The sequence below is a fragment of the Rhinatrema bivittatum genome, unplaced genomic scaffold (genome assembly GCF_901001135.1).
Source record: "Rhinatrema bivittatum unplaced genomic scaffold, aRhiBiv1.1, whole genome shotgun sequence".
In the NCBI taxonomy this organism is placed as follows: Eukaryota; Metazoa; Chordata; class Amphibia; order Gymnophiona; family Rhinatrematidae; genus Rhinatrema; species Rhinatrema bivittatum.
In genome coordinates this window covers 26,942-99,030 of record NW_021821058.1, presented here as the reverse complement: position 1 = coordinate 99,030, position 72,089 = coordinate 26,942, and the positions used below count along the sequence as shown (strand labels likewise).

The window sequence follows — 72,089 nt, the reverse complement described above, 5'->3', positions numbered from 1 at the left end:
GAAGGGAGAGGTTATTTTAGTCCAAAGAACAGAATAGGCCTGAAAAGGATAGGAAAAAATAGGAATAGGATTGCAGTGCCACAACTGCTATAACCTCAATGCTTGGCTTGCATGTAGTATTAACAGAAAAGCCTAGCCACTGCCAGGAAGCTAATGTAATGAGTGAAGTATTGCAGCCTAGTTTCAGTCTGCTGCAGTTTGATGCTCTGGCCAATGCATGGTATAAATAATATAATACTGCAATTGCAATATAATATATATACTATATCAAATTATCAATTGTCAGTGTCACTCACTATCAATAAATAATCACTATATCCTTCTTTGTCCTGTGGTCTGGGGGTAGCCTATAGCAAATTAGTAATAGCTAACGCTATTAGCTCAATAAAGTTTTAAAAATAAATACCAAACTAATTTATTAACTTGTTTAATGTACTAGATTTATTATATACTTCTTTGACCACAGGATCATCATGCCACTACCAGTACCCTCTGGAAAAAAAATGTGGTGCTAGTGCTAGTGCTACTGGAAAGAGCTGACTGCCAGACCCTAGGAAAAAACTGTGATTTTTTGAGAAGAAAGAGGATGTAGAAGCGCAAGGAAACTTGTTGCAAGGGAAGGAATGAGCAAAATTTGAGGAAAAGGTGAAAATCTTAGATGAAAGAATGGTGCTACAGAAAGTCTTGGATGATGATGATGAATCAGATATTGAGGAGGAGGAGGAGGAGGAGGAGGATGATCAGGAGTTCTTGGCTAGTAAACATTCTGAGGAGGAGGAGGAGAACACCAGCAATGACAATGTTAGTCAGATTGCAAAACCACCAATGAGAATGACTAGTACTGCTACTAGTCAGATTGCAAAACAAACAACTACTGCCAGTGCCAGCAGTATTGCTGGTACCCTGTCCCCTACACCATTTGAACATCCACACGTGACTAAAACTACTACTACTACTATTTCTACTACTAGTATGAAAATGACAACAAGTATCCAGCCTAGAGTAAGGAACAATACAAGGACATCAAAGATTTGGAATCATTATCATGTTGTGGCTGACCAGAGATTTGGACAATGTATCCATTGTAAAAAGATGGTGAGCCGTGGAAGAATTATTGGACATCTTACTAACAGCAACATGAAATATCACCTTGAAAGAGAACATAGAGCACTGTTGCTTGCAGAATAAGCTGGTCCCACTGTGCTTGCCCAGGCTTCAAGTAAAGCAACAGGGAAACAGCCACAGAAGGAAAGTAGTACTAAAGAAGATACAGATTATGTGCATCTGCAGAAGCAGCAGTTTTCTCCTCCTCATCCCCAGCAGCAGATGGGGTGGTGTTCTTCTGCAGTGTCACAGAGCAGGAAGCAGGCAATGTCCAAAGTGGGTACATGACATATTGCTGTAATGATTGCTTTGGATGATCAGCCACTGCAGATTGTAGAAAATGAGGGATTTAAGTGGATGCTCCATTATTTCACCCCTTACTACAAACTTCCTTCAAGAAGTACATTTAGCTGTCAGGTGCTTCCTTCTCTATACAGAAAATGTCGTGCTGAAATGCAGATTGTGATGGCAAGGGCAAAGGGAGGAGCATCCATCTCACCACTGATGTTTGGACTAGTATGAATGCAATGCATGCATATTTGTCTCTAACAGCACATTGGTGGCAGCTGGATGAGGCATTAATACCTGTAAGCAGCATTGGCAGTGGCAGCAGTAGCACCAGCAGCTCCAAAAAGGTTTCACCAGGATACCATTGGGCTTTACTGCATGCTCAAGTGCTAGACAAGAGCCACACTTCAGAAAATATCTTACACGCAATTCAGGGGATGATGGAAAGATGGAATGGGCTCCTTAGAAGCTGTTATGATCAGAGGTGTGGACCCTTGGTCCGGCAATGTCCGATTAGGCCACCATCGGTAGGCAAGGCCGATCCTCGGGATTGCAGGTAGGACGGAAGAAGATCTGGATGCAGGCGCCTCCTGCTGGTTGTGTAATCCAGATGCTGGCGCCTCCAGAGGGTCGAGAAAACAGTAGCTGACGCCTTCAGCGGGTCGAAGAACTAACCCCGAGGATCACTCAGAAGTCCAGTCCAGAAGTCAAGAGCCAGAGAGGTCCACAGTCCAGGGTTCGAGAGCCAGAGATGTCCGCAGCCAGTCCAGGGGTCGAGAGCCAGAGAGTATTGTCGCCAAGCCAGGGATCGAAAACCAGGAGAAACGTCAGCCGGTCCAGGAATCAAACACAGGGAAGCAAATCAGGAACCAGGAACAGAACAAACTCAGGAGCCAAGAAGTCAAGGCAAGGTCTGAGGGTACAGATCTTGCTTAAATAGTCTCCAGCCAATTAGGGTGCAGCAGGAAGGAACCAGCTCACATCCTGTGAGTGTTTCTTTAAAATAAAGGCCAGAGCTGCCCGCGCGGCCCTAGCAGAAGTCAGGGGGCGGAGCTTAGCCGCACGGGGAGAAACGCCACAGCCATCTTGGGGCAGCAGCGGCTGCTGCCGCTGAAGGAACACATGAAGTCCGTCTCAGTGCCGACGGTCCGTCCGGCCCCTGGGGACAGCGGTAAGTCCCGGTCGCGGCTTGCCGCAGCCGGTAGTCATAACAGTACCCCCTCCTTTAGGCCTCCCCCTAGAAGGCTTGGGTTTTTCTGAGTGGTTGTTATGAAAATTCTTGAGAAGATCATTGTCCAGGATATTTGTAGCAGGTTCCCAGGAGTTCTCCTCTGGCCCAAATCCTTCCCACGCCAGGAGATACTCCCATCTACGGCCTCGTCTCCGAACATCGAGGACCTCCCGGACTTGATATGTCGTGTCTTCCTCCAGCTGAACGTGTGGTGACACAGGAACCTTCCGAGATGGCCATTTGAGGAGCAACGGTTTCAACAGGGATACATGAAAAATCTTGTGGATGCGAAGGGAGGTAGGTAAGTGTAGTTGGTAAGTTACAGGACCTATCTGTTTAGTTACAGGAAAAGGACCGATATACCGAGGAGCCAATCTCATAGAGGGAACCCTCAAACGAATGTTTCTGGTGCTAAGCCACACCTTATCACCAGGATGAAATTGATGTGCCGGTCTCCGATGTCTATCCGCAAACTTCTTAGCCGTTAGTGCTGCTTTACGGAGCATGTGTGCACCCATAATTGCTTGAACTGTGTGGCAGTGAGTTGAGCCACCGGAGAGGGCACCGCCAGGGGTAGAGGAACCGGTGGTGTAGTTTGATAGCCAAAAACAACTTGAAAAGGGGAGGATCCAGTCGATGTACATGTGTTGTAGTTATGTGAAAACTCCGCCCACGGTAACAACGCCGCCCAGTCATCCTGTCGTGCATTAACATAAGACCGTAGGAACTGTTTGAGAGTACGATTGGTTCGTTCTACTTGTCCATTGGCTTGCGGATGGAAGGCGGTAGTGAAATCTAATGCAATGTGAAATTTGGCACAAAGATTCCACCAGTATCGGGCGGTGAATTGTGAACCTCGATCAGAAGTAATGTGCAGAGGTAGGCCATGAAGCCAGAATATATGTGACATAAATAGTTGAGCCAAACGAGGAGCAGAGGGGAGGGCGGGCAGGGGTGTAAAATGAGTCATTTTAGAGAAACGATCAATCACCACCCAGATAACTGTGTGTCCTTCAGAAGCAGGTAAATCAACCACAAAGTCGGTGGAGATATGAGTCCAAGGTTTGGTCGGTGCCGGCAATGGTTGTAGTCGCCCCACCTGGCCTCCCCACCGGATTCTTATGTTGGGCACAAACGGGACAGGAGTCTACGTATGCACGAATGTCTTTGCACATCCCCGGCCACCAGTAGAATCGTTGAAGAAGGTCCTGTGTTCTCTTACGTCCAGGATGTCCAGCGAATTGGGAATCATGTCCCCATTTCAGTACCCTTTTGCGGAGTCTGCTGGGAACCACGGTTTTCCCCATCGAAGCAGAGAAGGTAGCTGCAAGGATGATATGGGCTGGATCGATGATATTCTGCAAAGCCTCTTCTCCATCCTCGCAGACAAAGGAACGGGATAGTGCATCTGCCTTGATATTCTTGCTTGCAGGTCGATACCGGAGTTCAAAATCAAAACGTGAAAAAAATAATGCACAGCGAGCTTGCCGTGGGTTAAGACGTTGAGCTTGTTGTAGGTAAATCAGATTCTTGTGATCTGTAAAGATAGTGATTCTGTGCTGGGCCCCCTCCAGCCATTGTCGCCATTCTTCCAATGCGAGTTTAATGGCCAATAATTCTTTGTCGCCAATAGCATAGTTGCGCTCAGCAGAAGAAAATTTCCTTGAAAAATATGAACAGGGATGAGACGTACCCTTAGCATCATTCTGACTTAATACTGCTCCTACTCCCTCGGTGGATGCATCGACTTCAACAGTAAATGAGCGACTTGGGTCAGGATGGCGGAGACAGGGCTGTTGTAAAAATGAGTCCTTAAGAGCCTGAAATGCTTCCTCTGCGGCTGTGGGCCAATTGGTGATATTAGCTCCTTTACGTGTGAGTGCAGTGAGTGGTGCAGATAATTTGGAAAAGTCCTTAATGAAATGTCGGTAGTAATTGGCAAAACCAAGAAATCTCTGCAAGGCCTTTAGACCCTTCGGTTGAGACCACTCTTGTATGCTTTTTATTTTAGTTGGGTCCATTTGGAAACCTCGTTTAGAAATAATGTAACCCAGGAACGGCAAAGACTCTGTTTCAAAAACGCATTTCTCCAGTTTAGCATATAACCGATGGTCCCTGAGTTATTGTAATACTTGTAACACATGTTGGCGATGAGTTAGTAGGTCCTTGGAAAAAATCAGAATGTCATCAAGATATACCACAACGCAGGTATACAACAGGTCTCTAAAGATTTCATTAATAAAATTTTGAAAAACCGCAGGAGCATTAGTTAAACCAAACAGCATTACCAAGTACTCATAGTGTCCATCTCTGGTGTTGAAAGCAGTTTTCCATTCACCCCCTTCTTGAATTCATACCAAATTGTACGCACCACGGAGATCCAACTTGGAAAAAATTTGAGCTGCTTGCAGACGGTCAAATAATTCCGCATTGAGAGGCAAGGGATATCGATCCTTGATGGTAATAGCATTGAGTCCTCGATAGTCGATGCAAGGGCGTAAAGTCCCATCTTTTTTCTCCACAAAGAAAAATCCAGCCCCCGCAGGCGAGGTGGATCACCGGATAAATCCTTTTTGTAGATTGTCCTGAATATATTCAGACATAGCTCGAGTTTCGGCAGCAGACAAGGGGTAAACTTGCCCACGTGGGGGTGTGGAACCAGGAACCAACTTGATTGCGCAGTTGAACGCCCGATGAGGTGGCACGGCATCGGCCGCTTTCTTAGAGAATATGTCTGCAAATTGTTTATAAGGAGTGGGTAATTCCCCCAGAATTGAGGCACAGATGTAATTGGAAGCGGAACCTGTGTCCTTCAAACAAGTCCCAGAACATTCAGGACCCCATTGTGTCAGCCGTAAGGAAGCCCAATCGAATTGGGGGTTATGGCGTTGCAACCAAGGTATGCCCAACACCCCAGGGTGAATGGCTCTCTCGAGGACATAGAAGGTAATTTGTTCAGAATGGTCTGGTGCAATATAACAGTCCAGTGGTTCCGTCTGATGCGTAATCCTTCCGGGTAAAGGTTCCCCGTGGATGGAGGAAATGACTAGAGGTTTTTGACAAAGTAGGACTGGGATGTGGAGTTTATCCACAAGTTTTTGCAAGATGAAATCTCCTCCGGCTCCTGAATCCACCAATGCCAGGGTGGTAAACTCCCGTCCGTTCATACGAAGAGTTACTGGTAGAGTGAGTGGGGGTTTTGGAGAAGAAAGGCCCAGGGAAACGCCTCCCAAAGTTCCTAGGCTTTGAAGTTTCCTGGACGAATAGGGCAGTTTGCTAAACGATGTCCGTAACCACCACAATACAAGCAAAGACCAGATCTGCGCCGTCTCAAGCGTTCCTCCGGTGTCAACGGACCCCTTCCGAGCTGCATAGGTTCGTCCCTCAGACCCTCACCGGTAGGGGTTTCCCGAGGAGTCGTAGTGGCGGGCAGAGGGACCTGGAAAACATAGACCGTCTCCTCCAGTTACCACCCTCTCGTGCTCTCTCTTGTAGCCGACGGTCATCCTGGTGGCCAATTCAATGGTGCCATTTAAGGAAGATGGAAGTTCTCGAATGGCCAACTCATCTTTGATTTTTGCAGTAAGTCCTTCTAAATAAATGGTCCGAAGAACGCTCTCCTCCCAATGGAGTTCGTTGGCTAAAGTACGAAAATCGATATTATAATCCATGAGAGAATGTCCTCCTTGACGGAGATGAAGTAAATCTGTAGCGGCAGCAGCTTGTTTTCCAGGTTCCTCGAAGGTAGTCCGAAATAGTTCAATAAACTGAGAATAGTTCTGCAACACTAGATCCGACCATTGCCATAATGGAGAGGCCCAGGTGAGAGCCTTGCCTTCCAACAAGGACAGAATGTATGTGGTTTTGGTGACGTCATCTGGAAAGAAGGGTGATTGTAGTCGGAAATGCATCGTGCACTGATCCAGGAAACCCAGGCAGAGACGAGGATCTCCGGCGTATCGTGGTGGTGCTGGAAGTGGAAGAACTGGACGGAAGCTGCTCTGTGCTGGGAGTGGAATTGGTATAACCGATAAGCTGTGGCAGACATACCAGGCTGGTTGGCCACTACCGCATCTAGCCGAGCGTTGAGCCGCTCCATGGAGGCAGCCATGGATTCGAGCATGCTCTGTTGCTCCATGATTTTCTGGGCCAGGCCTGGAATGGCTCGTAAAGCTGAGGCCTCTGCCGGGTCCACGGCCTTGACTTGCTGTTATGATCAGAGGTGTGGACCCTTGGGTCCGGCGATGTCTGATTAGGCCACCGTCGGTAGGTGAGGCCGATCCTTGGGATTGGCAGGTAGGATGGAAGAAGATCTGGATGCAGGCGCCTCCTGCTGGTCATGTAATCCAGATGCTGGCACCCTCCAGCGGGTTGAGAAAACAGTAGCTGATGCCTTCAGCGGGTCGAAGAGCCAACCCCCGAGGATCCCTCAGAAGTCCAGTCCAGAAGTCGAGAGCCAGAGAGGTCCGCAGCCAGTCCAGGGGTCGAGAGCCAGAGATGTCCGCAGCCAGTCCAGGGGTCGAGAGCCAGAGAGTATCGTTGCCAAGCCAGGGATCGAAAACCAGGAGAAACGTCAGCCGGTCCAGGAATCAAACACAGGGAAGCCAATCAGGAACCAGGAACAGAACAAACTCAGGAGCCAAGAAGTCAAGGCAAGGTCTGAGGGTACAGATCTTGCTTAAATAGTCTCCAGCCAATTAGGGTGCAGCAGGGAAGGAACCAGCTCACATCCTGTGAGTGTTTCTTTAAAATAAAGGCCAGAGCCGCCCGCGCGGCCCTAGCAGAAGTCAGGGGATGGAGCTTAGCCACGCGGGGAGAAACGCCGCAGCCATCTTGGGGCAGCAGCGGCTGCTGCCGCTGAAGGAACACATGAAGTCCGTCTCAGTGCCGACGGTCCGTCAGGCCCCTGGGGACAGCGGTAAGTCCCGGTCGCGGCTTGCCGCGGCCGGTAGTCATAACAGAAGCAGTGATATGGAATGCTTAAATGGATATTTCATTACTGACAATGATTCCAATATTATTAAGGCTCTGGCTGATGGTGGATTCAAAGGGCATCCGATGCTTTGCACATACCCTGCATCTGATAGTGAGGGATGCTTTGGGGCTTAGTGGCAAGGAAGGGTGGTAACTAGTTGTAGTAGTCAACTCCTGAAGCGGTTGATTTGAAAAGTGTCGCAAAATAGCTGGGCATTTCAACCGCAGTGTAAAAAGTGGGAAGCAACTCAGAAAGAGGCAAATAGCAGTTGACGCACCTTTGCACAACCTTCTTCAGGATGTGCCTACCAGATGGAATTCCACCTATCTTATGTTGGAGAGGTTGTCTGAACAGCAGACACCTCTTCATGATTTGGCAATGGCAACTGAAATTGGATTGGAAAATCCTCTTGGATGTCAGGACTGGACAAACATTGCACTGATGGTGCTTGTCCTCAAGCCTTTCAAAGTATATACTGATGCATTGAGTTCAGCTACTGCCACTTTGGGTGGTGTCATCCCTGTAATAAACTATCTGGAGGAGGTATTAGAGGAATTTCTGCATCAGCCAGATTTCTCTAAGGAAGTGTTATTGCTTGTTAAATGCTTAAAAGAGCAAGTTGAAAAAAGATTGAAACCTCTCATGCAAAGGGATTTCTATATGTTAGCCATGATGTGTGACCCACGTGTGAAAGGCAGTATTGCTCTCAAGAACAATGCTCTTATACATTGGAAAAAAAAAGTTGATTACAATGGTTGAAAGCATAATGTCAAACAGGGTCTGTTCCACTGGTAATAATGAAAAAGAATTAGTATCATCCTCTCAGTCTCCAACTCCATCCTGCTCAAGTACTAGTATCATCAGCTGCTCCCCTACCCCTTCCATGACCACATCAAATTATTAGTCATTCCAAGTTTAATGAAACTGGCTGCATGTCACAAGCAATCGCATCAGCTGTTGGCAGAAGAGTGACTACTGAGTCCTACCTGCAGGAGAATGTTTCAGAAGTGCATGTTAAGAGTTTTTCTGTCTGAGCCAATTCAGAGCATGACTCAGAGCCCTTGAGATATTGGGCACAGAAGCTTCAATGTGGCCTGATCTTGCAATACTAGCACAGCACTTTCTTTCCTACCCGCCAACCAGTGTGCAGAGTGAAAGAGTATTTTCAATGACAGGGAACATATTGAGTCCACACCGTGCACGTTTGTCTCCAGACTTAGTTGAGCAATTGGTTTTCATCAAAACGAACTTTCCACTGCTTGGGTATCCGGACTTTCCCTGTGACTGGGAGGAGTGAGCCTCTTGTCGAGGCCCGAGATCCAAGGTCAAGGGCTGGAAGAGAGGCTTGGCTCTATGCAGCTGTGCTCCCCGCATCGCTCGCTGGGGTGCCCGGCAGTGCCGCTACCACTACACTGCCGCTGCTGCCTCTTGTGGCCCCCAGGAGAAGCCAGTCCGGGAGTCACAAGACATGAACACTCTGTCCCTGCTGTATCCCCCGACACAGGCTTCTCACTCCCAGGCTCCTTTCCCCCAGTGTCCACCTCTGAGGCAGGCAAGTCCTCGCTGGGTTCCTCTGCCTCAGCGTCCATCTCCGACAGCATGATTGTGTGAATGAAGTATGAAAGAATTTCAGGCCAATACAATATTAAATTGCACTTACAGTGCACAGAGAGGTTGCTAGCTAAGTAGCTAGTGGCTACCTACTAATTTGATATTATTATTAATAGCTACTATTAGTAGTAGCTAGCTATACCTGTTACTGTTATATCCCCACTACTGTAACAATATATTGATTAAAAAATATATACAAACACCCTTGAGTGTGTGTGTAGCTGTGTACTGGTAATGTATGCAGAGATTGCAGAAATAGAATAGATACACTTTGATACCAAAATTTCCATGTGTCCTAGGAGCCCATTTAAAGCAGAGAATGTATTTTAATGCCTGTAATTCTGCCAGTCCCAGTATTGTTGTTCATAGCAATACTAAGTAATAGTAAAGTACTAACAGACTACAGTAACTAACTACTACTAGTACTAGGACTAAGAAATCAGAATCATGTGGAACAAACAAAAGACCTTAAGAAATCCTAATAAAAAGAGAAAACTGAGCACCCAGAAGTTGTACATTTCTGAAGGATTTTTTTTTCATGATTCTGCTTCCTTCTTACTCCTACTTTAGTATCACAAGCATTACATTTTCAGCTTCAAATGGCTGTCTTGGTCATGCAGCAATTTTTGGCATCGACGTGTGAGTCATTGCAGTAGCTTGAGTGCTGCACAGTGCACACTGCACAATATTGCATTGGCCAGGTTGAAAGATGTGTGAATGGTCAGTAGCCATGGTTGAAGCCTTGACGTTGGTGCTACTGCTCACAAGTATACAACTTGTGCTAATTCAGCCAGACTCAATGTTTTATGGAAGTGTATTACTGACTGAGTGCCATACTTAGTTACTAGTACAAAAACACTGAAATTTGTTGGATTATAATAGATGTACATCCGTACATGCCTGCTCTCTGTACTTTAGTATTACCATACTATTTAATTTTGGAATAATTAATTATTATTAGTTAAATAACTCAGAAATAATATATAAAAAAGAACAAACAAACATTTTCAATAATGTATATAGTATATAATTTATTTTAACAAATTATAAAAAAAAAATCTGTGGAGGAGCCCAGGCCAAGGCGAAATATGATGCCTTGACTTCATGATGTTGCAGCAGGGTCAGACTCATGTGGAGAGGAGGGTGCCGACCCCGGAGGAGCCTGCTCTGGAGCAGAGGGAACTGGCATCTCCTCCTCATGAGGCATCTCGTGAGGAGGAAAAGCCATTTCCCTCTGCTCCTGAGGGGCCTCCTTCAGGGCTGACAACCTCCTCTCCACATTGCTGACACTCTCCTGCACTTCTGTGACCTTCTGCTGCAACATCATGAAGTCGGCATCATATTTCGCCTTGAACTGCCGTACTTCCTGCAGGATCTCCTCCAGCTTTGAAAACTGTGCACAGCATTTACAGCTAGGAGGAGATCTTGCAGGAAGTACGGCAGTAGTGGTGCTGGTGCTGGTGCTTGGCCTCTGGGCTGCTGCTGCCGGATGTTCCTCTTGTCCTGTAAAGAAATGTAAAAAAAAAAAAATTCAACATGAGACACAGAACAATACATTACATACATAGGGGTAGATTTTCAGAACCGCGCGAATAGGCGTACTTTTGCTGGCGCATCAGGCGCCAGCAAAAGTACGCTGGATTTAGTAGATACGCGCGGAGCTGCGCGTATCTGCTAAAAACCTGGATCGGCGCGCGCAAGGCTATGGATTTTGTATAGCTGGCGCGCGCCGAGCCACGCAGCCTACCCCCGTTCCCTCCGAGCCCGCTCCGAAATCGGAGCAGCCTCGGAGGGAACTTCCTTTCCGCCTCGCCCCTCACCTTCCCCTCCCTTCCCCTACCTAACCCACCACCCCGGCCCTGTCTAAAGCCCCCCCCTTACCTTGTCAGGGGATTTACGCCTCCTGGAGGGAGGCGTAAATCCCCGCGCGCCAGCGGGCCTCCTGCGCGCCGGGACGCGACCTGGGGCGGTACGGAGGGCGCGGCCACGCCCCTGGACCGCCCCGGGCCGTAGCCATGCCCCCGTACCCGCCCCCAAAATGCTGCCGACACGCCCCCTAAACGCCCGCGCGGTTCGGGCCTGCCCCCCGACACGCCCCCGACAATGCCACCTCCGAAAAACCCCGGGACTTACACGCGAGTCCCGGGGCTCTGCGCGCGCCTGTAGGCCTAATGTAAAATAGGCTCACCGGCGCGCAGGGGCCCTGCTCGCCTAAATCCGCCCGGGATTGGGCGGATTAGGCGAGCAGGGCTCTTAAAATCCGCCCCATAGTCATATATGGCAAATAAATAAGCAAATACTGGTTGCGTGCGAGCAAGTTTATAAAATAATCTACCCCTTACTTAGTTAATTAACCTTGAGGGTTATAGAAAATGAGGAGTCCATTGCAGGGGAGAAGGAGGGAGGGGGAGAGCGGAGGGATATCAAATCAATCAACATAGATTAGAGATAATACATAATTTGAAGGATTGGAAGGAGAAATAATAGAGTCACTCTCAGGTTAGACAGAATATGATGGTAGGAGGTACACTACAAACCTCTTCTTTTCTTTCTCCTTCCATTCTTTAGTTTACTCTCATAGCCACTCAGTGTCATTTAATATATACAAATAAATAAATACACACATCCCCACATTCCCCAGCCACTATAACTGACTAATATAACAAAAAGATTTTGTTTTTCAGCCTAAGATAATATACTACTGTACTGGCCAAGATATATTATTACCTAGACCACTAGCCCTCGCTGGTACCTCTGTCCTCCTCTGGTGGCAGCTCTGCCTCCTGCTAGGCCCAGGAAGCCCCGCCTCATCCCTGCCTGGGTGTGGTTCTGTACAAGACAGATCAAAATTCAGAGAACAACAGTTAAAATTTTAAAAACAAGAATGAGATCAGACACAATGATTCATTCACTGTTATAGTAAACAAACATAATTAAACACAAATTCCATTACAATTAATTGAATAATATTTGTGTAATGTGTTCTTGTGTAGTATTCTAAAAACAACCTACCAAGCAAGGGACGGGTCAAGGTTCGGCGGACCTCTCAAGCCACCTACCCTCGTGCAGTCGCAAATGGCGACCTGAAAATTATAGGAATATACAGGAAAAAGAATAACATTGATTAATTATTACAACATGCCCATGTTTTTGCCTTGACCTACTAGATTATTTTTATGCAACATAGAAAAGTTAGTAATAACAAAATACTATTTAATTTATATTTCAATGTGGCATTCAAAATCCCAAATACCACCATTTCAAAACAATAATATACCACAGATAATTGTATTTCCTTTGTAGTCTAGTTATTAAGTATTAATAATAGTATAGTATAGCGTAAGGGTGGACAGCAAGAAGATGAAAAGATGGAATCGGTAAAAAATGGACTTTATTGAAACTTGCCCGACTCTGGCCAAGTTTCGCTCTATCGAGCTGCCTCAGGGGCTATGGCACATAAATATAAACAATTAAAAATACACACAAACATAAATATTTGTATCAACAAATAAATATGATAAAAAACATTTAAAACATAATAAATAATATAAATCCACAATACATAAAAAGAACAGCACATGTTTTTTGTGTGTAAAAAATAGTTTCATAAGACAACTATATGTGAGGAGATACAGATACTAATGATTGAAATATCATATCAAAAAGATGATAAGAAGAGTGGAAACACATACTTCAAAAAGACATGTTCTATAACGATTGTAACACTGCAGCATGCACTTCATCAAACAGCCTTTAGCTAGTACATGCAAAATGTGAAGAAAAAAAGAGATGGGTGAAAGCAAAAAATAATAATAAAATGATGAGATAATAAAATATATAATATATTAATGAATGATGGTAAATGATTATTAATAAAATGGTTACAATGGGAATACATGTGATCTACAGTATACAGAAACAGTAGAATTTAATCTTGTACCTTGTTGAACCATTTAACTTGGCTCTATATAATTCCAATGTTTTCAGAGATGAAAGAACATGAGTCAACACATCGAGTCTTGACGTATTCTAAGACCTGTCATTTGCGATTCATGAGTCACTTGTGCAAGCGGTATTAATGCGATTCTTATAAGACAAAAACTTCAGTTAGCTTAATAATCTCAATATATTCAAAATCACTATCAGAAATTACTGTAAAAGATATGATGAACCCATATATAAGTAGAACTTAAAAAATGCATTCTGTCATTCTAAAATTATTTTACATATACGGCTCAAAAAAACAGCGAGTTGTATTGTTAATATCAAGCTGCTATATATCACTGAAACGATAAGTATATGAAAATATGAACAGATAATAAGAAACCATGGAAACGCATCGCATTGTAAAAACAATAATAAAACTCACTACATTTCAAATTAAGCAGCAATCCTTGTAAAAAGTGTGTTTAACTTTAATCGGGTGTTGTGCGGGGACTGTCCACACGGACACACGTCAAGCAAGTGCAAATGTCATATGGGAATGAAGGCAAATCCAGATCAAAATCAAATCTAAAATCCAATAAAACAATGAAAAAAAATAAAAATGCTTCACATCTATTTTAATAGTGGCTGTTCTAAAGAGAGTTACGTTGCTTGAGTAGGGCGGCATGCAGTGACTATCTGCACAATTGCACACAATAAAATCTATGTAGCGACAGATTAAAATTGAAACTCTTGTCCAGATTAAAAATGCTAGCTGATAAAACCAAAGTGAGCATTAAGCAATAAAATGTTGACTTATAAACTTTACCTTCAATCGAATGGCACCCAGTCGTATACCGCTCTACCAAACGCTGCAAAAACCAGTCTGTGCCAGTATTTAGCCTTTATGCAACCCGCTTCTCAGTCAAAATCTCGCGAGAAAAACCGCATATGTAGACTACTCAGTGTGAACAACGAATAGGCTCACTGAAGCTCTAAGTAATAGATCGCGAATTGAATTTGAATACTGTGTATCCATAATCAATTAACTTGGTTGGGTCTGTGAAATGATATGATAATGCAACATGTAAAAATATGTTAACAAGGGGGAAATTGAAACAAATGTATAGCTCGTGATTGCAATGTATGACCCATATTCCTTCAAGTGTCCAATTTATGAAAGTCAGATTAAGGATAAACAATGTAACCATGTAGATTCACAAACCAAACACTCTTGAAAAACTATACTGTTGGAAAAAGGAATAAAACAAATTAAATAAATGAATGAAAATAAAAATAAAAAAATGAAAATAAAAATAGAAAGGGGGAAGGAAGAGGAGGGAAGAGGGAAAAGGGAAGGGGGTGAGAAGGAAAGACAAGGTAGGAAAAGGGGGAAGGAGGGGAAGGGGGGGTGGGGTAAAGGAGGGGGGGGGGAAGGAGAGGGAAAAGGAAAGAGGGAAAACCAGAAAAATAGGGGGAGAAGTGGAAGGAAGGAGGGAAAAAAGGGGGACAAAGGATAGGAAAATGAATACACAAAAAATAATAATGCGAATAAATAAAAAAAAACTACTAGGATACAATGTATAACATGTAATCACGAATATAAGAATAGTTGAACATCACTCTTTTAATATAGAAAAAGCCATATGTTAAAACCAGGGGGATATGTGTGTGACTGATATAAAAGTCTAAAGGAATACGCTAAGATCTGTTTCCCCATTAAGACCCATTGGGGAAAGGGTCCCAAAATCAAAAATAAATTGTTGTTCCAACCTTAATAACAAATTATCAAAGTCACCCCCCCCTCCAATTCTTGGGCGGCTGTTTGATGACACAAAATCTGTAATCTGTGAAACTATGACCCATCTGTATTGAGTGTGTAACCAAAGGTTTCCCCTCGCATTTCCTATTAATAGCGCTCTTGTGCTCTGTGATTCTTCTGTTAAATTGTCTTACAGTTTTTCCTACATAGATTTTTTCACATGGACACTTAGCTATATAGATTATGCCTATACTTTTGCAGTTAGTGCGACCACTAAGCTTGAAGATTTTGCCAGTATTGGGGATGAGCACAGACCGTGTTTTAAGATTTACTGGACAAACACTGCAATTCCCACAGGGACCATGTCCTGTCTGGTCATTACTAATATGTTTGATAGATGGCAGAGCTGAAGGTGAAATGTATTCCTTTATGTTTTTATCACGTTTGTTTGTGACCATAATCTCTTTTCCTTTAAACTGTGGGAGAGACTGTACGATGTACCAATGTTTTTTGATGATTTTAATGATGTCATGTGAAAGTCCTGTGAAGGTAAGGGGACAAATTATCTTCTCATTCTTAGTGATCTTCTTTTTTGGTTGCAATAAAGCAGAACGTTCCTGAGCTTTAGCCCTATTCAAACAACTTTCCAGGCATGTTTGCGGATAACCCCTTTCTCTAAACCTATTCTTCATTTCAGATGATCTAATTCTGAATGTCTTGTCGTCAGTGCACAGTCTCTTTAAGCGAAGGAATTGACTGTAAGGCAGATTACGTATCACATGTATTCCCATTGTAACCATTTTATTAATAATCATTTACCATCATTCATTAATATATTATGGGGCGGATTTTCAGAGCCCTGCTCGCCTAAATCCGCCCAAAACCGGGCGGATTTAGGTGAGCAGGGCCCTGCGCGCCGGTGAGCCTATTTTACATAGGCCTACCGGCGCGCGCAGAGCCCCGGGACTCGCGTAAGTCCGGGGGCGGGCCCGGGGGCGTGGTTACGGCCCGGGGCGGCCCGGGGGCATGGCCGCGCCCTCCGGACCCGCCCCCAGGTCGCGTCCCGGCGCGCAGGAGGCCCGCTCGCGCGCGGGGATTTACGCCTCCCTCTGGGAGGCGTAAATCCCCCGACAAAGGTAAGGGGGGGCTTAGACAGGGCCGGGTGGGTGGGTTAGGTAGGGGAAGGGAGGGGGAAGGTGAGGGGAGGGCAAAAGGAAGTTCCCTCCGAGGCCGCTCCGATTTCGGAGCGGCCTTGGAGGGAACGGGGGTAGGCTGCGCGGCTCGGCGCGCGCCGGCTATACAAAATCAATAGCCTTGCGCGCGCCGATCCAGGTTTTTAGCAGATACGCGCGGCTCCGCGCGTATCTACTAAAATCCCGCGTACTTTTGTTGGCGCCTGGAGCGCCAACAAAAGTACGCCAACGCGCCTTGTTTGAAAATCTACCCCTATATATTTTATTATCTCATCATTTTATTATTATTTTTTGCTTTCACCCATCTCTTTTTTTCTTCACATTTTGCATGTACTAGCTAAAGGCTGTTTGATGAAGTGCATGCTGCAGTGTTACAATCGTTATAGAACATGTCTTTTTGAAGTATGTGTTTCCACTCTTCTTATCATCTTTTTGATATGATATTTCAATCATTAGTATCTGTATCTCCTCACATATAGTTGTCTTATGAAACCATTTTTTACACACAAAAAACATGTGCTGTTCTTTTTATGTATTGTGGATTTATATTATTTATTATGTTTTAAATGTTTTTTATCATATTTATTTGTTGATACAAATATTTATGTTTGTGTGTATTTTTAATTGTTTATATTTATGTGTCACAGCCCCTGAGGCAGCTCAATAGAGCGAAACTCGGCCAGAGTCGGGCAAGTTTCAATAAAGTCCATTTTTTACCGATTCCATCTTTTCATCTTCTTGCTGTCCGCTACATTGGATCGGTTACCGGTTTGTTTTCTTGGACCATCCCTAGGGTAAGGGTGGTACACTAGTAGCTAGCTAGCTACTAGGATTTCTGTTCTTTTAAAATATATTTACTTAAAATTATAACTGTTATTACTTATAGTAGTTATTACTTTATAATTATATAACTCACTCTATTCTACTAGCTACTGTAGCTAGTATTACTATCATACTCTATTCAATTTTCAATGACAAAATAATATACATAATTTATAATTAAATAATATGACCAACATTATTATTTCTCACCGTTCTTCTTGAGGTCTTCAAACTCACAAGGGTAGGAGGCCCGCCGGCAAACTCCTCCTGGAGAGAGGCCCAGGCAGCAGTCTCCCTTTCCAAGTTAGGCCTGCTGCCTAGGGGGGTGTAGAGGTTCCTCTCATCCAGGAGGATGAGGCGAGCCAGGAGGTCCACGTCATCCCGGGTAAAGCGGGGCTTCCTGGATCTGTCTTTTGTAGAAGCTGCCACCTTGGAGGAGGACGGTGGGAAGGAATCAGACTCCCTCTCCCTGTCCTCACGGACTCCCTTTCACGTTCCATCCTACCATGAGAAAATAAAAAAGAAGATGAAAAAAAGTATGTGCTATAGGACAGCTGTTTGTTCAGAAGCTCACACACTAATGCAGGGAGGGGCTAGGCAGCTCTCCCCCCCCCCCCCCCCCCCCCCCCGTCTGTGAAGCCAGCCTCTCAGTATCAGTACTAGTAATGCAGGGAGGGAGCTGTCTCACCCTTCACCATCCTCCCCCCTCACCCACACACCATTCACTGGCTGGGACATGAGGGAGGGGAGGAGTGATGGTCAGGCAGCTCCCGCCGTCTGTGAAGCCAGCCTCTCACTAGTAATGCAGGGAGGGAGCTGTCTCACCCTTCACCATCCTCCCCCCCCCTCACCCACACACCATTCACTGGCTGGGACATGGGGGAGGGGAGGAGTGAGGGTCAGGCAGCTCCCCCCCAACTGTGAAGCCAGTCTCTCACTAGTAATGCAGGGAGGGAGCTGTCTCACCCTTAACCATCCCCCCCCCCTCCCCACTGGTGACACTGACAATCTCTGTGTTAAACTTTTTTTTTTCACTAAACTAGCATAAAATAAAATGAAGTACTTTGTGTGTTAAACTTTTAATTTCCCCTAATGTAACTTCATTTAATATTATTTTTATATTATTTTATGCTACTTTACCAAAATAAAGTACATTAACTCAGGGGCAGATTTTAAATACTTGCGCGAGCGCGTACTTTTGTTCGCGCAGCAGGCGCGAACAAAAGTACGCTGGATTTTATGAGATATGCGCGTAGCTGCGCGTATCTTATAAAATCCGGGGTCGGCGCATGCAAGGGGGTGCACATTTGTGCAACCTGCGCGCGCCAAGCCCAGCGCGCGCTGCTTGTTCCCTCCGAGGCCGCTCCGATTTTGGAGCGGCCTCGGAGGTAACTTTCCTTTGCCCTCCCCCCACCTTCCCCTCCCTTCCCCTACCTAACCCACCACCCTGGCCCTATCTAAACCCCCCCTTAACTTTGCGCGCGTCGGCCGGCTGCCCCGCTCCATGGTACAGTCCCGGGGGCTGTTCAGGAGGCCGCATCTACGCCCCCGGAACACCCCCGGGCCGAAACCACGCCCACATTGCCGCCCCCAAAATGCCACACCCCACCCCCTAAACGCCGTGTCATCCCGCCACGCCCCCGACAGGAAGCCCCGGGACATATGCATGTCCCGGGGCTCTGCGCGCGCCGGCGGCCTATGCAAAATAGGCGTGCCGGCGCGCAGGGGTTTTAAAATCCGCCCCTAACTATTTAACTTAACCAACTAAGGGGTGGATTTATCAAAATGCGGTACGTACCGCATGCGATAGCAAAAGGGGCGTGGTGTATGCTAACGGACCGCATCGCAAATGGCGAAGGTACTCACCGCAAGGTCCCGGCTGCTATCGCACAGCCTAACACATCTGAAAGAGGTGTTGTTAAAATTGGCGTTATGGCTCTGCGATACCTCTTCGCAGGCAGGCTAACCCAGCCCACTCTCCGCCCAGGTTTTGAATTTGCATCCCCTCTCCGCCCCTACTCCTCCCAGTTTTTGCATTTGCATCGCACCATACCATATGGTGCGATCGCATGCGGTAAACACGTTTTTGCATGCGTTAAAGGCCTATCGCATGCGAAAACGGGGCTTTTTCGCATGCGATAAGCCCTTAACGCATGCGAAAACGCCTTACCGCATTTTGATAAATGACCCCCTAAGTAACTAGTAAAGTAATACTTAGAAAAACTAAAACAAAACCTTATATATATACTTACAGTGGTAGAATGTTGTGAGCTATTCACTTCACTAATGATGATTGATCAGTTGAGTCTGCTGCACTGTGTGTCACTGTCTCAATCTCTCCTCTGAGTCTCTAGCTAATTTATAAGTGCATGTATTTGAAGCAAAATGGCCCCTGGGGCCCCCATAGAGCATGCTCAATGTAGTGCGCCCACATTATGCATTTGTGCGCACTAATGCAGTTTAGTGTGCACTAGGCCAGATGAGTTAAATTAATGGTTCTACATTCCCATTGGCTGTCTTCAAGGTGAAGCGAACCAGTGGGAACCCATAACCATACCTCTAGCTAAAGAACTCCTTATAAATTGATATGTTTTAACTTTTAAGTTGCAGTTTTTGTTAGTGCGCACTAACGCCCCGCTAGTGCGCACTAACGCCCCGCTAGTGCGCAGTATGCCCGTTAGTGCACACTAAAAAAAAAAAAAAAGACATGTGGGAAAACTAAATTTTTAAACGAAGCAGCCGACCGAAGCCTGACCCGATACCTAAAAATGATGTACATCTCTAGTAATCAGTACCACGCTGTTTGTATAATAATAAACCGCCAACCACCTTCCTCTCTATATTGTTCATATTTTTTTTAATTTTTTTTTTTGAAAAAATTCATTTAGTGAAGTGAATTATTTTCTTAAAAAATATGAAAACTCCAATAAATCCTGTGTATTTACCGTTCAACGCAAAGGAGATATTTTATAAAGCAGCATATAATCTACACAGAAGAAAAGAAGAAATTCCCCCTGATGAAGGATTCTTTCGGAAAGGTGGCCCTCCTTGGGAGGGCAGTAAACTGTTTAGCCTCAACCTTGCTGTTCCTTATTACAAAGGGTTTCAGTTTCTTAATTAGTTATCTTTATTTTTAGATTGGAATGCTTGCTGTGGCTAAACTTTTGGGAAGGGGAGCTTCTCTCCCAGATCCCTTTTCTGTAATATATATCTCAGAAACACACAGGAAGACTTTTTTGGAATTTTACAGATAATTCATCTTTTATTAGTATTGAATCATAACAGCAAGCACATTTATTATTTTATTTATTTATTTAAGGTCTCTTTTATACCGACATCCGTTGACACATCGCATCGGTTTACAAAAAACAAAAACATTTGGGCAGAGCCCTTACATATAACAGCGGAACAGGATTAACTTTTGGGCGGGGCCCTTACATATAACCAATAGAGTACATTAAACAGGGGGGTGAAAACTAGATATAAATATAACTCAATATGAGTAAAAAACTATATACACAGATAGGAGAGTTCAAAATAACAAAAAAAACAGCAGGCAAATTCTTAGTCTTAAATCGAAAGCATTCATGGTCATAGCTCGAAGATTATATTATAGAGGAATTCTCTAGAGGGGAAATTCTAAGTGGTGGGGGGGGATATGGAGTAGGCTTGCTGGAAAAGCCAGGTTTTCAGTTTTTTTTTGAATTTGGGTGTATGTGTCTCTAGGCGTATATCATGGGGTAGGGAGTTCCATAAGGTGGGGCTGGCGAGGGAGAAAGCTCTGCTAATAGTAGAGGAGAGTTTGAAGGTTTTAATGGGTTGGGCACGAAGGGTCCCTTGAAGGGCTGTGCGGGTGGGTCTATTGGAGGTGCGGGGGAGGAGGGGGGGGTTGATCCAGTTGAAGTTGGAGTTTACCAGACTTTTATGAATGATGGATAGTGCTTTATAAAGAATTCGTGAATTTATTGGGAGCCAATGTAGTTCTATGAGTGTGGGGGTAATATGGTCTCTTTTTCTTGTGTTTGATAGAATCCTAGCGGCGGCGTTTTGCAAAAGTTGTAAAGGCTTGGTATGTATTGCAGGGATGCCGAGGAAGAGAGCGTTACAATAGTCTATTTTAGACAAAATGATAGACTGGAGAACAGTGCGGAAGTCGGAGAAATGAAGCAGGGGTCTGAGTTTTTTTATTGTTTGGAGCTTAAAGTAGCATTCCTTTAGGATGGATTTAATGAATGGTTTAAAGGTGAGATGATTGTCAATAAGGACACCTAGGTTGCGAGTGTGCGGGGGGAAAGTGGTCGATGAGTATGCAAAAGGAATGTCTGGGAGCGGATGCCTGTTAGATATGATTAAAAGTTCAGTTTTGTTGGGATTTAGAGCTAGCTGCATGTCATTGAGGAGTTGGTTGATAGAGGAGAGACAGGATTCCCAGTTCTGTAGCGCAGTTTGTAGAGAGTCAGAGAATGGGAAAATGAGTTGCACATCGTCAGCATATATGAAATGCTTGATGTGAAGGTTAGTGAGGAGCGTGGTAAGGGGAAGCATGTATATATTAAAGAGGGTAGAAGAAAGAGAGGATCCTTGGGGCACACCTTGAGGGAGACTGATAGGGTCAGATTCATTGTTGTCCACTAAAACAGTAAAGAAGCGATTTTGGAGGTACGATTGAATCCAGGAGAGGGCATTGCCAGTAACCCCGATACTCTTCAAGATATTGAGGAGGACATCGTGATTGACTGTATCAAATGCGGCAGAAATGTCAAGCATTGCAATCAGGTAGGAGGATCCTGAGTCGATTCCTCTGATGAGGGTATCATGTAGGGAGAGCAGTAGGGTTTCAGTACTTAAATGCTTCCTGAAACCGTGTTGGGTGGATGGGAGAATATTGTTCTGTTCTAGGTGATCAGATAGGCGTGAATTAACTAGTTTTTCCAGGACTTTAGCTAGGAGGGGTAGATTGGAGACAGGTCTGTAATTAGATAGGGTGGCAGGGTCAAGATTGGGTTTTTTGAGTAGCGGTTTCACTACTGCTTGCTTGAGAAAATTAGGGACTGTGCCATGCTCTAAGGAACAGTTAAGAATGTTCGATAAAGGTTTGGCGATCACTTTGGGTATAGATAGTAAGAGTTTAGAAGGAATAGTTTCAGAGGGATGTGAAGAGGGTTTCATTTTTTTAGGATGTTCTCAACTTCCAGGGAGGAAGAGGAATCAAAGGTGGAGAGGGAGATTGGTGAGTTTATAGAGGGGAGACAGATTTTGAAGCTGTTGCAAGAGAATTGTGCTGTGATGGAGGATACCTTGTTTTTAAAAAATTGTGCAAGCTCATTGCACCGATTTTTTGAGGAAATTGCAGGTTGTTGTGTGAGGGAGGGCGAGGTTAGATCGGCAACCATGGAGAAGAGGGCCTTGGGATTGTGCTGCAGACCATGTATTTTTTTGGCGTAATATTCTCGTTTGGTTTGGAGTATGGACTTTCTATATTCATGCATATGTTGGTAGTATATTGTTTTGGTTGCGGGGGATTGGTGCTTACGCCAGTACCTTTCTGCAGCTCTGAGATGGGTTTTAAGATCCCTGAGCTCAGGCGTGTACCAGGGTTTTCGATTTCTACGGTTTGGGTTTACAGTTTTCGTTATTAGAGGGCAGTGTTTATTGGCGATGCCGAGGGTGGAATTAACCCAGGTGGAGAAGGCGTTGTCGGTGGAGGAGAGATCAATATGGTTGCCTATATCCGAGCATGCTTGTGTGATGGTGTCTATATCACAGGATTTGCGAAAATTGAAAGCTATGGGCTGACTGGGCAGTATAGTAGAACTTTGAGGGAGGGTGAGTCTGGTTTGAATCAGGGAGTGATCAGACCAGGGTACTGCCATGCATGATGGGGGGTTGCTTATGTTGAAGTGGGAATTGATAAAAATCAGATCAAGAGTGTGGCCAGCTTTGTGTGTGGGCGAGTTCACAATTTGTTGGAAACCCATGGCTTCGAGGGAGGACATGAATGCTTCGCATGCTGGGGATTGTGGGATGGTATCTATGTGTAAGTTAAAGTCTCCTAGGAGAATCGTGGGTACGTCGGGGGATAACGAGTTAGCAAAGAATTCAATGAGGGGGGATGAATCTTTCTCAAGGAGACCTGGGGGGGTATAAATGAGACATAGTTGGAGTGATTTTGATTTGAAGAAGCCAATTTCATATTGCTTCGGGATGTCACATTTCTGGGCCAAGAGTTGAAAGTCCTTTTTTACAGCCAGGAGTATGCCGCCTCCTCTCTTCTTTTTTCGAGGGATTGAGAAAACATCGTAGCTGTCTAGGGGTAGTTGGTTGATGAGGGAGTGTCATGCTGTTTGAACCAGGTTTCCGTGACAGCGCATATTTCAGGTTTGGAGTCAATGAGAATGTCATGCAAGAGATGAGTTTTCTTTTGGAGTGATTGTGCGTTGAAAAGAATAATGGTAATGAGAGAGAGACTGATGGCTTGTGTGCGTGTGAGTGTGTGTATTGGGATAAGCCTTCTTTTGTTTTGAGTTGTCTTGTGGCGTGCAGTCTGATGTGTAAAAGTGAGGGGAATATTAGTGTGGTGTCCTGGCTGGTATGATAATGAATAATTGTCGATTAAAGGAGGCATTGTAGAGCCGTAGAGTAATGCAGGTAAAGATGCAGGTAAGGATTTGGGTGTGAGTGAATGAATATGCTGCAAATTATAGAGAACAAATATTGCACATTTAACAGGCAGACATATGGTTGAATAGGGCTAGTATGGAGAAAACAGGGAAAGTCACGTATTGGAAGACTGGAGATCAAAATAAATTAGGAGCAACTGACTGGGTTACCAAAGCAGTAAGTGTAGCAAGAAGAGGGGATTTCTTTAGGGGGTATTAGGTGGAGCGCATAGCTGAGATACCTAACCTACGTAGGTGGCGGTAAGGACTGGCTGGTACAGATTCCATATTACAGGCAGATTACAATGCAGAGTACACTCAAAAGCATGGTACAGATAAGGTATGGTACACTTCAGAAACGGCCAGGAGCCTGGGAGTGCGGAACGTTGCAAACACAGCTGCGTGAACCGTTGAGTTGTACAAATATTTGCAGTCAGATACAGTGCAAACGCAGAGGTTAAACTGTGGGCACTCAAGGGTCAAGGGTCGTTGCTCCTTCGGGGCTGCGCCGAAGGGGCGAGACAAAGGGGCAAGCCCCTTTGACGCGCTCCTTCGGCGCGCGACGCTCGGCGCGCGGCGCCTGGAAAGATTGAAATTTAAAGGTACTCTTAGTCTGTGTGTGATTGGCTGCCTTGCAGCGGTCGGCTGATTGGCCGGTTCTCGGTGGGGGGCGGGCTTCGGCCGCGAGGGGAGCGGGCCTGGAGCACTGCTTGTTGTGGTCGCGCTGTCGGCGGTGGCCCCGTCCGGGTAAGAGAAATAAAAGAAATAAAAGAAGGCCTTACCCCGATGGGCCGCCGGCGCCGATTGCGCAGGCCTTGCAGCTGGAGTGGCAGCGTGTCTCTTCAGGTAAGCCGGACAGAAAGGGCGATTCGCGGGCTTCGTCGCTGAACTTGAAGAGCCACCCGATCTCGGCTGATTGGCTGCCTTGCAGCCGTCGGCTGATTGGCCGGTTCTCGGTGGGGGGCGGGCTTCGGCCGCGAGGGGAGCGGGCCTGGAGCACTGCTTGTTGTGGTCGCGCTGTCGGCGGTGGCCCCGTCCGGGTAAGAGAAATAAAAGAAGGCCTTACCCCGATGGGCCGCCGGCGCCGATTGCGCAGGCCTTGCAGCTGGAGTGGCAGCGTGTCTCTTCAGGTAAGCCGGACAGAAAGGGCGATTCGCGGGCTTCGTCGCTGAACTTGAAGAGCCACCTGATCTCGGCTGATTGGCTGCCTTGCAGCCGTCGGCTGATTGGCCGGTTCTCGGTGGGGGGCGGGCTTCGGCCGCGAGGGGAGCGGGCCTGGAGCACTGCTTGTTGTGGTCGCGCTGTCGGCGGTGGCCCCGTCCGGGTAAGAGAAATAAAAGAAGGCCTTACCCCGATGGGCCGCCGGCGCCGATTGCGCAGGCCTTGCAGCTGGAGTGGCAGCGTGTCTCTTCAGGTAAGCCGGACAGAAAGGGCGATTCGCGGGCTTCGTCGCTGAACTTGAAGAGCCACCCGATCTCGGCTGATTGGCTGCCTTGCAGCCGTCGGCTGATTGGCCGGTTCTCGGTGGGGGGCGGGCTTCGGCCGCAAGGGGAGCGGGCCTGGAGCACTGCTTGTTGTGGTCGCGCTGTCGGCGGTGGCCCCGTCCGGGTAAGAGAAATAAAAGAAGGCCTTACCCCGATGGGCCGCCGGCGCCGATTGCGCAGGCCTTGCAGCTGGAGTGGCAGCGTGTCTCTTCAGGTAAGCCGGACAGAAAGGGCGATTCGCGGGCTTCGTCGCTGAACTTGAAGAGCCACCCGATCTCGGCTGATTGGCTGCCTTGCAGCCGTCGGCTGATTGGCAGGTTCTCGGTGGGGGGCGGGCTTCGGCCGCGAGGGGAGCGGGCCTGGAGCACTGCTTGTTGTGGTCGCGCTGTCGGCGGTGGCCCCGTCCGGGTAAGAGAAATAAAAGAAGGCCTTACCCCGATGGGCCGCCGGCGCCGATTGCGCAGGCCTTGCAGCTGGAGTGGCAGCGTGTCTCTTCAGGTAAGCCGGACAGAAAGGGCGATTCGCGGGCTTCGTCGCTGAACTTGAAGAGCCACCTGATCTCGGCTGATTGGCTGCCTTGCAGCCGTCGGCTGATTGGCCGGTTCTCGGTGGGGGGCGGGCTTCGGCCGCGAGGGGAGCGGGCCTGGAGCACTGCTTGTTGTGGTCGCGCTGTCGGCGGTGGCCCCGTCCGGGTAAGAGAAATAAAAGAAGGCCTTACCCCGATGGGCCGCCGGCGCCGATTGCGCAGGCCTTGCAGCTGGAGTGGCAGCGTGTCTCTTCAGGTAAGCCGGACAGAAAGGGCGATTCGCGGGCTTCGTCGCTGAACTTGAAGAGCCACCCGATCTCGGCTGATTGGCTGCCTTGCAGCCGTCGGCTGATTGGCCGGTTCTCGGTGGGGGGCGGGCTTCGGCCGCAAGGGGAGCGGGCCTGGAGCACTGCTTGTTGTGGTCGCGCTGTCGGCGGTGGCCCCGTCCGGGTAAGAGAAATAAAAGAAGGCCTTACCCCGATGGGCCGCCGGCGCCGGTTGCGCAGGCCTTGCAGCTGGAGTGGCAGCGTGTCTCTTCAGGTAAGCCGGACAGAAAGGGCGATTCGCGGGCTTCGTCGCTGAACTTGAAGAGCCACCCGATCTCGGCTGATTGGCTGCCTTGCAGCCGTCGGCTGATTGGCCGGTTCTCGGTGGGGGGCGGGCTTCGGCCGCGAGGGGAGCGGGCCTGGAGCACTGCTTGTTGTGGTCGCGCTGTCGGCGGTGGCCCCGTCCGGGTAAGAGAAATAAAAGAAGGCCTTACCCCGATGGGCCGCCATTATATGTAATTAGGTCATAAGTATTTTAATAATGTCCTCCTGGGGAGAAGGCTAGCAATGTATACTCTGATAGAGTCCTAGCCAGATTTCAAACCACTTCATATATACAGTTTTTCTCTGTCTCAGCTCTGACATTCTGCATGCAGACAGTAGTCAGCTTCTGACACCAGTACACACATATTCCTTTATTCTACAAATAGCTTAATTTCCCATTTCCCCACATCTGTTTCCTCTCTGGTGTTCTAATGCACAATTTCCGTTGTGAAATTTGGGTTCAACTTTTTGGCTCATGGTGATTCACAGGCACATGCACATGTCCTCTGCCAGATACCAAGTTTCCCTATGTTGCTACAATGGTACAAGAATAGAACACATTTCCACAGTTTCACAGCCCCTATGCCTCGAGAGGTCACTAATCGCTACAAAACTGTTACAATGGTTAGTTCTTGTCCTTAAAAAACCATTATGATTTGATGTTATTGACACATTTTCTCTATTTAAATGCATAATGGACACAGGTATGTTCAATATTGGAGCACATAATTTAAAAATATAGATTTTTGGAAACATCTGTCAAAAAAGTCTTATAATTGTAATTGTAAAACTTGTTCTCAAAATGTCTCATAGCTCCAAATATAATATTCAGCGTGAAAAAATTATGTCCATATTTTTAGTGCTTTCACAGAAAACTTTAAAAAGTTCACAAAAATTAGTCATTAAACACGCTCAAATATATCAGTATTGTGGATGGTGGTTGGATGGTTGATGATTAAAAAATGACCAAAATCTTTACCGAGTGATAATGCTTGAATGATATGAAACCAGCCACCTCATCTATGTATACCATTGTAGACCTGCACATGGAACAGGAACCATTTCAGAGAATGTTCCCAGGAGGTTCTGGATTTTAGCTTTCTACCTAAAATCCTAAATTTGGCTTCCTGAACCTCCTCACACATTCTTGTATGTCGTTGGTGCCCACATGTACCATGGAAGCTGACTCCTTCCCAGCACTGTCTAAAATCCAATCTAGGTGATGCATGAGGTCCAACACCTTCATATCAGGCAGTCCTCATGTCCACCAGCTACCAAGCTATCTACATTTCCAATGATCAAATCACCAACTATGATGGTCAGCCTAACCTTTTGCTCCTGGGCAGTAGCCCTGGGAGACCATCCTCAGTGGGAGAGGACAATGCATCACCTGTAGAGCAGGTCCTTGCTAAAGGATCACTTCCTACCACACCAGGGTCATGCTCTCTGACCAGGAGGATTTCATGATCTAAGGTAGCAACAAGGCTGCCAGACTGGAGTTGAGACTTGGCTACTATGTACTAGGGATGTGAATCATTTTTTGACAATTTAAAAAAATCGTCCAATATTTTTTAAATCGTCAAAAATCGTTAGAGTGCATGATACAATAGAAATTCCCCCGATTTAATGGGTTAGTGTCCACTAACGGGAGTTATCTGGGGGGAGGGCGGGAAAACTGGCACACCAAAACAACCCCTAAACCCAACTTGACCCTTTAAAGCTAAACCCTTACCTTCCCCCACCCTCCCGAACCCCCCAAAACTTTTTACGAGTACCTGGTGGTCCAGTGGAAGCCCCGGGACTGATCTCCTGCTCTCGGGCCATCGGCGCCATTTTGGCTGCCACTAATAAAAATGGCGCCGATGGCCCGATAAAAAAACCCCACTGACCCTTTAAAAATGACCCATTTGCTTTCCCCACCCTCCCGAACCCCCCCCAAAACTGTTTTAAAATTACCTGGTGGTCCAGTGGGGGCACGGGGAGCGATCTCCCGCTCTCAGGCCATCGGCTGCCACTAATAAAAATGGCGCCGATGGCCCTTTGCCATTACCATGTGACAGGGTATCCGTGCCATTGGCTGGCCCCTGTCACATGGTAGGGGCACTGGATGGCCAGCACCATTTTTAAAGATGGCACTGACCATCTTTAAAATGGCTGGCGCCATGTGATGATTCAAAGGCAAAAAACTGGAAGCCCCCCCCCCCCCCCCCCACAAACACACACACACTTCATCTTAATTTTGTTGAGTTCCTAGTTAAGTTTAGGTTGCTATGGGAGTAGGAATGTGTACAATTAGAGACCTTTAAATTTATTGGTATAATTCACTATTAATCTGGGCGTGATCTACAAGGGAATGGCTAAACTCTCAATAAGGGCTGGTGCAATAGTGTGATTTAAAAAAGAGCCTGATTGATTTTTATTGACAAAGTGCCTCTTTCCTATAAATCAAAGGATGAGCCAGGCGTGAGTGGGAGGGAGGGAAAGACACTCTAGAATTAACTCCCTCTAGCTTGCTTATTATCTCAGACACACACACACTGTTGAACTGTGCAAGTTACCCCCACGCCTTATAATTAGAGTTCTTTCTTTTAGAAAACAGTTCAACAGTTGCAGCCCTATATATAAACATTGGGATAACCAACATTGGAGTAGCAGATATAACCCTAAACAGAAGGTATGGGGTTAACTGCATGGAGTGGCAGCTACAACAAACATAATGCATGGGTGTAATCTGCATATAGGGTTTCCAGCTCATCCAAGGTCAACTGAACAGATTGATCCAGGCTTGGTTTTGCCCCATTGCATGCCTAGGGTTGTAGTTTTGACTATCTAAGAAAAATCAATGGGATAATCAGAACTATACCTCTATGCATGCAACAGTGAAAATCCAGGAATCATCCAGTTTAGTCAACCTGGGGTGAGTTGTCAACTCTACTTGCAAGAAGCGACAATTGCCACTCTAAAACACCTGGCTAGGCAGACTGGAAGTATCATTTTCATAATTATTTTAGCAAAAATATGCAGCCTGATATTCATGTCATCTTATCATTTTATTTTATTGGTTTTAATTCTGGTTTTATGGTTTGTTATGTTTTTATATATTGATAAGTTGCCTTTGTACAGATTTAATGTTTTATGTTTTTCTCAATTGTGAATGTTTATTTGTAAACTGTTAAGAATATTAGATGAACAGTCTAGAAATTCAAAATAAATAAGTATTCAAAAGCCAATGAATTGCAAAAATATCCAGGTAAAATTACCAAGATAAATTTAGCTGAATATTCAGCTGAATATTGTTTTTTGCTGAATTTACTCTGCTAAAATTACCCAGATAAAGTTATTTGGGTAACTTTGCCATTTATCAGTTTAATTATTATTTTTTTTTGGGGGGGGGGGGGGGGAAACTTCACAGGCCATAGCAGAAACTTGATTCTCCCTGAATACCCACAAGTTACACAAATGTTAGGCCTGAAATGCCCGATGCCCTCACCACTCCTGCAATATTTTAAAGATAAATGCTGGGGCCACAGCAGCACAAATCCCACCATCCCCACAGGTTTCAAACAGGGATTGGTTGACTCTCAGTGATCTGACCAAGTTACATTAGAGCAATGTGAATATATTAGTAAGTTGTAACCAGGAGGCAGGGTGTAAAATTCAAAACTCAGGGTTTATCTGGCAAAATATAAACTTAGCCAGACTATGGTCCTCTATTTTCCTACGTAATTGCTCTCTTTTTAAATCCACATTTACCCAATTGTACATATCATGCTGAGCATGCTGCACGGATACCTCAAAATTCAAGCAGATAATCAAAAGTACCTAGGCATAAGAGGAGTGGTCATTCTATCAATATCCCTTACACATATTGTGGGACATTTTAAATTTGTCCGCATTTGGACAAAACTTTCAGGTACTTTTATACTGAGAACTTTGTATCAATTTTCAAAGAGAAAGTTGGCATATACTTTTGCTTTGAGAATTGACACTGGTAAAGTACCTGCAGATATTTGTACCTATTTTTTTATATGGGTACAATTTTGCTGGAAAAGTCCAGGCATAGAGTTGAAAATATAATCTCTGCATATGCATTTCCTCTCCTAACCTAAACATGCCTCCTGGAATGCCTCCTCTCAATCGGGTCGATACAGTACAGTGCTCTCCGACGGAGCGCACTGTTAACCCTCGATTGGACGCGCGTTTTCGACATGCTAGCATTACCCCTTATTCAGTAAGGGGTCAAAAACGCGCGTCCAACTCCCCTGAACCTAATAGCGCCCGCAACATGCAAATGCATGTTGCGGGCGCTATTAGGTATTCCCGCGTGATTCAGAAAGGAAAATGTGCAGCCAAGCCGCACATTTTACTTTCAGAAATTAGCGCCCTCCCAAAGGTAGGCGCTAATTTCTTTGGGCACCGGGGAAGTGCACAGAAAAAAAAAATTTGAAGTCGGCCTGTGGCTCGCGGGTCGAAAACCGCATGCTCAATTTTGCCGATGTCCAGTTTCCGAACCCATGGCTGTCAGCGGGCTCGAGAACCGACGCCGGCAAAATTGAGCGTCGGCTGTCAAACCCGCTGACAGCCGCCGCTCCGGTCCAAAAAGAGGCGCTAGGGACGCGCTAGTGTCCCTAGTGCCTCTTTTTACCTATTTTTACCGCCAGGCCTAATTTGCATACTGAATCGCGCGCACAGGAGAGTGGCCTGTGCGTGCGTCGGGAGAGTGGGCATTCGCCCACTCTCCCGCGGACTTTACTGTATCGGCCCGAATGTGGCTAGAAGTCTGTGCATTGTAGAACACACAGACTTTCAGCCACATTGGGGGAGGGCAATTGTCAGACAGGTAATTTACGCAATTAGCTTTGAAAGGCGTATGTGGAGAATCTGTGTACTTATATAGCATGCTGAGGGCAGGGTGTTGAAGGATATAAAAAAGAAAAATAAACACATATGCAATTATAACAGTGGGGGAAAAACAATGGAGAGAAGCTAGAAAAGTCTGAAGAATAAGAAATGTTTGTTGGTAAAATTCAAAACACAATCATTTAGAATACACTGAATGTGAGAAAAGAGGATATTACAGTAAAATAAAGGTGATGTGAAAATTATGTCAAGAAATTTAAAAGAGCGTAACAGTTCACATACAAATAATAGTAGCTTGCTTTATGGTGATAGTTGATTAAGTTGGATACTGCACAAAGAAATATATTAGCCTTGGAGGCTTTCATGAGTTTTATAAAAGGCCTGTCCAAATTGGGTAAATAACTCTGAGGAGCTGAACAAGAGAATTGAATTGAAATTTTCCATGGGACATCTATAGAGTTGGTCTGAATATTGTTACACAGTGTTCATTGGCAATTTCTGATTTTGAGGAGAATATTGAGTAACAAGCGATTTACTTTAATAATGCTATCATCTTATGTTTACTTCCTTGGTGTAGCTTTCACAATGAATTCATAAGTAAGTGGACAGTATTTGATAAAGAGATTTTCAGCCACTGTATTGCTTTCTGCAGTAACCTTCTTCATATCCTTATTCATGAAATTCCACAAATGCAAGGCATATGAATTATTAAAGGTGCCAAGGGGGTCCCAGACCTCAAAATACCGTCTCCATGCAGAATAGGGAATTGGATAGAATCGTTGTGGGTGCAAAATGGAAATATTCCCACATGTGGTATCTTCTACATGCTTGAAAATTGGCAGCTCACATCTCCTTGCTAAAATTCGGGTAAGCAGTCGAGGGCTTTGTTGTCCCCATATGGCTCCATTGTAGTTCTTCACAAAGTCCTCCATGCATTCCCATAGATACTGATAGTGCCTTTGGAAACCAAAGATCCCATTGCTACAATCTCGTGATCCCTCAGCTGCCAGGAAATCTACTTCTTGGATAGGCCTCATGGATATGATATCTGTGTCCATGTAAATCCCACCATGCTTCCAAATCATTGCTAACCTGAAGCCATCAGCACTGATATGTGTCCAGTAGATTTCCTTGACTGGATTTACCTGTAAAATGAAGAGGAAAGTAGTAATTAAAACAACTGCTCATCGCTACAATTTCTACTACTTCCTCAGAGATTCCCTGTGCTTGTCCCATGCTTTTCTGAATTCAGATACTGTCCTGGTCTCCACTATTTCCACTTAGAGGCTGTTTCGTGCATACACCACCATCTCTGTAAAGAAATATTTCCTGAAGATTATAATAAAAGGCATTAGAACCTATGTATTATGCATACAAAAAAGATTAGTAAACATAGGAAAATTTGAATATATATTAAACAAAAATAAAACAATTTTAGAAACATTTTTAGAAAGGCAACAAACATGGAGCTTCACTAACAATTTTTAAAAATGAAGACGCCCTCCCATGTCATCATTTGCCCAAAAGTAATCCTTCTATTTTTCTTTTTTTGAAAAAGTGTACAAAGAAAACATGCCTAGTGTAGTGCAAAAACATATCCAAAGGAATGAATTCTCTTTAATAATTTTAAAACCAATGATACCCACAATGTTAGTCAAGAGAAGAGAATACTTAATTTCTCTAATGAAAATTTTAAACCCAAAACTGGAATTCTTCAAAAAGCAAGACTGCTGGTCTCCTGAGGAAGAATTATTTGAAACATCTATGTCAGGAAATGCTCCTCCCCAGCACTGTCTAAAATCTTATCTAGGTGACATGTGAGGTCCACCACCTTTGCACCAGGCAGGCATATTATAGGCAATCCTCATGCCCAGCAGCCACCCCGTAATCTACATTCCTAATAATCAAATCACCAGTTATGACTGTCAAGCTAACCCTTCCCTCCTGGGCAGTAGCCCCGGGAGATACATTCTTGGTGTAAGAAAACAATGCACCAACTGGAGAGCAGGTCCTTGCTACAGGATCACTTCCTGCTGCACCAGGTTGATGCTTTCCGACAAGGATACCTTCTTCCTCAAGGACCAATCCCTGAAGCACACTGCTAGTAACACTGCCCTCCTCAGAGAAAACTCAATTTACCACTTCTACTTGTCGCCTCCCACCCAGCCAGTTTCTAACCCAGTCTGTGTCTCTAGGTTCCATACCAAGGGTGTTCAATTTATTTATATGACTTCTATGTGGAACTGTGTCAAAAGCATTACTGAAATCCAAGTACATTGTGGGGTAGATTTTACAAAATTACGCACATGCGTACTTTTGTTCGCGCACCAGGCACAAACAAGAGTTTGCGTGATTTTATTTATTTATTTATTTATTTGAAAATTTTTGTATACCGACATTCGTTAGGAAAACATCACATCGGTTTCCATAGAACAATAAGTAGCCAACAGGGCTTTACAATGAAACTGATAATATAAACTGGGGAGGGGGGGGGGGGGGGGGGGGGGCGGGAAGGAAGGGGGAGAGGGGTTAGAGGGTGCGGGAAACCAAAGTTATGCTGTACAAGTAGGTAAACACAAAAACATAGTTAAATATAATTATAGATAGCGTACATGAAATATATAGTTAAATACAAGTATAGATAATGGGGTAGATTTTCAGAGCCCTGCTCGCCTAAATCCGCCCAAAACCGGGCGGATTTAGGCGAGCAGGGCCCTGCGCGCCGGGAAGCCTATTTTACATAGGCCTCCCGGCGCGCGCAGAGCCCCGGGACTCGCGTAAATCCCGGGGTTCTCGGAGGGGGGCGTGTCGGGGGCGTGTCGGGGGGCGGGCCCGGTCGTCGCGGCGTTCCGGGGGCGTGTCGGCAGCGTTTTGGGGGCGGGTACGGGGCGTGGCTACGGCCCGGGGGCGTGGCCGCGCCCTCCGTACCCGCCCCCAGGTCGCGGCCCGGCACGCAGCAGGCCCGCTGGCACGCGGGGATTTACGTCTCCCTCCGGGAGGCGTAAATCCCCCGACAAAGGTAAGGGGGGGGTGTAGACAGGGCCGGGCGGGTGGGTTAGGTAGGGGAAGGGAGGGGAAGGTGAGGGGAGGGCAAAGGAAAGTTCCCTCCAAGGCCGCTCCGATTTCGGAGCGGCCTTGGAGGGAACGGGGGGAGGCAGCGCGGCTCGGCGCGCGCAGGCTATACAAAATCGATAGCCTTGCGCGCGCCGATCCAGGATTTTAGTGGATACGCGCGGCTCCGCGCGTATCTACTAAAATCCAGCGTACTTTTGCTTGAGTCTGATGCGCAAGCAAAAGTAGGCTGATCGCGCTTCTTTTAAAATCTACCCCAATGTACATTAAAAACTAGGAGGGGAGAATTAAGAAAGGGATATTCGGTGAAGGGCCTAGGGGGTGGGGAGGGGTGAAGGAGAGAAGGTGCGTTAGGAATGGGGGGCTCATGCGTAGGATCGGGTGAACAACCAAGTCTTGAGGTTCTGTCTGAATTTCTTAGTGCAGGTTTTAAGGCGAAGGTGGGTGGGCATTAGAGATGTGAATCGTGTCCTCGATCGTCTTAATGATCGATTTCGGCTGGGAGGGGGAGGGAATTGTATCGTCGCCGTTTGGGTGTTTAGAGTATCGTGAAAATCGTGAAATCGTTAAAATCGTGAACCGGCACACTAAAACCCCCTAAAACCCACCCCCGACCCTTTAAATTAAATCCCCCACCCTCCCGAACCGCCCCCCCCCCAAATGCCTTAAATTACCTGGGGGTCCAGCGGCGGTCCGTAGCTAAATCGGGGGAAGGGGGAGGGCAGGAAAACCGGCACACTACAACACCCTAAAACCCACCCCTGACCCTTTAAATTAAATCCCCCACCCTCCCGAACCCCCCCCCCAAATGCCCTTAAATTACCTGGGGGTCCAGCAGCGGTCCGTAGCTAAATCGGGGGAAGGGGGGAGGGCAGGAAAACCGGCACACTAAAACACCCTAAAACCCACCCCCGACCCTTTAAATTAAATCCCCCACCCCCAAATGCCTTAAATTACCTGGGGTCCAGCGGCGGTCCCGGAATGGCCTCCTGCAATTGAATCGTGTTGTCTTCAGCCGGCGCCATTCTGCGCCGCCATTTTGCAAAATGGCGGCGCAAAATGGCGGCGGCCATAGACCAACACGATTCGACTGCAGGAGGTCGTTCCGGACCCCCGCTGGACTTTTGGCAAGTCTTGTGGGGGTCAGGAGGCCCCCCCAAGCTGGCCAAAAGTCCCTGGGGGTCCAGCGGGGGTCCGGGAGCGATTTCCTGCCGCGAATCATTTTCCGTACGGAAAATGGCGCCGGCAGGAGATCGACTGCAGGAGGTTGTTCAGCGGTCGGGGGAATTGGTATTGTATCGTGGCCCTAACGATTTTTGACGATTTAAAATATATCGGACGATATTTTAAATCGTCAAAAAACGATTCACATCCCTAGTGGGCATAGAATTCCATAGGGAGGGTCCAGCTAGGGATAGCGCACATTGTTTGGTGACTGTTAGATGGAAGAGTTTGGGAGAAGGTGTGTTAATGTTTGCTGTGTAGGGTGCTCTGGTGGGTCTGGAAGAGGATCGGATGTATAAATAGTCTGAAAACCAGAGCATGTCTGGATTGTGGATGGCTTTGTGAATAAGTGTGAGGGTTTTAAATTGAATTCTGGCTGTGATGGGGAGCCAATTAAGTTGTTTGAGGATAGGTGTGATGTGTTCTTTTCTGCGGGTGCCTGTTAATATTCTTGCAGCAGCATTTTGAAGTAGCTGCAGGGGGGCAAGGCTGCTTTTCGGGAGACCTAGGAGTAGAGCATTTGCGTAGTCTATTTTAGATAAAATGAGGGCTTGTAGGGCAGTTCTGAAGTCATTGAGGTGCAGAATAGGTTTGAGTTTTTGAGGGTGTGTAATTGAAGTAACAGTCTTTGATAGTGGAGGTGATAAATTTCTGTAGGTTGAATTGCGGGTCAAGTGTGACACCTAGGTCTCTTACAGATTGCGAGAGGACTGGAGGAGCAAGAGGGGAGTTGGCTGAGGGTGTGGGTACGTGGTTGATGGGTTGAGGTGAAATGATTATGAGTTCAGTCTTGTTAGGATTTAGGGCTAGATTGAGTTGGGTGAGTAGACAGTTGATGGATGAGAGGGCACTGTCCCATCTTTTAAGGGCGTTGGAGATGGAGTCGGTAATGGGGATGAGCACTTGCACATCGTCAGCGTAGACGAAATGCGGGAGGCCGAGATTTGAGAGTAGCTGGCAGAGGGGGAGGAGGGATATGTTGAAGAGTGTGGATGATAAGGAGGAACCCTGGGGTACGCCCCTTGTGATGTTGATTGGCTCGGATTCATGGTTTTCAATTTTTACCTTGTAGTGTCTGTCCCTTATATATGAATTAAACCAGCGAAGAGAGGTCCCAGAGATGCCAATGTCAGCTAGCCTGTCGAGTAAGATAGAGTAGTTAATAGTGTTGAAGGCTGCGGAGATGTCCAATAGGGCCAGAATGAATGTGTGACCTTTGTCAAAGCCTCTGATGACGAGGTCAGTGAGGGAGAGTAGTAAAGTTTTGGTACTGAAGCGCTTTCTGAAGCCGTGTTGTGATGGAAAGAGAATCTGGTGCTGGTCTAAGTAGTTTGACAGTTGAGTGTTAACTGTTTTTTCAAGGACTTTAGCGATGAAGGGGAGGTTGGAGATGGGTCGGTAGTTGGATAAATCGGTAGGGTCAAGTTTCGGTTTCTTAAGGATGGGTTTTACTATGGCTAATTTGAGCTAGGTGGGAACATCTCCAGTGGACATGGAGGTGTTGATAATATCAGCTAGCGGTTGGGAAATACTATCTGGGATTGTCAGCAGCATTTTGGAGGGGATCATGTCAGAGGGGTGAGTAGCGGGTCGCATTTTCTTAAGTATAGCAGATATTTCAGAGGGGGAGGTACTTTCGAATGCATCTCTTGCAGGGTAAATTTGTTGGGTGAAGGAGCAGAGGGAAAGCGGGAGGCAATGGTAGCGATCTTGTTGTGGAAATATTGAGCAAGCTGGTTGCATTTGGTGGTCGCATGTGGATGTCTTGGGCGCTGTTTTGGTGAGGTTAGAGATTATAGAAAAGAGAGCCCTCGGGTTGAATTGATAGTTGTGAATTTTGGTGGCATAGTGGTCACGTTTGGCTTTGAGAGTGTTGGCTCTGTAGCCATGCAGTAGAGATATGAATCGTGTCCTCGATCGTCTTAACGATCGATTTCGGCTGGGAGGGGGAGGGAATCGTATTGTTGCCGTTTGGGTGTGTAAACTATCGTGAAAAATCGTTAAAATCGTGAGCCGGCACACTAAAACCCACTAAAACCCACCCCTGACCCTTTAAATTAAATCCCCCACCCTCCCGAACCCCCCCCCCCAAATGCTTTAAATTACCTGGGGATCCAGCGGTGGTCCAGAACGGCGGCGGTCCGGAACGGCCCCCTCAATAGAATCGTGTTGTCTTCAGCCGGCGCCATTTTGCAAAATGGCCGCCGCATAGACCAAAACGATTCGACGCAGGAGGTCATTCCGGACCCCCGCTGGACTTTTGGCAAGTCTTGTGGGGTCAGGAGGCCCCCCCAAGCTGGCCAAAAGTTCCTGGGAGTCCAGCGGGGTTCCGGGAGCGATTTCTTGCCGCGAATCGTTTCCGTACGGAAAATGGCGCCGGCAGGAGATTGACTGCAGGAGGTCATTCAGCGGGGGTTCCGGACCCCCGCTGAACGACCTCCTGCAGTCGATCTCCTGCCGGCGCCATTTTCCGTACGAAAACGATTCGCGGCAAGAAATCGCTCCCGGATCCCCGCTGGACTCCCAGGAACTTTTGGCCAGCTTGGGGGGGCCTCCTGACCCCCACAAGACTTGCCAAAAGTCCAGCGGGGGTCCGGAACGACCTCCTGCGTCGAATCGTTTTGGTCTATGGCCGCCGCCATTTTGCAAAATGGCACCGGCTGAAGACAACACGATTCTATTGAGGGGGCCGTTCCGGACCGCCGCCGTTCTGGACCACCGCTGGATCCCCAGGTAATTTAAAGCATTTGGGGGGGGGTTCGGGAGGGTGGGGGATTTAATTTAAAGGGTCGGGGGTGGGTTTTAGGGGGTTTTAGTGTGCCGGTTTTCCTGCCCTCCCCCTTCCCCCGATTTACGATTTTTTAACGATAAATTGGGGGAATTGGTATTGTATCGTGGCCCTAACGATTTTTGACGATTTAAAATATATCGGACGATATTTTAAATCGTCAAAAACGATTCACATCCCTACCATGCAGTAGAGTTTTGTATATGGCAAGTTGCTTAGTAGAAGAATCTTTGCGCCATATTTTTTCTTGAGTTCTGAGATTGTGTTTTTGTAGTTTTAGTTCAGGGGTGTACCAATGTTGTTGCGATCCCGGGACGGCCCCGGTATCGGCACTCACCCCGCCGCAGTCCCGTTTCTGTCTCCCGCGCCCCGGGGCTGCAGGGACCCCGGCCGCAGCGTCCCCAGCGCGTGGCCAGCTCTCCCGGGCCTGCAGGGCCCTAAGGCACCGCGCCTCGGCCTCTCACTCGCTGCCGGTGTTCCCCGCGGTTGGCTCCGCCCCCCTAGGCCCGCGCACGCGTCCCTGCCCTGCATTTAAAGGGCCCAGCGCGGGAAAGGCTCAAATCAGCCCTGGATGATGTCAGACGCTGCAGGGCTAGTTAAGGCCTGCTGTTGCGATCCCGGGGCGGCCCCGGGATCGGCACTCACCCCGGCACGGTTTCGCCGCGGGCTCCGATCCCCCGGGGGTGCAGGGACCTCGGGCGCTGCGTCCCAGGCGCGCCCCGACCTCGCTTGGGCCTGCAGGGCCCTCCGGCACCGCGCTCCGGCCTCTGCAGCTCCGCCGGCGTTCCTCCGTCCCTGACTTCCGCCCCCTAGACGCGCGCCGCGCGGCAGGCCCCGGGTCTTAAAGGGGCCAGCGCGGGAAACCTGTGCCTGCCCTCCAGATGACGTCAGACGCTCAGGGTATTTAAACCCTGCACCAAGATGCTTCCCTGCCTTGCAACGAGGTTCCCAGGTATTTCCTGCTTCCAGTTGCTGCGTTCTCCTGTCCTCTTGATTCCCTGTACTTCTTGATCCCGGATTGGCTTACGACGTTCCCCGGCTCTCGTCTCTGGACTGGCTTACGAAGATTCTCTGGCTTCTGACCCCGGACCAGCTTGCGTTGACTCTCTGGCTTCTGACCCCGGACCGGCTTACGTTGACTCTTCGGCTCTTGACCTCGGACTGGCTTTCGGTGACCCATTGGTTCCTGACTCTGGACCGGCGAGCGACAACGCTTCGGTACTAGGACTTCAACAGCCTCGGCCCTTGCGGGCCCTCCTAAGTCCCAGCGGCCGGGTTCCTACGGGCTCCTCCTGGGGGGACTCCGGCTTCCAGGGTGAATCTCCTAAGTCCCAGCGGCCGAACTCCTACGAGCTCCTCTCGGGGGAGGAACGGCTTCCAGGGCGAAGATCCTCCTACTACTGGACCAGCTCCGCCGTCTCCACCTTCCTCGCCAAAGCCCTTGGTCACATAGGGCTTCCAGAGTTCCTCCTTCAACCAGTTCCGGGCCCGTCTTTGCCGCCTCCCGGTCGGGGCCACTGCTGCCACCATCTACAGCAAACTTCTCCTTTGGTTCCAACCGGCCCAAGGGTCCACGAATCCTACAGATTGCAAGGCCATGGACCCGGCGGATCTTGCCGGCCTCAAGGCTATTCCGGGCATAGCCCAGAAGCTTCAGCAGCAACAGTCTTGCCTCGATACCCTAATGTCCACGGTTCAACGCCTGGCGGACCGAGTTGAAGGGGCCTCCGCGGCTCGCCCCGCCTCATCCTCTTCACAAGTCCATGCGAGCTCGTCAGTCCCAGTACAGATGCCAGCCCCGCCCCGGTACTCAGGAGACCCGAAGGCGTGCCGAGGATTCCTCAACCACTGTTATATTCGCTTCGACCTCCTGCCGGTGCAGTTCACCACCGATAGGACCAAGACGACTTACATAATTTCCCTCCTGGACGGGAAACCTTTGGCTTGGGCTTCCTCTCTGTAGTAGCGCCAAGACCCCCGCTTGAATAACCTCGTACAGTTCGTCAAGGCCTTCCGGCGGATCTATGACGAACCATCCCGGGCTTCCACCGCCGCCTCTGAACTCCTCCAGCTGAAGCAAGGCAATCGCCCCCTCGAGGAATTTGCGATGGAGTTCCAGACCTTGGCCACCGAGCTGGCCTGGGGGGAGGATAGTTTGCATGGAATATTCCTAGAAGCTCTTTCCCCTCGGCTCCAGGATGAACTTGCGGATCGGGACCTCCCAGATGACCTCCAGGAGCTGATTGAAATGGCCGGACGCGTGGATCGGCGCATTCAGCGCCGTTTTAGAGAGAGAAGGGCCACCCAAGGACAGCCTGCCCGTCGAACCACGCCACCTCGGGTTCGAGCTTCGCCTCCCGCGGCGGCTGCTTCCCCGCTTGAAGAACCCATGCAGTTGGGCCGGGGTCCTCTCTCGGCCGAGGAACGGAGGCGCCGTCGCGCGCAGGGCCTGTGCCTCTACTGCGGTGGTAAGGGGCACTTCTTGGCTCGGTGTACCGAGCGGCCGGGAAACGGCCGGACCTAGAATCAACTGGGGAGCTGATTCTAGGCAGTACTTCTCCGGACTCCCCATGTACGGTCCCAGCGAGACTATGCCTTCCCGGTGGAGGGTTCGATACCCTGGCACTGATTGACTCCGGGTCCGGGGGGAATTTCATCCTCCGGGACCTGGTACAACAACTGCAGCTTACAGTAGTGCCGCAAGAGCCACCTCTGCGGGTATCCTCCATACAAGGGATTCCCCTCCCCGGGACCATCACCACTCGTACACAACTAGTCCAGCTTCAGGTCGGACTTCTTCATAAGGAAGAGATCTCCTTCCTCATCCTGGAGAGGTCTATTCATCCACTTGTTTTAGGTCTACCCTGGCTAAGGAAGCATTCGCCAGTAATCGACTGGTCTTCACTCCAGATCGCCTCGTGGGGGTCAGGCTGCGCCCATCATTGCCTTCCTACTTGCCCGCTACAGACTCTCCCACTTCTGGCTACTCCCTTCGCGGTACCGGCGCAGTACCAGGCCTTCCAGGACGTCTTTTCTAAGGAGAAGGCCGAATTGCTCCCCGAGCATCGTCCTTTTGATTGTGCAATCGACTTGCTTCCTGATACCATGCCCCCTCGTGGGAGAGTATACCCTCTGTCCTTACCAGAGACCAAGGCTATGTCCGCCTACATTAAAGAGAACTTGGACCGAGGCTTCATAAGACCTTCTAACTCTCCGGCTGGGGCCGGATTCTTCTTTGTGGCCAAAAAGGATGGGTCTCTTCGGCCCTGTATCGATTACCGGGGCCTGAACCAGATTACCCGACGGGACCGCTACCCTTTGCCTCTGATTCCGGAGCTCCTGGATCGCCTACAAGGAGCCCGCGTTTTCACCAAGCTGGACCTTAGAGGGGCGTACAACCTCGTGCGAATCCGACCTGGCGATGAGTGGAAGACCGCCTTTAACACCAGAGATGGCCATTACAAATACCTCGTCATGCCATTCGGTCTCTGCAACGCTCCAGCGGTATTCCAGAACTTAATGAATGAGGTCCTCCGCGATCTTCTATACACCTCGGTCATCGTCTACCTCGACGACGTATTAATCTATTCCCGGAACCTTGAAGAACATCGACAACACGTACGCCAAGTTTTGCTTAAACTAAGAGAGAACCAACTATACGCTAAGCTGGAGAAATGCCAGTTTGAGGAGGAGTCGTTGCCCTTCCTGGGTTACATCGTCTCCTCCACTGGCTTCCGTATGGACCCCGATAAGGTCGCTGCCATCCGGAAATGGCCACAGCCTGTGGGAGTAAAGGCGCTCCAGCGGTTCCTAGGATTCGCTAACTTCTATCGCCACTTTATCCCACGTTACTCCTCGTTAGTGGCACCATTAACGGCGCTCACACGCAAGGGAGCGGATGCACGAGTTTGGCCGTCCACTGCCGTACAGGCCTTCCAGGAGCTGAAAGAGGCCTTCCTCCAGGACACCTGCCTTCGACACCCGGACCCCTTGCGCCCATTCATCGTAGAGGTGGATGCTTCCAACATAGCCGTGGGGGCCGTCCTGTCCCAGGTCTCTAAGGACGGCAAACTTCGGCCATGCTCCTACTTCTCCCGAAAGTTTTCCCCTGCTGAGAAGAACTACGGCATCGGGGACAAGGAGCTATTGGCCATTAAGCTGGCCTTTGAAGCTTGGCGCCAGTGGTTGGAGGGGGCCCAACACCCCATTGTGGTTTACACGGACCACAAGAATTTAGAATACTTGTCCCATGCGCAAAGGCTCAACCCCAGACAGGCACGCTGGTCCCTCTTCTTTAGCCGGTTCGACTTTACGCTTCGGTATCGACCGGCGACCAAGAATACCAGGGCAGATGCCTTGTCACGCACGACGGAGGTGGAGGAGGATTCCGAGACCCCGCAATACATTTTGGATCCAGCTAAGGTCCAACTGGCAGCCACTGAACTCGCTCCTGCGGGGAGGACGGTAGTTCCAGTCCGTGCTAGAAGGAGGGTCCTAGCATGGGCTCACGACTCCCTGACGGGAGGGCATCCCGGGATCGCTCGAACTCTTCAGTTACTGACAGAGTTCTACTGGTGGCCACGGGTCAAGGAGGACGTTCGTCTATACGTACAATCCTGTCCTACATGTGCGCAGCAGAAGCCCCCGCCTGGCCGTCCCTGGGGACTCCTCCAACCACTCCCTGTACCCTCGGAGCCCTGGACCCACATCTCCACGGACTTTATCGTGGAGTTGCCTCCGTCTCAAGGGAAGACTGTGGTTTGGGTTACCATTGACCGCTTCTCGAAGATGGCTCATTTTGTCCCGCTTGCCAAGCTGCCTACAGCTCCCGAGTTGGCTGACCTATTTATCCAGCATATCTTCCGGCTGCATGGGTTGCCTCAACATATTGCCTCGGACCGAGGGCCCCAATTTACGGCCAAATACTGGCGGGCACTCTGCAGGAAATTTGGGGTTCAGCTAGACTTAACCACAGCATTCCACCCCCAGGGCAACGGCCAGGTTGAACGCACGAACCGTACCCTGAAGGCGTTCCTCCGGGCTTTTGTCAGCGAACAGCAAGACAACTGGGTCACGCTTCTTCCCTGGGCCGAGTTTTCCTACAATCGCCATCGACACTCCGCCACGCTCCAATCCCCTTTCCGGTTGGTCTACGGGAAGGTTCCCAGACCTCCTCTACCTCTACCAGTGACCACCTCCTCACCTGCAGCGCAACTGATGGCCAGGCAGATTCACCAGCTGTGGCACACCACTCAAGAGAAGCTCCATCGTACGGCCGCCCAGTTCAAAGCCTAAGCAGACAAGTCTCGACGACCCGCCCCGGTGTTTCCACCCGGTTCCAGGGTTTGGCTTTCTACCAGGAACATCCAGCTCAGGATCCCCTCCATGAGGCTAGCCCCTCTCTACATTGGACCCTTCCGGGTAGCCGAACGCGTTGGCGCGGTGTCCTACCGCTTACGTCTTCCCTCTACCCTGCGCATTCATGACGTCTTCCATGTCTCCCTCCTCAAGCCGGTAGTCCTCTCCCACTTTCGACCTCTGCCTCCGGAGCCCACTACGGCTGCTACTGACCCTGGAGCCACGTACACGGTTAAGGAGGTTTTGGATGTCCGGTTCCGCCGTCATCGCTGGGAGTATCTCCTCTCTTGGGAGGGGTACGGTCCTGAGGAGAATTCATGGGAGCCCTCCTCGCACATTCTGGATAAGGGGCTTCTTTACCAGTTTCACGTGACGCATCCGGACAAGCCGCGACCCCCCGGGAGGGGGCGTAGGGGGAGGGGTACTGTTGCGATCCCGGGGCGGCCCCGGGATCGGCACTCACCCCGGCACGGTTTCGCCGCGGGCTCCGATCCCCCGGGGGTGCAGGGACCTCGGGCGCTGCGTCCCAGGCGCGCCCCGACCTCGCTTGGGCCTGCAGGGCCCTCCGGCACCGCGCTCCGGCCTCTGCAGCTCCGCCGGCGTTCCTCCGTCCCTGACTCCGCCCCCTAGACGCGCGCGCGCGGCAGGCCCCGGGTCTTAAAGGGGCCAGCGCGGGAAACCTGTGCCTGCCCTCCAGATGACGTCAGACGCTCAGGGTATTTAAACCCTGCACCAAGATGCTTCCCTGCCTTGCAACGAGGTTCCCAGGTATTTCCTGCTTCCAGTTGCTGCGTTCTCCTGTCCTCTTGATTCCCTGTACTTCTTGATCCCGGATTGGCTTACGACGTTCCCCGGCTCTCGTCTCTGGACTGGCTTATGAAGATTCTCTGGCTTCTGACCCCGGACCGGCTTGCGTTGACTCTCTGGCTTCTGACCCCGGACCGACTTACGTTGACTCTTCGGCTCTTGACCTCGGACTGGCTTTCGGTGACCCATTGGTTCCTGACTCTGGACCGGCGAGCGACAACGCTTCGGTACTAGGACTTCAACAGCCTCGGCCCTCGCGTGCCCTCCTAAGTCCCAGCGGCTGGGTTCCTACGGGCTCCTCCTGGGGGGACTCCGGCTTCCAGGGTGAATCTCCTAAGTCCCAGCGGCCGAACTCCTACGAGCTCCTCTCGGGGGAGGAACGGCTTCCAGGGCGAAGATCCTCCTACTACTGGACCAGCTCCGCCGTCTCCACCTTCCTCGCCAAAGCCCTTGGTCGCATAGGGCTTCCAGAGTTCCTCCTTCAACCAGTTCCGGGCCCGTCTTTGCCGCCTCCCGGTCGGGGCCACTGCTGCCACCATCTACAGCAAACTTCTCCTTTGGTTCCAACCGGCCCAAGGGTCCACGAATCCTACACCTGCAGCTGCAGCCATTCCCTGCCTTGCAACGAGGTTCCCAGGTATTCCTGTCTCCAGCTGCTGCATTCCTGTGTCGTTTGGCTTCTGACCCCGGACCGGCTTACGTTGATTCCCTGGCTTCTGACCCCGGACCGGCTTACGTTGATTCCCTGGCTTCGGACCCCGGACCGGCTTACGTTGACTCTTTGGCTCCTGACCTCGGACTGGCTTACGGTGATCCCTTGGTTCCTGACTCTGGACTGGCGAGCGACGACCCTCCGGCACTCAACCTTGGACTCCATCTGACTCAGCCCCCGCGGGCCCTCCTAAGTCCCAGCGGCCGGGTTCCTACGGGCTCCTCCTGGGGGAACTCCGGCTTCCAGGGTGAATCTCCTAAGTCCCAGCGGCCGAACTCCTACGAGCTCCTCTCGGGGGAGGATCGGCTTCCAGGGCGAAGATCTTCCCACCACTGCGCCAGCTCCATCGTCTCATCCTTCCTCGCCAAAGCCCTAGGTCGCATAGGGCTTCCAGAGTCCCTCCTTCAGCCATCCACGAGTCTGTTCTTGCCGCCTCCCGGTCGGGACCACTGCTGCAACCTCCTTCAGCAACTCATCCTTTGGTTCCGATCGGCCCAAGGGTCCACGAATCCAACAGATTGCAACGCCATGGACCCGGCGGACCTAGCCGGCCTCAAGGCAATTCCGGGCATCGCTCAGAAGCTACAACAACAACAGACCTGCCTTGAGACCTTGATGTCAACCGTCCAACGCCTGGCGGATCGGGTTGAGGGGGGCTTCCGCAATCCGTTCTGCAGCACCCTCATCCCAGGCCAATGCGGGTACCTCTGCCCCGGTACAGATGCCATCACCGCCCCGGTATTCTGGAGATCCGAAGGAGTGTCGGGGATTTCTCAACCAATGCTATATCCATTTTGACCTTCTGCCTGCACAATTCTCCATGGACCGGGTCAAGACGACCTACATTATTTCCCTTTTGGATGGGAGACCCTTGGCTTGGGCCTCCTCCCTTTGGGAGCGCCAGGATTCCCGACTGAATAATCTCGTACAATTCGTCAAGGCTTTCCGGAGAATTTTTGATGAACCGTCTCGCGCCTCCCCAGCTGCCTCAGAACTACTCCAGCTGAGACAAGGCAATCGCCCCTTAGAGGAATACGCTATGGAGTTCCAGACCCTTGCCTCCGAACTAGCCTGGGGGGAGGACAGCCTACATGGAATATTCCTGGAGGGCCTGTCTCCACGGCTCCAGGACGAACTCGCGGCCCGGGATCTTCCGGACGACCTCCAAGAGCTCGTAGAATTGGCCGGCCGAGTGGACCGACGCATCCAGCGCCGCTTCCGGGAACGAAGGGGCGTCCAGGGCCCAGCGGCTCGTCGAACCATGCCACCTCAGGTCCGGGCCTCTCCACCTGCGGCAGCTGCCCTGCCGCCTGAAGAACCCATGCAACTGGGCCGGGGCCCTCTCTCTGCCGAAGAACGGAGGCGTCGACGCTCACAGGGATTATGTCTCTATTGTGGTGGAAAGGGACACTTTCTGGCTCGCTGCACAGAGCGTCCGGGAAACGCCCGAACCTGGAGTCTAGTGGGGAGTTGATTCTAGGCAGTACCTCTCCGAACTCCCCATGTACTGTCCCGGCGAAACTCTGTCTTCCAGGAGGAGGATTCGATACTCTGGCACTGCTTGACTCCGGGTCCGGGGGGAATTTTATTCTCCGAGATCTAGTACAACAACTGCAGCTCGAGGTCTTGCCTCAGGAACCACGTTTGCGGGTATCTTCCATCCAGGGAGTTCCCCTCCCGGGGACCATTACCACTCGCACACGTCCTCTCCAGCTTCAGGTCGGGCTTCTTCACAAGGAGGAGATCTTTCTCATCCTCGAGAGATCCATTCACCCGCTCATCCTAGGACTGCCCTGGCTACGGAAACATTCCCCGGTGATAGACTGGGACTCGCTTCAGATCACGTCATGGGGGCCAGCCTGCTCCCATCGCTGTCTTCCTGCTCGCCCGCTACAGATACTTCCGCTTCTGGCAGTCCCACTGACGGTGCCACCTCAGTACCAGGCCTTCCGGGATGTATTCTCTAAAGAGAAGGCTGAATTACTACCTGAGCATCGCCCCTTCGACTGTGCGATTGAGTTGCTGCCGGATACCACGCCACCTCGCGGTAGAGTTTACCCTCTGTCTCTACCAGAGACCAAGGCCATGTCTGCCTACATTAAGGAGAACCTGGACCGAGGGTTTATAAGACCATCCAACTCCCCGGCGGGAGCCGGCTTCTTCTTTGTGGCCAAAAAGGATGGGTCTCTTCGGCCCTGTATTGATTACCGGGGCCTGAACCAGATCACCCGACGAGACCGCTACCCGTTGCCCCTGATTCCGGAACTCCTGGATCGTCTGCAAGGGGCCCGCATCTTCACCAAGCTGGACCTTAGAGGGGCGTACAACCTCGTACGGATCCGACCAGGAGACAAGTGGAAGACCGCTTTTAATACCAGGGACGGTCATTATGAGTACCTCGTCATGCCATTCGGTCTCTGTAACGCCCCACCTGTGTTTCAAAACCTAATGAACGAGGTGCTTCGCGACCTCCTTTACACCTCAGTCATTGTCTACCTGGACGAGAACTCGTGGGAACCCTCTGCCCACATTCTGGATAAGGATCTCCTTCACCAATTTCATGTGGCACATCCGGATAAGCCGCGGCCCCCCGGGAGGGGGCGTCGGAGGGGGGGTACTGTTGCGATCCCGGGACGGCCCCGGGATCGGCACTCACCCCGCCGCGGTCCCGTTTCTGTCTCCCGCGCCCCGGGGCTGCAGGGACCCCGGCCGCAGCGTCCCCAGCACGTGGCCAGCTCTCCCGGGCCTGCAGGGCCCTCAGGCACCGCGCCTCGGCCTCTCCCTCGCTGCCGGCGTTCCCCGCGGTTGGCTCCGCCCCCCTAGGCCCGCGTGCGCGTCCCTGCCCTGCATTTAAAGGGCCCAGCGCGGGAAAGGCTCAAATCAGCCCTGGATGACGTCAGACGCTGCAGGGCTACTTAAGCCCTGCAGCTGCAGCCATTCCCTGCCTTGCAACGAGGTTCCCAGGTATTCCTGTCTCCAGTTGCTGCATTCCTGTGTCGTTTGGCTTCTGCTTTGGCTTCTGACCCCGGACTGGCTTACGTTGATTCCCTGGCTTCTGACCCCGGACCGGCTTACGTTGATTCCCTGGCTTCGGACCCCGGACCGGCTTACGTTGACTCTTTGGCTCCTGACCTCGGACTGGCTTACGGTGATCCCTTGGTTCCTGACTCTGGACTGGCGAGCGACGACCCTCCGGCACTCAACCTTGGACTCCATCTGACTCGGCCCCCGCGGGCCCTCCTAAGTCCCAGCGGCCGGGTTCCTACGGGCTCCTCCTGGGGGAACTCCGGCTTCCAGGGTGAATCTCCTAAGTCCCAGCGGCCGAACTCCTACGAGCTCCTCTCGGGGGAGGATCGGCTTCCAGGGCGAAGATCTTCCCACCACTGCGCCAGCTCCATCGTCTCATCCTTCCTCGCCAAAGCCCTAGGTCGCATAGGGCTTCCAGAGTCCCTCCTTTGGCCATCCACGAGTCTGTTCTTGCCTCCTCCCGGTCGGGACCACTGCTGCAACCTCCTTCAGCAACTCATCCTTTGGTTCCGATCGGCCCAAGGGTCCACGAATCCAACAAATGTTGCTTTGTTTTTGTGGGGGGTTGGATTTCTTTAGTTATTAGAGGGCAAAGTTTGTCGGCTGTGTCTTTAGTGATGTGGTTCCATGAGGTGATGGCTGTTTGGGAATCCGAGAGGTCTAGATTTTAGAGGTTGTCAGTGAGGGTGTCAATAAGGTCATCTCTGGGACAGGATTTCCTGAATTGTATGGTGGTTTTTGTATTGGGTTGCTTGGGGATGTTCTTGATTGTGCATGAGGTTTTAATAAGGAAGTGGTCCGACCGGGGAACGGGAGTGTAGGTGGTGCGTTGTGGGAGGAGGAGGGAGTTCATGAAGATGAGGTCGAGGGAGTGGCCAGCTTTGTGCGTAGGGCTGGTTATGATTTGATGCAGCTGTGAGAGAGGGGAATGAGTCGATATGGAGGTTGAAGTCTCCAAGGATTATGGCAGGTATGTCTCTGGTGATATTTGCTGCAATGCATTCAATGATGGGTGAAATGTCAGAGTCTAGTATGCCAGGTGGTGTGTATATTAGGCATATTTGAAGGGTAGGAGACTTGAATAAGCCCACTTTCTACTTGGGAGGGAGGATGACTGGGATTTGTATAAGCTTAAGGTGTTTTTTTGCAGCTAGTAGTAGTCCACCACCTCTTTTTTTGGGTCTGGGGATGGAGTGGATGTCATATTCAGTGTTGGGAAGTTGATTAAGAAGGACGGAGTCAGTGTCCTTTAACCATGTCTCTGTGATAGCGCAGAGATCAGGTTTTTCATCAAGGAGGAGGTCATTTAGGATGAGGGTTTTTTTGGTTAGGGATTGTGCGTTGATCAAAAGCATGGCGAGGGTAGAAATGCCTAGGAGTTGTGTAAATGGAGTGAGCATGATTGGGAGGAGTGAGTTGTGTTGACGGGGTGGTATAGAGGGGTGGGGTGCTGAGTGTCTGTGAAAATTATATTGAAGTTTGTATATGGGAAAGGTAGCCATTGTGGGGGGGATTGTGGGAGCAGAGCACAACAGGGGTGCTGAAGTGGAAGCACTATATTCTATGTCTAGCCTGGGCTAGATAGGTGGCACTGCTCTAAAGGGGTCTTAAGTTGCAGAGGAGTATTGACTAGTAAGGGTGGGTGGAGTGCTGAGAAGGTCCTGGGAATAGGGCTTGGAGGTACAACAGCGAAATGAATAAGCTTGAGGGGGAAGGGGGGTCTTGAAGCAGACAGGATTAGACAATTTGAAAGGTAGCTGTTAAGAGATAAGGTTAGCGAGAGAGCATGGTTTAATAACAATATTTGAGTCCTAATATAAAGAGTCCTTGGTGAGCCCTTTGGGGATGCACGAAGGGGCTCACAAAGGGGCGGGCCCCTTTGTCGCGCTCCTTCGGCGCACAGTGCCGAGGCAGCTCTTGGATTTAAAGCCCCACTAGGGCCTCGTGTGATAGGCTAGCCGGGCGGGAGACCGCTGCGATTGGCTGGTCTCGGAGGGCAGGCTCTTGGGCAGCTTGAACGTCGGGACATGGTCGGGCGGACGGCGCTGGCACCTCGCGGTTGGCAGCGCATAGCCACGTGTATCTATTGAAATCCGGGATCGGTGCTCGAAAGGCTGACCAAAATCGGCAGCCGAGCCACGCAGCCGGCCTCCCCTCTGAGGCCGCTCGGAAATCGGATGCGGCCTCGGAGGGAACTTTCCTTCCACCTCCCCCCACCTTCCCCTCCCTTCACCTACCTAACCCATCCCCCCTAGCCCTACCTAAACCCCCCTACCTTTATTCCAGAAGTTATGCCTGCTCAAGGCAGGTGTAATTCACGTGCACGGGCCGGCTGCCGGCACACCATGTTCTGGTCTGGGGGCTGATCTGGAGGCCACGGCCACGCCCCCTGGAATGCCCCTGGGCCTGAACCATGCCCACGGCCCCACCCCCGGAACGCCCCCAGTGACGCGCCTCCGTTAGAGATGTGCAATCATTTATCACGAATTAGGCAATTACAACGAAATTGCCTAATTCGTAGTGGTTCGGGGGCCCCAAAACCCGAAAAGGATTTTCCCCGAACTTCGGGGAAACTTCGTTTTTCGGGTTTGTGTGGGGAGAGGGGCAATTTTTTTTTTTTTAATTAAAACAAAAACCATCCCAAACATTAAGATTAAGTATAATACAACCACCCTCCCCCCATCCCGATCCCGCCCCAAGACTTACTAACATCCCTGGGGGTCCTGCGGGGTCCCGGGTTCCATTTTTCCCTCCGTGCCCAGTGTGCTACTGCAAGCCATGCTCAAAATGGTGCCGAATAGCCTCTGAACTACTATGTCACAGGGGCTACCGGCGCCATTGGTCAGCCCCTGTCACATGGCCATCGGCGCCATCTTGTGCTCATACCATGTGACGGGGGCTGACCAATGGCGCCGGTAGCCCCTGTGACATAGTATGGTCAAAGGCTATCGGCGCCATTTTGATTCCTGGCATCCGACGGCACGCGTGCAGGAGATCGCTCCCGGACCTCCGCTGGACCCCCAGGGACTTTTGGCCAGCTTGAGGGGGCCTCCTGACCCCCCCCCCCCCCAAGGCTTGTCAATAATCCCTGGGGGTCCAGCGGGAGTCCGGGAGCGATTTTGTTGTCGGCTGCCAGGAATCAAAATGGCGCCGATAGCCTTTGCCCATACTATGTCACAGGGGATATCGGCGCCATTGGTCAGCCCCTGTCACATGGTATGAGCACAAGATGGCGCCAATGGCCATGTGACAGGGGCTGACCAATGGCGCCGGTAGCGCGTGGATGAGACGATGGTGCAAGGAAGAGGGATTCAGTTTTGTTAGGAACTGGGGAACCTTTTGGGGAAGGGGGAGTCTCTTCCGAAGGGATGGGCTCCACCTTAACCAGGGTGGAACCAGACTGCTGGCGCTAACCTTTAAAAAGGAGATAGAGCAGCTTTTAAACTAGAACAAAGGGGAAAGCCGACAGTCGCTCAGCAGCGCATGGTTCAGAGAAAGGTATCTTTAAAGGATACTAATGATGCATTAGAATTAGGGCATCCCGACAGTGAGGTTCCACTAATTAGAAAAGTAGTCCAAGTGCCTGTAACTAAAAACTCACCTGAGCTAAAAAATTCTAACTTATCCCTATCAATTAAAAAGCAGAATAAAAATACAAACAAAAAACAAACTTTGAAATGTTTGTATGCTAATGCCAGAAGTCTAAGAAGTAAGATGGGAGAATTAGAATGTATAGCAGTAAATGATGACATAGACTTAATTGGCATCTCAGAGACATGGTGGAAAGAGGATAACCAATGGGACAGTGCTATACCGGGGTACAAATTATATCGCAATGACAGAGAGGAGCACTCGGGAGGAGGTTTGGCGCTTTATGTCCGGGATGGCATAGAGTCCAACAGGATAAACATCCTGCATGAGACTAAATACAAAATTGAATCTTTATGGGTAGAAATCCCTTGTGTGTCAGGGAAGACCACAGTGATAGGGGTATACTACCGTCCACCTGGTCAAGATGGTGAGATGGACAGTGAAATGCTAAGAGAAATTAGGGAAGCTAACCAAATTGGTAGTGCAGTAATAATGGGAGACTTCAATTACCCCAATATAGACTGGGTAAATGTTTCATCGGGTCACGCTAGAGAGATAACGTTCCTGGATGGAATAAATGATAGCTTTATGGAGCAATTGGTTCAGGAACCGACGAGAGAGGGAGCAATTTTAGATCTAATTCTCAGTGGAGCACAGGACTTGGTGAGAGAGGTAACGGTGGTGGGGCCGCTTGGCAATAGTGATCATAATATGATCAAATTTGATTTAATGACTGGAAAAGGAACAGTGTGCAAATCCAAGGCTCTCGTGCTAAACTTTCAAAAGGGAAACTTTGATAAAATGAAAAAAAAACTGAAAGGAGCAGCTACAAAAGTAAACATGTCCAAGAGGCGTGGTCATTATTAAAAAATACCTTTCTAGAAGCACAGTCCAGATGTATTCCACACATTAAGAAAGGTGGAAAGAAGGCAAAACGATTACCAGCATGGTTAAAAGGGGAGGTGAAAGAAGCTATTTTAGCCAAAAGATCTTCATTCAAAAATTGGAAGAAGGATCCAACAGAAGAAAATAGGATAAAGCATAAACATTGGCAAGTTAAATGTAAGACATTGATAAGACAGGCTAAGAGAGAATTTGAAAAGAAGTTGGCTGTAGAGGCAAAAACTCACAGTAAAATCTTTTTAAAATATATCTGAAGCAGAAAGCCTGTGAGGGAGTCAGTTGGACCGTTAGATGATCGAGGGGTTAAAGGGGCACTTAGAGAAGATAAGGCCATCGCGGAAAGATTAAATGATTTCTTTGCTTCGGTGTTTACTGAAGAGGATGTTGGGGAGGTACCCGTCTCATCCACGCATTGAGACTCCGGAGCTCTGCCTGCCTCTGGTGACCTGCCATTGGTCAGCACCTGTCACATGGTAGTAGCACAAGATGGCGCCGGCCATCCAGTGCTCCTACCATGTGATAGGATCCGGCCAATGGCACGGATACCCTGTCACATGGTAAGGGCAAAGGGCCATCGGCGCCATTTTGATTAGTGGCAACCGATGGTCCGGGAGTGGGAGGAGGGCCCGGAGCGGGAGATCGCGGGAGATCGCTCCCGGGACCCCCACTGGACCACCAGGTACCTGTAAAAGGTTTTTGGGGGGGTCGGGAGGGTGGGGGAAGCTAAGGGGTTACTTTTAAAGGGTCGGGGTGGGTTTTTTGTTTATCGGCTGGGGCGCAGCCGATAAACAAAACCGCGATCAGGCCCGATTGAAAAAAAACAACATGTAAATCGGAACCAGAATCCGAACCGATTCCGGTTCCGATTCACATCTCTAATGAGGATCACCTGGTAACATGCCTACCTGGTGCAAAGGTGGCGGACCTCATGAGTCACCTAGATAGGATTTTAGACAGTGCTGGGGAGGAGCTGGTTGTCATGGTACGTGTGGGCACCAACAACATAGGAAAATGTGGGAGGTAGGTTCTGGAAGCCAAATTTAGGTTCTTAGGTAGAAATCTGAAATCCAGAACCTCCAGGGTAACATTCTCTGAATTGCACCTTGTTCCATGTGCAGGTCCCTAGAGGCAGGCAGAGCTCTGAAGTCTCAAAGCGTGGATGAGATGATGCTGCAATGAAGACTGATTCAGTTTTGTAAGTAACTGAGGACCCTTTTGGGTAAGGGGGAGTCTTTTCCAAAGGGATGGGCTCCACCTTAACTAGGATGGAACCAGGCTGCTGGTGCTAACCTTTAAAAAGTGATAGAGCAGCTTTTAAACTAAAAAAAAGGGAAAGCTGACAGTTGTTCAGCAGCACATGGTTTGGAGAGAGGTATCTTTAAAGGATACTAATAAAGTCTTTGAGTAAGGGAATCCCAACAGAGAGTTTCCAATAACAAGATAAGTAGTCCAAGTGCCTATAATTAAAAACTCACCTGAGCTAAAAGATTCCAATTTATCCCTGTCAACTGAAAAGCAGAATGTAAATATAAACAGAAACACATTTTGAAATATTTGTATGCTAATGCAAGACGTCTAAGAAGTAAGATGGGAGAATTAGAGTGTATAGCAGTAAATGATGTAGTAGACTTAATTGGCATCTCAGATACATGGTGGAAAGAGGATAACCAATGGGATAGTGCTATACTGGGGTACAAATTATATCGCTATGACAGAGAAGAGCGTCTTGGAGGTTGGGTGGCACTTTATGTCCGGGATGGCATAGAGTCCAACAGGATAAACATCCTGCATGGGACTAAATGCACAATCTAATCTTTATGGGTAGAAATCCCTTGTGTGTTGGAGAATAGTGATGGGAGTATACTACCATCCACCTGGCAAAAATGGTGAGACAGACAGTGAAATTCTTAGAGAAATTAGGGAAGCTAACCAAACTGGAAGTGCAGTTATAGTGATTTCAGTTGAGCCTGAGTAGCTCAAATTGTAAAGCGTGAGATCTTTAATCTCTAGGTCATGGCTTCATACCCCATCTTGGGAAAAAATGTTTTATTTTTTGGGGGTAAACAAGCATAGGGGTAACTTGATGCAGAGGTTACACAACCCTTAACCTTAAGCCTTATGCTCACCTTTGATGCAACTCCAACATTACTCTCTGCACCAATGACAGGGGATGGCTGGAAATTTGAATCAAACAGTTACCAACAAGAGCCCTGAAGTTGGTGGTTGGTGAAACAGATAAGTATGGGAAAATAAGTGTAGAAGCTTGCTGGGCAGACTAGATGGGCCGATTGGTCTTTTTCTGCCATCATTTCTATGTTTCTATGTTAATATAGACTGGGTAAGTGAAACATCAGGGCATGCTAGAGAGGTAAAGTTGCTGAATGGAATAAATGACAGTTTTATGCAGCAATTGGTTCAGGAACCAATGAAAGAAGGAACAATTTTAGATCTAATTCTTAGTGGAGTGCAGGATTTGGTGACAAAGGTAACAGTAGTGGGGCCACTTGGCAATAGTTATCATAATATGATCATAAGAACATAAGAAAATGCCATACTGGGTCAGACCAAGGGTCCATCAAGCCCAGCATCCTGTTTCCAACAGTGGCCAATCCAGGCCATAAGAACTTGGCAAGTACCCAAAAACTAAGTCTATTCCATGTTACCGTTGCTAATGGCAGTGGCTATTCTCTAAGTGAACTTAATAGCAGGTAAGAACTTATCCAATCCTTTTTTAAACACAGCTATACTAACTAGAGATGTGAATCATGTGCCCGATCGTTTTAACGATCATGTTCGGATGGAGGGAGAAAAAAATTGGATCGTTAGACATGTGAATTGGAATCGGTTCCGATTACAATTCACATCGTTAATTTTTTAGTGAGGCCTGAGCAGATAAAAAAAACCCCACCCCGACCCTTTACAAATGACCCCTTTGCTCTCCCACCCTCCCGAACACCCCCCCCCAAAATGTTAAATTACCTGGTGGTCCAGTGGAGGGGGGGGGGGGTCCCGGCGCGATCTCCCGCTCTCGGGCCATCGGCGCCATTTTGGCTACCACTGATAAAAATGGCGCCGATGGCCCGATAAAAAAAACCCCACCCCGACCCTTTACAAATTACCCCTTTGCTTCTTCCACCCTCCCGACCCCCCCAAAAACCTTTTACATGTACCTGGTGGTCTAGCGGGGGGTCTGGGAGCCATCCCTTCAATCATACCCTCGGTGCCGGTGCTGCTGGACTGGTTTCAAAATGGCGCCGATCGCCTTTGCCCTCTCTATGTCACAGGGAGCGATAATAAGTAAATCCATGACTCTAGTGCTAAACTTTCAAAAGGAGAGCTTTGATAAAATGGGAAAAATAGAAAAAACTGAAAGGTGCATCTAAAAAAGTAAAAAGTGTACAACAGGCGTAGACATTGTTAAAAAATACCATCCTAAAAGCACAGTCCAGATGTATTCTACTCATTAAGAAAGGTGGAAGGAAGGCACAATGATTACTGGCATGGGAAAAAGGTGAAGTGAAACAGGCTATTTTAGCCAAAAGTATCCATCAGAAGACAATAGAATAAAGCATAAGCAGTGGCAAGTTAAATGTAAGATATTGATAAGACAGGCTAAGAGAGAATTTGAAAAAAGTTGGCCATAAAATCAAAAACTCACAATAAAACTATTTAAAAAATATCCAAAGCAGAAAGCCTATGAGGGAGTTGGTTGGACCCTTGGATGATCAAGTGGTTAAAGGGGCAGTTAGAGAATATAAGGCCATTGTGGAAAGATTAAATGATTTCTTTGCTTCAGTGTTCACTGAAGAGGATGTTGGAGAGATGCCCATTCCAGAGAAGGTTTTCATGGCTGATGATTCAGATCAACTGAACCAAACTATGGTAAACATGGAAGTTGTGGTAGACCTGATTGACAAACTGAAGAGTGGTAAATCACCTGGATCACATGGTATACACCTCAGAGTTCTGAAAGAACTAAAAAATTAAATTTCAGACCTTTTTCAGTTAATTTGTAACCTATCATTAAAATAATCCGATGTACCGGAAGAATGGAAGATGACCAGTGTAACCCCTATATTTAGAAAGGGATCCAGGTGTGATCCAAGAAACTATAGACTGGTGAGCCTGACTTCAGTGCCGTGAAAAATCATGGAAACTGTTATAAACAATAAAATCTCAAAACATTTAGATATACATGGTTTGATGGGACACAGCTTTGTTATAAAATCCAGGGTCAGCGCGCGCAAGGGGGTGCACACTAGTGCACCTTGCGTGCGCCGAGCCCTAGGGGAGCCCCGATGGCTTTCCCCATTCCCTCCGAGGCCACCCCCACCTTCCCCTCGCTCCCCTATCTAACCCGCCCCCCCAGCCCTACCTAAATCCTCCCCCTACCTTTATTTTGTAAGTTACGCTTGCCTCTGGCTGCTGGCTCGTGATCCCCTGGCCTGGCCACTGTGCCGGAGCCCCCGCCCCACCCCTTTCACAAAGCCCTGGTCATACCCTTTTAAAATCTGCCCCTAAGCGTTTACCCATATTCCAGATCTGCAATTCCCTGCTCTCCCTTCTGTTTTCACTTTGTCTTCTCGGTCATTTCACCACCCTTCCCAATCCAATTTCTTCTACTCTCTCCCATGACTAAAATCACTGAATGACCATGACCTGCTCTTCTTTTCTCATTTCCCTCTGATTCCTTATCTCATTCTGCACCCCCTTCCCCAGATTTACTCTCCTTCCTCACTCACCCTCAACATTGCGGTCACTGACAGGGAGCAGGGACGTTATGCTAGCCGAATAAACATGTAGCCAGCACACCCAATATTAGCTGAATTTGTGGCACTGACAGCTATTCACTTCCTCCAAAGTTTCTGACTAATGTGAAAGCTTTCACTGGTGTGTATGGTCTACCATTTCTAGTTTGTGCCACAATATAACCCTATTCCCCTTCTGGTCCCAGCAAGGCAAGATGAGAAATTGGGGAGAGGAGGAACCTGAGGGAAGGGGCTGCTGCTCAACCTTTTAAGCCAGAAAAGAAAGTGGATGAACTGCCATCATAGACATTCCCAAACCAGAAAAGCCATGGAAGTTATCAGAACATAGGTACACACATACAAAATATTCCAAATATTAAAAATGTTAATTAACTGATAAAAACAAAGATAATTATTTTTAAATATTTACAACAATTTAGAACATAAAAAGGACATGTGAGGAGCAAGCTAGGGAGCAAACAATTTAACCAAAAAATAAAAAATGTCAGGGAAGTAGGGAGGGTGGGAACTCAGATTTAGGAGTCTGCTTAGTATAATTGCAGCCTAAGGACTATAATCTGCACCGTCATGGTGAGTAGTGATGTGCATTTGTGTAAAATAAATGCGTAAAAAGCGAAGGAAAAGGGGAATTTATTTCATTCAAGGGGGGGGGGCTGAAACAATTTAAGGGCTCTCACAAATAAAAAGAACCTTATTTGTTGCATTCATTTTAAATGAATGCATCGGGCCTAGGCATAGACCCAAGGGCAGGGCCTCACCTAGCCACGGCCCAAAACAGGGGCTGTGACCTACGCCCCAGTGTGACACTAGGCATTGGATATCCCTGGTGGTGAAATTTGGCTACTAGGCTGAAGAAGGCATTTTTTTGAAGTCACACCACTGAGCATCTGGAAGTTGCATGTCCCTGAAGCCATTACATAAAGTGCTCATGCACATGAGTGCAAGACCTTTGTTATGTGCATGACTATACATGGATAGTATATGTGTAAATGATTCTGCATTTTCCATGAAGTGCACATAATTTGGTGCTCTTTTTAAAATACAAACGCATATGAGTTTGTGTCCTTCTGAGCATGCATATGGGCGCGCACTTGTTTTAAAGGTGTACTCTCTCTAAATGTTGCTCTGAATAATCCTCATCAATTTATCCAGATGAAGTTATCAAATTTCTAACCAGGCTTGCCTGGCTAACTTTATCTGGATGATAATGAATATCAGCCCACACTGGCTAAAATTCAACCATGTACTCAGCACTATTTTTCTTTATTTTGCTAAATTGTGTGTGAGTAATGAGTTTCCCAGAGAATATTTAGTCAGTCAGTGTGGTAAATATTCATATTTCTGGTTTGGTCTGGCTAACTCTAAAAATTAGTTGGAGAAAGCTTTTGAATATCAACCTCTGTATTTACATGAATAATGCTTAGTTAGCATTATCAATTAACCCAGCCACATAAATACCCATAAGAAAATTAGCTACGTGTTTCACAGAGATCCAGATTGAATAAATAGCAACCAATTCCTTCTAAACCCAAAATATAAATAGGTAGGTCCAAGACCTGAAAATTCCATTCATAAACTGTGAGCTACCCCTAAAATTACAGGTCAGGAACTTCAAAGTCATCCTAAATTCAGAAATAACCGTGCTTACCAAATCCAGACAATATTTTAAAGCTCTTTTTTCAGCTTACGCCAACTAAGAATACTCAAGCTTTCACTTAGAAGACGAACCTAGTCATAGTAGTCCATGCATAATAATCTCCAAGTTGGATTACTATAATGCTCTTTTAAAACATTGACAGCAAAGGGTCTGCATCAAGTCAAGCTAATTCACAATACCACAGCATGAATGACAGAGGTGGTAAGACCATATACATTGATCTACAAAAACAGCATTAGAACATAAGAACATAAGAAATTGCCATGCTGGGTCAGACCAAGGGTCCATCAAGCCCAGCATCCTGTTTCCAACAGAGGCCAAACCAGGCCACAAAAACCTGGCAATTACCCAAACACTAAGAAGATCCCATGCCACTGATGCAATTAATAGCAGTGGCTATTCCCTAAGTAAATTTGATTAATAGCCATTAATGGACTTCCCCTCCAAGAACTTATCCAAACCTTTTTTGAACTCAGCATTGGCTACCAATCCCCTATAGGACCAAATTCAAAACCTGGAATCTGATCTTCAAGGCCTTAAGTGAAAATCGACCTTGCTACCTGCAAGACAGGTGTACTTCTACACATTTCCAGGCTGGATAAGGTTCTCTTTTGATGCCTCCATTATCAAATTTTGACAAAATAATTCAAAAGATCTGATAATAGCATTGCGTGCGTGGAGGGGCGGTCACTTGCTCAGAGAGATGTGAGCCCTTGGGCCACGGCGCGGCTCAGGGAGGAGCCCCAAGACACTCCCAGTGGGAGGTGAACGTGTTCAGGCACAGGTTGGAGCTGGAACAAGACTGGACCAGGATCAAGGCATGGAACATCAGGAACTGGAACAAGGCAGACTCAGCCCTTCACTGGACCTGCACGCACTGTTGAGACCCAGCAACGCAATGCTGGTCTCAAGAGTAGCCCTCCGGCACTCGGTAGCCCTTCTGGACCTGCCACTTAGGAACAATGAGTGTGTGAGGCCAGTCGGAGGCTGAGGGCAGGAACAAGACAAGACTTTGAACTCAGGACTCGGAAGACTCAGATGAGGATACGTGGAACTTGGTAGACTCAGACAAGGTTTCAGGATACTTGGAAGTCTCGGGCAAGGACTCAAGGAATTTGGAAGAGTCAGACGAGGTTTCAGGATCCTTGGAAGACTCGGACAAGGATCCAGGATACTTGGAAGACTCAGGCGATTCAGAGTTCAGGCACTAGTACAAGGTGAGTACTGCACCGCAGCGCGCCCTACACAGCCACCCATGGCTGGTCATGGACCACGCCGAAAACGAAGCAGATTCCAGGCGAGAAAGTGAAGACTTGGAACTAGAAGCATGTTGAAGATTTAGGAGAGGCCTGCATCGAGGCGTGCCCTACACAGCCATCCGTGACTGGTCACGGACCACGCTGAAACAGAACAGGTTCTGGCTTGAGTCTTGGGCATGGATGGAAGCAGGCACAAGTTACTTCAAAGACTGGGAACAGGATTCAAGACCCAGGATTCAAGACTCAGGATTCAAGACTCAGGATTCAAGACTCATAACTTGGATTCAGGAATAGACCTCAGAATTAAAAACAAGGAGCCTACCAGAGACTTGTGCTGCAGACATGAAGACAGGGCTTGTGCCACGAAGCGCCCTACACAGCCCCTCATGGGACCACGACAGTGGCACACCAGGAAAGGTGGACAAGCAAGGAACCTGGAAGCAGGACAAAGAGCCGGAGATGAGGACATCAGGACCAGGACTGGAACACGGAACATCAGGAACATCATGAACATTAGGAACCATCTTTAAAAATGGTGCGGGCCATCCAGTGCACCTACCATGTGACAGGGGCTGACCAATGGCACCGATAGCCCCTGTCACATGGTAAGAGCAAAGGGCCATCGGCGCCATTATGATTAGTGGCAGCTGACAGCCCGAGCGCGGGAGAATACTCCCGGGACCCCCGCTAGACCACCAGGTATTTAAAAAAAATTTTTTGGGGGGGGGTCCGGAGGGTGGGGGAATACTAACAAACTCATTTTAAAGGGTCAGGTTGAGTTTTTAGGTTGTGTCCTTTCTTCCCACCCCCACCCCCCCATAACGATAAGAAAACCCACTAAATTAATCGTGGGGTTTCCTATCGCTATCGGGGATCCCCCGATATCTGATGATATTGAAAATATCGGACGATATTTTCAATCGTCAGATAAACGATTCACATCCCTACTATGTGCCTAGTTTAGATATTAGACCTTTGTTATGCTCTTATGCTTAGGGGTAGATTTTATAAATCTGCACCCGCGCATATCCATTAAAATCCTGGGTCGGCGCGCCAAGCCTGCCCAAAATCATCAGCCTGCGTGCGCTGAGCTGCGCAGCCTGCCTCCCTTCCCTCTGAGGCCGCTCTGGAATCGGAGCGGCCTTGGAGGAAACTTTCCTTCCGCCTCCTCCCACCTTCCCCTCCCTTCCCCTACCTAACCCACCCCCCCCCCAGCCCTATCTAAAACCCCCCTACCTCTTGTTGTACAAGCTACGCCTGCCCGAAGCAGGCATAACTTGCGTGCACCGGGCCGGCCACCGGCGCGCGATTCCCAGGCCCGGGAGCCATTTTGGAGGCCTCGGCCACGCCCCCGAAACTCCCCCGGGCCAGAATCACGCCCATGACCCCGCTTCCAAATGATGCGCCGCCGCAACACGCCCCCCGACATGACCCCCCCTAGGAAAGCCCCGGGACTTACGCGCATCCCGGGGCTTGACTTCACCGCCGAGCCTTTGAAAATCTGTCCCTTATTGTTTAGTTAAGCTGTTATGTTTATTTGTTGTTGTACACTGTCTTTGGGGTTTTCATATTCAAAAGTTGGAAAATAAATACTACTAATAACAATACAATCAGGTCCTGATTATTTACTCTTTTTATCAGAGTAACATAGTAAAATGACAGCAGATAAAGGTCAAAATGGTTCACCCAGTCTGCCCATCAAGGCATTTAGGTTTGTAACTGCTGCTCCATGCCGGTTATCCCCATGAATTTTGTTTAGGATTGTAATTGCTGTTTCATGCATTTATCCCATCCCTTTTGTTTAGCGTTTTGACTCCGCTCTGTGCAGGATACCCCCATGTAGATGTTACTCCAAAAAGTTACAACAGGTTATTGTTGTGAGCCACAGCCGGGTCCCCTCTTACCTTCTGCTCCGCTTGCATTCTCTCCACAGCATTCTCCATACAGCTTCGGGCCGCAGCAGGGCCTTCCCACAGCGTTCTCCCCATGAGGGAGACACCGCCGACTTCCTGCTCCAGGTTCTGCCCCTTAGGCATGCGCGCGCGCGTGCATCGGGCCAGAATTTAAAGGGGCCATGGTTGGAAAACTCGGCCCGGCCCCCGAATATGACATCAGACGCCACGGCTATTTAAGCCCAGCTTGGATCTTTGTTCCCTGCCTTGGCAACAGGCCGACTCTCTGAGTTTCTAGTTGCTGTTCCTGCATTCTCCAGTTCACGTTCCTGTTCCAGCTCCGCTCCTGACTCTGTGCTCCTGCCTTGCTCCGCTCCCGAGTTCCTGGTCCTGCTCCTGTTTCTACTTCGGTTTGTTTTCCTTGTTTGACTTCAGCTTGGCTTCTGGTTCTCTCTATCTGCTGCCTGTCCTGATCTTTGGCTCGTCCTCTGACTTTGCTAGTCTTTACAAAAATTCAAAGTGACCACCACTGAAGACAGCGATCTACTGAAATCCAAATCGAATCAAAAGCAGAAAGACTGCTCTATCGCTGTATGAGAAGTGTTTTTAAAATAAATTACTAAGGAAATGTTCTTTATAAACTTCAATTATTACTTCGTATACCTACACCCTGTGGATCTGTTGATTTTCAAAATTATTGAAAAAACCTGAAAAAAATTTTTTGGGAAGAGTAGAAGGTTTCATATACAGTGTAGGTGTCCCTGCACCAATATGTTATTGGTTATAATCATCAACCTCCTACCACCTCCGACAGCGATTTAAAAAAAATAAAAATTGTTGCAATGTATTAGCAATAAAGTCCCGGTAGTTTCAATGACATCCGTTGTATAATAGATGTTAACCTATTTGCAGAAAAGGACAAATGTAATCTTCAAAGATAGTGTTCAATTTAAAGCGGATGCCTTGCGACTTCCTAATCTGTTGGTTTCTTTGGTTGATAAAATGAAATCCCGACACAAACACGTTCGTGTTTCAGACTTGCGTCTTTCTTCAGGGGAGTCTCATGTTGGAAATTACCAACCTTGCAGGATTCTTGCCTCGCTAGAGAATTTTACTTCGCATTGGATAGCCGTAATTATTTCCTTTTCACCGCGTCATGCCTGTTATTCTCCGCACTATATCAACGAGGTGGTAGGAGGTTGATGATTATAACCAATAACATATTGGTGCGGGGACATCTACACTGTATATGAAACTTTCTACTCTTCCCCAAAAAATTTTTTTCAGGTTTTTCAATAATTTTGCTAGTCTTTAGCCTGCCCCGACTTTTGGCCTGGATCTCTGTTTCGCACCGCTGCCGCCTGCCACGACTTCTGGACGGTCTCCGCCTCTCCCACGCTTCTGCCTGCCTCAACCCGGACTGTTCTTTGGATTCTTCCTTGCCAGGAGACCCACGCCTAAGTCCTGCCGACCCCGGTACCCAAGGGCTCAATCTGCGGGGAATGAGGGCTGGTATAAGTGAAGGTCCTGCCCCGTCTCCTGGTCCAGTACTGCCTTCTGGCTATGAGTCCCGCCGTAGGCCTTCCTCCAGCAGATCCCATCCAGCACTCTAGCCACTCCAAGGGTCCACGTTCATAACAATTTGCCAATGCCATGGACCTGGCGGACATCTCTGCCCTCCAGGCTATCCCAGGCATGGCCCAGTGCCTGCAACAGCAGCAAAACTGTCTAGACATCTTGGCGGCTACCATTGAGAGGTTAGCTAACTGCCTGAACGCTACCCCTTCTGCTGAAAATCTACATCCAGCTTAGGTTCCTGCTCCAGGACCTGCCGTATCACTACACTTACCTGCGCCGCCATGCTACACAGGGGATCTGAAGCAGTGCTGTGACTTCTTGAACCACTGGTTTATACGGTTTTCCCTACAGCCGGCACAGTTCCCGTTGGACTAGATAAAGACAACATACATATTGTCTCTTTTGGATGGTCAAGCTCTAGCCTGGGTTTCACCACTATGAAAGCGAGGCGATCCCTTGCTTGGGGATATGCAGCAGTTTGTTCATGCTTTCAAGCTAGTATTCAACGAACCGGCCTGGCAGTCCACTGCAGCTACAGAACTTCTTCATCTTCGTCAGGGGGCGCGAACTCTAGTCGACTACGCAGTCGAATTTTGCACCCTGGCATCGGAGCTGGGTTGGCGAGAGGACAGCTTGAGAAGTATTTACCTTGAGGGTTTGTCTCCCCGAATAAAAGGTGAACTCGCCGCTCGGGATCTTCCAGAGTATCTCAAGGCTTTAATAGACCTCACAGGGCGGATAGACTGCCGGCTTCAGCAACGGCCCGAGAAGTCAAGCCTGCTCGGAGACCGGGCCCACTGTCTCTCTCCTTCTCTCATCCGCTCGTTCCCTCTCCTGAATCGCAGGCCAACCGATAGGAGGAACCCATGCAGCTCGGTCGCAGCCCACTCATTCCAGAGGAGAGGAAGCGCCACCATTCGCTAGGCTTCTGCCTTTACTGTGGAGGCAAGGGTCTCTTGTTGGCCCAGTGCAGCGAGTGGCCGGAAAACTCCAGAGCCTAGGCGCCATCAGGGAGCTGACCCTAGGCTGCATGAACCCTGCTACTCAATGCACTGTTCCGGTCTCCTTAGAGTATCCTGGCAGGACATTTTCCACCTTGGCCATTATTGACTCTGGGGTAGGAGGAAACTTCATCCTTGTGGACTTTGTGCAACAGCTGTGGCTTCTGGTACTGCTCACACACACCACCCCTATGGATATCTTCCATTCACTGTACACCACTTCCAGGCTGTGTCTCGTCCACAACGGTTCTGGTGACCCTCTGCACTGGGGTTCTTCATACTGAGGAGATCTCCTTTTTTGTTCTGGGAAAGGCCATCCACCCCATTGTCTTGGGCTTACCCTGGATCCAGAAGCACTCTCCAATCATCAACTGGGACACCCTTCAAATTGCTGCCTGGAGTCCGACCTGCTTTTCTTCTTGTCTGCCAGTTTTAGCTAGGCCGTGTATCCCTCTGCCCGCCACTCCGCTGTCTCTGCCACCACAGTACTCAGAATACATGGATGTCTTCTCCAAGGAGATGGCAGAACGTCTTCCGGAACATCACCCCTTTGATTGTGCCATTGATTTGTTACCGGGCACTATGCCTCCCAGAGGGTGGGTCTACCCTCTGTCCCTTCCAGAGACACAAGCCATGTCCCACTATATCCAGGAGAATTTGGATCATGGCTTTATCCGACCCTTGACCTCTCCGGCGGGAGCTGACTTCTTTTTTGTCGCTAAGAGGGATGGTTCTCTCAGATCCTGCATAGATTATCGTGGTTTCAATGCCATTATCCACTGGGACAGATATCTACTACCACTCATCCCGGAACTCTTAGATCGCCTACACGTCTTTACCAAGCTCAATCTCCATGGTGCCTACAACCTGGTACGAATCCGCCCAGGTGATGAGTGGAAAACCGTATTCAGTACTCGTGATGGGCATTACGAGTACCTTGTCATGCCCTTCGGGTTGTGTAATGCCCCAGAGGTTTTTCCAAACCTTATGAATGAGGTCTTTCATGATATGCTTCACTCTTCAGTAATCATCTATATCGATGACGTCTTTGTATACTCCAAAGACCTCAATACTCATCGACGGCAAGTGAAGCAAGTATTGCAATGACTTCAGGACAACCGCTTGTTTGCCAAGTTGGAGAAATGTCTGTTTGAACAAGAATCTCTACCATTCTTGGGATACAAACTTGGGATACATACTCGAAAAAGGTTTCTCCTCTCATGGCCTTCACAAGAAAGGGAGCAAATGCCAAGGATTGGTTGCCAGCGGCCTTCCAAGCCTTTGAAGAATTAAAACAAGCTTTCCTTTTAGACTCTTGCCTGCATCACCTGCACCCTCAATGCCCTTTGTTGTGGTAGTGGATGCTTCTTACCTGGCTGTGGGAGCTGTCCTCAGCTAAGTTTCTAACAAAGGAAAGTTACTTCCTTGCTCCTACTTTTCCCGGAAGTTCTCAGCTGCCGAGAGGAATTACAGTATAGGTGATAAGGAACTCTTAGCCATAAAATTTGCCTTTTAAGAATGGCGTCAGTGGCTGGAGGGAACCCAACATCAAATTGTGATATATATGTGTTATGGTTAAGTAGTGTTTGGGTGGATCCTTGGGTACTGTGGGAGATTACCTCGCCCATGGGGAGGAGCCCCATGAGGAGCCATAGTACTAGGCTAGACTCAGAACGCACAAACACAGTTAGTTCTTTATTGTACAGCTTGAAGAGAGCCACCAGAGGTGGCAGTAGTGAGGAAGTCTGGTAGTTGCAGTATCAGGGACCTCGGCAGAGGGAGCCCTTCTCACTCTGTTGGTATAGGATGGTTCTGAAGCAGGTTTCCCAGCAAGGAAGTACTGTGGATGAGATAGACTGAGAGTTAGAGTACTCACTAGGTGTTTGCTGTAGATATGCAATTCCACCAGGTAGAAGCAGGCACCGAGGCACCGAGGCAGTGAGAGCAGGCCCTCGAGGAGCGAGTACCTGTACCCTGTAAGGCACCTGAAATAAAGCAGAGTGCCCCTGAGAAGTGGGTACCCAGGTTAGCAGTTACCCCGAAGGGCAGAGAGAGAGCTTCCAGCGGCATCACGGAAGCAGCAGAATAGTGTAGACAGGAAGGAATAGAGTCCTTGCTAACTCAATGAGCTAGAAAATTAGAGTAGCTGATATACCCGGATGGCATGATGTCAGCAAGGGGGAATGCCCCCGAGGTTCTCGCCAAGGTTGAAATAAAGACATGGGTGGTGCATGCGCTTGCACCCTAGTAGGAATCTGGAAGGAGCATGGTGGGAGGCTGCACCATAGCTGTCTCCATATTCCAGCATAGCCGGTGGTCCCTCTCAGGACATCATCTTGAGGGCGCTGTCATCTGCCATTGGCCAAGGGATTCACCAATTTACCTCAAGTGTTCATTCCTTACACTACTAGAGCAGTATTATACGACTGCCACTCTGTGGGAAGCCAACCCACTACAGAACACTAGGGATGTGAATCGTGTTCCATATCGTCTTAACGATAGAAATCGTCTGGCAGGAGAAGAAAATCGTGTTAGGCAGGATTTTTTAGTTAAAAAATCGTTAAAAATCATTTTTTCCGATTAGTGCGCACTAACTCCCGTTAGTGCGCACTAACAGAAAATGATACAATTTGACACTTTTCAGGCCAGTTAAGGTCAGTTTAGGAATGAATATGTATTCCTATTGGCTGCCCTCTTATTTATTCATGTTACCAAGGTTCCCACTGACAATATATGGGGGATGGGAAATGGAAACAGTTGGTAGCCTGACAAAAAAAGTAATGTGATCAGTCAATGTGACTAGAACTTGTGCCCTAACCCTGATACCAGGGGTGTTGTGATCTTCCTGCACACAGTGCCCTAACCCTGGCACCAGGGTGTTGTGATCTTCATGTACACAGTGCCCTATCCCTATTAATACCAGGAGTGTTGTGATCTTCCTGCACACAGTGCCCTAACACTAATACCAGGGGTGTTGGGATCTTCCTGCACACAGTGCCCTATTCCTGATACCGAGGGTGTTGTGATCTTCCTGCACACAGTGCCCTATCCCTATTAATACCAGGAGTGTTGTGATCTTCTTGCACACAGTGCCCTAACCCTGCCACCAGGGGTGTTGTGATCTTCATGTACACAGTGCCCTATCCCTATTAATACCAGGAGTGTTGTATCTTCCTGCACACAGTGCCCTATCCCTAATACCAGGGGTGTTGTGATCTTCCTGCACACAGTGCCCTATTCCTGATACCAGGGGTGTTGTGATCTTCTTGCACACATCCCGGTATCAGGGATAGGGCACTGCATGCAGGAAGATCACAACACTCCTGGTATCAGGAATAGGGCACACTGTGCAGGAAGATCACAACACCCCTGGTATTAGGGATAGGGCACTGTGTGCAGGAAGATCACAACACCCCTGGTATCAGGGATAGGGCACTGTGTGCAGGAAGATCACAATACCCCGGAGAAGTGAGGGTCAGGCAGCTCCCCCCTGTCTGTGAAGCCAGCCTCTCACTAGTAATGCAGGGAGGGAGCTGTCTCACCCTTCACCATCCTACCCCCCCCCCCCCCTCACCCACACACCATTCACTGGCTGGGACATAGGGGAGGGGAGGAGTGAGGGTCAGGCAGCTCCCCCCTGTCTGTGAAGCCAGCCTCTCACTAGTAATGCAGGGAAGGAGCTGTTTCAGCCTCACCATTCTCCCCCCCCCTCACCCACACACCATTCACTGGCTGGGGCATGGGGGAGGGGAGGAGTGAGGATCAGGAAGCTCCCCCCTGTCTGTGAATCCTGCCTCTCACTAGTAATGCAGGGAGGGAGCTGTCTCAGACTTCACCATCCTCCCCCCCCCCTCACCCACACACCATTCACTGGCTGGGACATGGGGGAAGTCAGGAGTGAGGGTCAGGCAGCTCCCCCCTGTCTGTGAAGCCAGCCTCTCACTAGTAATGCAGGGAGGGAGCTGTCTCAGACTTCACCATCCTCCCCCCCCCCCCCCTCACCCACACACCATTCACTGGCTGGGACATGGGGGAAGTCAGGAGTGAGGGTCAGGCAGCTCCCCCCTGTCTGTGAAGCCAGCCTCTCACTAGCAATGCAGGGAGGGAGCTGTCTCAGACTTCACCATCCTCCCCCCCCCCCCTCACCCACACACCATTCACTGGCTGGGACATGGGGGAAGTCAGGAGTGAGGGTCAGGCAGCTCCCCCCTGTCTGAGAAGCCAGCCTCTCACTAGTAATGCAGGGAGGGAGCTGTCTCAGTCTTCACCATCCTACCCCCCCCCCCCTCACCCACACACCATTCACTGGCTGGGGCATGGGGGAGGGGAGGAGTGAGGGTCAGGAAGCTCCCCCTGTCTGTGAAGCCAGCCTCTCACTAGTAATGCACGGAAGGAGCTGTTTCAGCCTCACCATCCTCCCCCCCCCCCCCACCCACACACCATTCACTGGCTGGGGCATGGGGGAGGGGAGGAGTGAGGGTCAGGAAGCTCCCCCCTGTCTATGAAGCCAGCCTCTCACTAGTAATGCAGGGAGGGAGCTGTCTCAGACTTCACCATCCTCCCTCCCCCCCTCACCCACACACCATTCACTGGCTGGGACATGGGGGAAGTCAGGAGTGAGGGTCAGGCAGCTCCCCCCTGTCTGTGAAGCCAGCCTCTCACTAGTAATGCAGGGAGGGAGCTGTCTCAGACTTCACCATCCTCCCCCCCCCCCTCACCCACACACCATTCACTGGCTGGGACATGGGGGAAGTCAGGAGTGAGGGTCAGGCAGCTCCCCCCTGTCTGTGAAGCCAGCCTCTCAGTAGTAATGCAGGGAGGGAGCTGTCTCAGACTTCACCATCCTCCCCCCCGCCTCACCCACACACCATTCACTGGCTGGGACATGGGGAAAGTCAGGAGTGAGGGTCAGGTAGCTCCCCCCTGTCTGTGAAGCCAGCTTCTCACTAGTAATGCAGGCGGGATAGGGCACTGCATGCAGGAAGATCACAACACCCCTGGTATCAGGGTTAGGGCACTGTGTGCAGGAAGATCACAACACCCCTGGTGTCAGGGTTAGGGCACTGTGTGCAGGAATATCACAACACCCCTGGTATCAGGGATAGGGCACTGAGTGCAGGAAGATCACAACACCCCTGGTATCAGGAATAGGGCACAAGTTCTAGTCATATTGACTGATCACATTACTTTTTTTGTCAACTACCAACAGTTTCCATTTCCCATCCCCCCAACCATCACCTCAGTTGGAACCTTGGTAACATCAATAGATAAGAGGGCAGCCAGCCAATAGGAATACATATTCATTCCTAACTGACCTTTACTGACCTGGAAAGTGTCAAATTGTATCATTTTCTCTTAGTGCGCACTAACTCCCGTTAGTGCGCACTAATACGATTTAACGATTTTTAATGATAAATCGTTAGAATTTCTATTGTATTGTGTTCTATAACGATTTAAGATGATATTAAAATTATCGGACGATAATTTTAATCGTTAAAAAATGATTCACATCCCTACAGAACACTAACTCCACCTATGGAGTATTACAATTGTTAGCTCTTCCCCTTGGCAGAGTGATCCATAACCAATTGCTAACTCCCTGGTGGACTTATAACAGATTGCCAACGTCTCCCCGTGGCGGGATAAGGTATTACAGATTCTAACTCCGCCCCTGGGGAGCAGTTACTATAGATTGCTACTCCTAGCAGCAGGGATTGACAACAGATTGCTAACTTTTCTTCAAGAGGAGATCCATATCAGATTGCCAACTCCTCCCTCTACAGGAGTAGCTCGATAACAGATTGCTAACTCCGAGCAGCAGATTTATAACAGATTGCTAACTCCGAGCAGCAGATTTATAACAGTATCCTGTTTCCGACAGTGGCAAATCCAGGCCATAAGACCCTGGCAAGTACCCAAAAACTAAGTCTATCCATTGCTACTGTTGCTAGTAATAGCAGTGGCTATTTTCTAATTCAACTTAATTAATAGCAGGTAATGGACTTCTCCAAGAACTTATGCAATCCTGTTTAAACACAGCTACACTAACTGCATTAACCACATCCTCTGGCAATAAATTCCAGAGTTTAATTGTGTGTTGAGTGAAAAAGAACTTTCTCCGATTAGCTTTAAATGTGCCACATGCTAACTTCATGGAGTGCCCCCTAGTCTTCCATAATCTGAAAGAGTAAATAACTGATTCACATCTACCCATTCTAGACCTCTCATGATTTTAAACAGCTCTATCATATCCCCCCTCAGCCGTCTCTTCTCCAAGCTGAAAAGTCCTAACCTCTTTAGTCTTTCCTCATAGGGGAGCTGTTCCATTCCATTTATCATTTTGGTTGCCCTTCTCTGTACCTTTTCCATCGCTACTATATCTTTTTTGAGATGCTGCGATCAGAATTGTACACAGTATTCAAGGTGTGGTCTCACCATGGAGCGATACAGAGGCATTATGACATTTTCCGTTTTATTCACCATTCCATTTCTAATAACTCCCAACATTCTGTTTGCTTTTTTGACTGCCGCAGCACACTAAACCAATGATTTCAATGTGTTATCCACTATGACGCCTAGATCTCTTTCTTGGGTGCTAGCTCCTAATATGGAAGCTAACATTGTGTAACTATAGCATGGGTTATTTTTCCCTATATGCATCACCTTGCACTTATCCACATTAAATTTCATCTGCCATTTGGAAACCCAATTTTCCAGTCTCACAATGTATCACAATCTGCTTGTGATTTAACTACTCTGAATAATTTTGCATCATCTGCAAATTTGATTACCTCACTCGACGTATTTCTTTCCAGATCATTTATAAATATATTGAAATGTACGGGTCCCAATACAGATCTCTGAGGCACTCCACTGCCCAGTCCCTTCCACTGAGAAAATTGTCCATTTAATCCCACTCTCTGTTTCCTGTCTTTTAGCCAGTTTGCAATCCACGAAAGGACATCGCCACCTATCCCATGATTTTTTACTTTTCCTAGAAGCATCCCATGAGGAACTTTGTCAAATGCCTTCTGAAAATCCAAATATACTACAACTACTGGTTCACCTTTATCTACATGTTTATTAACTCCTTCAAAAAAGTGAAGCAGATTTGTGAGGCAAGACTTGCCTTGGGTAAAGCCATTCTGACTTTGTTCCATTAAATCATGTCTTTCTATATGTTCTGTGATTTTGATATTTAGAACAATTTCCACTATTTTTCCTGGCACTGATGTCAGGCTAACCAGTCTGTAGTTTCCTGGATCACCCCTGGAGCCCTTTTTAAATATTAGGGTTACATTAGCTATCCTCCAGTCTTCAGGTCCAATGGATGATTTTAATGATAGGTTGCATATTTTTACTAATAGGGTTGAAATTTCACTTTTGAGTTCTTTCAGAACCCTGGGGTTTATACCATCTGTC

The 72,089-nt window shown here is 48.7% G+C and overlaps 1 long non-coding RNA gene and 1 pseudogene across 1 annotated transcript; both read right to left on the bottom strand.

The window, feature by feature from the left end:
* Positions 1-10,475: 10,475 nt before the first annotated feature.
* LOC115082414 lies at positions 10,476-12,286 on the bottom strand. The gene is made up of 3 exons (XR_003854162.1): positions 12,222-12,286; positions 11,937-12,038; positions 10,476-10,712 (listed from the first exon to the last, which is right to left on the bottom strand). It is a non-coding gene; the product is annotated as an uncharacterized LOC115082414 (long non-coding RNA).
* An 18,585-nt stretch (positions 12,287-30,871) lies between these two features.
* On the bottom strand, positions 30,872-65,594 carry LOC115082413 (annotated as a pseudogene).
* Positions 65,595-72,089: the final 6,495 nt, after the last annotated feature.